The sequence below is a fragment of the Acartia tonsa genome, chromosome 6, assembly GCF_053477335.1.
Source record: "Acartia tonsa isolate MP-2025a chromosome 6, ASM5347733v1, whole genome shotgun sequence".
Lineage (NCBI taxonomy): Eukaryota > Metazoa > Arthropoda > Copepoda > Calanoida > Acartiidae > Acartia > Acartia tonsa.
The window spans coordinates 16,864,531-16,923,587 of NC_137265.1; the positions used below are offsets into that span (position 1 = coordinate 16,864,531).

The 59,057-nt window shown below is 33.3% G+C and overlaps 2 protein-coding genes and 1 long non-coding RNA gene across 10 annotated transcripts; all 3 read left to right on the top strand.

Annotated features, from left to right (window-relative positions):
• Positions 1–666: 666 nt before the first annotated feature.
• On the top strand, positions 667–29,061 carry LOC145321990 (uncharacterized). Of its 7 annotated transcripts, none has more exons than XR_013880473.1 (8): positions 667–782; positions 1,267–1,335; positions 1,688–2,058; positions 2,772–2,877; positions 8,088–8,188; positions 8,631–8,743; positions 22,241–23,875; positions 28,710–29,061. XR_013880473.1 is itself a non-coding variant. In XM_080163712.1 (7 exons), the coding sequence occupies exons 1-7, from the start codon at positions 693–695 to the stop codon at positions 23,722–23,724; spliced, it is 2,334 nt and encodes a 777-aa protein (XP_080019838.1). In that variant the 5' UTR covers positions 667–692; the 3' UTR covers positions 23,725–24,080. The 7 variants fall into 7 exon arrangements, 1 of the variants encoding a protein (XP_080019838.1); XR_013880474.1 differs by having other exon boundaries at positions 28,745–29,061; XR_013880475.1 differs by having other exon boundaries at positions 22,241–23,860; positions 28,745–29,061.
• A 716-nt stretch (positions 29,062–29,777) lies between these two features.
• Positions 29,778–34,954, top strand: LOC145321992 (uncharacterized). Of its 2 annotated transcripts, none has more exons than XM_080163713.1 (4): positions 29,778–29,847; positions 32,143–32,237; positions 33,261–33,383; positions 33,574–34,954. In XM_080163713.1, the coding sequence occupies exons 3-4, from the start codon at positions 33,282–33,284 to the stop codon at positions 34,801–34,803; spliced, it is 1,332 nt and encodes a 443-aa protein (XP_080019839.1). In that variant the 5' UTR covers positions 29,778–29,847; positions 32,143–32,237; positions 33,261–33,281; the 3' UTR covers positions 34,804–34,954. The 2 variants fall into 2 exon arrangements, with proteins under 2 accessions (XP_080019839.1, XP_080019840.1); XM_080163714.1 differs by having other exon boundaries at positions 33,261–33,371.
• Positions 34,955–35,370: 416 nt separating this feature from the next.
• On the top strand, positions 35,371–38,736 carry LOC145321993 (uncharacterized). Its single transcript, XR_013880479.1, has 2 exons — positions 35,371–35,498; positions 38,597–38,736. It is a non-coding gene; the product is annotated as an uncharacterized LOC145321993 (long non-coding RNA).
• The last annotated feature ends 20,321 nt before the right edge of the window (positions 38,737–59,057 follow it).

The window sequence follows — 59,057 nt, forward strand, 5'->3', positions numbered from 1 at the left end:
TATCCTAAGTATCACATTTATAAATGAAATAGCCTTTAAAACCATCCCCCTGGCCCTACATGTATATATATAGACTTAATTATTTCAGTAGGTTTAGTATTCTTTAAGACAAAATAAACTGTAACTATCTACTTTTTGTAATGGGTTTATTAGCGGCTGCGCTTCTATCATCTATCTACGTATATTGAATGCATGAGAAAGGGGTTTAGAAACATAAATATCTAGCCAACCACCCTAATATTTAAATAAATGTAAAATAGATTTAATTCTATCTACCTAAAGGAAATGGATTTATTATTAGTACACTCCCGTTATTCCATCCCCTCCTCTTCTAATGGATGATCGAATCGACCAAGAACTGAGTTCCATGTTAGCAAGCTAATTTTAAAGTTTTTCCCAGTCATAATATATATCCAATTCTATATTTCTATTTTACCAGAGGGGTTCATTGTGAAAGAAAACGAATTATGCAATAAAAAAGTTTAGACATATTTTTCTACTGTTTACTAACTTATTTTCAAAAATATGTATCCAAATAATACCTAGTAAATTGGAGTATATACTATTTTATGAAAGCTCGAAAAAATGCACTTATTCAACCCAAATAGTAATGACATGAAATTAGCAAAGAAAAAATAGCATTTTTATATTAACAATATTATATAAGAATGTTCAAATTTTAAGATAGCACAATGTCAGATACCAGGCGGAGAAGAAAGGTTTCTGGGGGGGAGGGGTCAGATTCAGAACTGTCAGAAACAGAAGCCAAGCCATCAACCGGGGTAGGTTTTATTCAGAGAGGGAGGGATCATTGGGCTGTTTATTACAGTACTCCTCAGAGATTTTTTTTGATAAAGTTAACGTATTCGTTGGCTTAACAACTTTAGGGACGTTTGTTTAATTTATGGTGATTGATTGGATAAGGTATAGCCAACAAGTGAGATAAATCTAAATCAACTGGGGTAGGTTTTATTAACAGTGATTAACAATCCGAATATGTTCCAGATAAATCCGCCAAGTTTTATCTATCAAAACTAAAAAATTTAAAAGTGCGGAAATCAGTTATTTAAGCATTTATTTTTCGCTAAATGTATTAGATAAAGCGACAAAATTGGTTGATCCTGTCAAAAATCTGATTTTGTAGTGTGTCTCGGAATCAGAAAATACATATTATGATGTATTTTAAACCAGCAAACTCGTTAAATTCACTTCATTTAATTCACAACTAGATGTTACAGGCTAAAAATATTTTTTTTTTCTTTTCAGGGAGGTGAGCATCCGGAATCTGAATATGAAAGTGCGGACGAACATATAAACAGCCCTAAAAGTAACAAGGTAAATAATAAATATGGTGCTTTCCTTGGCTTGTGAGTATTTGATTTAAAAAAAAAAAAATATGGTATTAGATTAACTAGCAGCTACGCCTTAAAAATTCTCTAGATGGAATGGGAGTAATAAGTCTATCCTTCACTTTTAATTTTTGGTTTAGAAAGAAAAAGCAAACAAAAATTTTGTTGGTTATTTTTTTTCCAGGAGCTATTTTATTTGGGAGGTTGGTGGTACCCTTCCTCATTATGGTTAACCTTTCCTTGGCCTTTAAGAAGCTTCACTTTATAATAAAAAGAAGAAACATATCGGTCCATTGTTATTAATTTTACAATTAGGTATCCATTATTTTAAATTCTAGGATGAGAAAGAAGCTGCACCATCCAAGTCACCCTCTCCCACTCCCGCCCAGAACAATGATATTGACGAACAAGGCGACGAGGGCGGGGGAGAGGGGGCACAGAGTGCAGGCGAAGAGGGAGAAGAAGGGGGTGTGGTCGGTCAGCACAGGGGCGGGGAGCAGGACAGCGGTGAGGAAGGAGGAGGCGAGGATAGTGGGGAGGATGGCGGAGGGGAAAGTGATGGGGAAGATGATTATTCAAGTGAAGATGAGGGTGAGGGAGATGTAGAGGGAGAAGAGGGTGAAGAAGGATCAGGTGTAGATGATGATGATGATAAAAAGAATCCTCAATATATTCCCAAGAAAGGAATGTTCTATGAGCATGATGACAGGTATTAATATTTCAATTCTCTAATGTAACAATGGCTGATGTGTCCTTTGCTTACAGAGGCTTTAACAGCTTAATTTACACACAACTTAAATGTGTTATGAAAGCTACCAAGAATTATTTTTATTCTTATTTTTTGTTATTTCTTTCAAAGATTTTTAAAAGAGAAGCTTTTGTTAGAATTGTTCTATCGATTTCAGACTTTGCAAAGTAATTTCTATAGAAGATAGGTATAATTTAGAAAGCAACTCTTTAATCGTTACCAGAATGTCCGTACGTACGTCCAGTTCAAACATGTTGATGTTTAACTTTTTTAACAACAAATTTTTATGGGTTAAGCTAGGAAAAACCAAACAATTGCCGCAGGGGTGTATATTCTGCATGGGATCCCCGGCTCAGGGGGGGGGGGGGGTGTAATAAAAAATAAGTGGTTGGAGGGAAAAAAATGTAAAAATTAAGAAAACTGAAAACATTTTTTCCATTTCGCCCCCCTCCTTGGTTAAAAAAAACTAAAAAAATGTGTGGTAGGAGGGATAAAATAAATAAAATATAGAGTTCTTTTTTTTTCTTTTTTCCTCCCTACTTTTTAAGAAAAATCTAGGGGGGGGGGGAAATAAAAAAATTTGTAGCAAGGGAAAAAAAATAAATCTTGTGCAGAATATACACCCCTGACAATTGGTTAGTTTCAAGTAATAATATATCCATTATTGTTTACAGGTTAGGAACAGACGAAGAGGAGGAAGAAAAAGAGAAGGAGAAAGAGCCCCCCAAGCGTGTGTGGAAAGCAGATGTTGTCGAAAAATGGGGACATGACAAATTTCAGGTTTGAATATGAATATTTTCTTGTTGCAAATCATTTTTTGGTTCAGATTTTCGATCAATATTTGGTATCTTTTTCTTATTTTCATGTACTGAGCAGACAGATGATGCTTATAGAGTAGGTTGCTCTCTAGATAACACATACCTGAGTCTCAGCTTTTTAATTGAACAAACCTCTAATCGATTGTCTTTCAACATCAATGTACCATATCATATTTCACATCTTTAGTTCTTTAGTATGAAAAATGAATTGTATGGTTAACATCATAAGGAATAAGGTTGAAAAAGTCCTAAAAAATAAGACAATTAATATTACGATATAAATAATTCATTATAGACAGTTGATAGTGAAGGTTATTACAGACAGTAAGATTTATAATGGGAAGAATGCCCTATCAAAGTACTTGGGATGCTAAAGTTGTTTACACCCAGATACTTGTTTACAATATGATTCTCACCTCTTTGCAAAAGTAGGTGAGCCACTGTTATAGGAAAGCAACAGTCATTTTATTTATGTGCTTTCTGAAAAGAAAACAATGTAAGCACATAAATTGATTAATATGATTGTTGCTTTTCTTTCACAGAAATTTGGTGCGTGGTGGTTTTGCAGTCTTATCTTCACAGTGTACTCCCTATAACAGAGGGGTACTTTACATTTCATATCCGAAACTTTCTAATGTTCCACGAGAGGGACGTTAAAAAGTTAGTCACTCACATCCATTTCAGCTGTAGCCAACAATTTGGAATATTATTTTTAGGGTTTGCAATCCGAATCCGGGATCCGCCCAATTATTGGTCAATTTTGGAATCCGAATCCGAAATCCGTTTTCTAATAGCTGATTTGGATTCTGAATTGGTAGGCTAAAATTAGCGTGTTGAGTTTTTTCTTTCAACTCCCCTTTTTGAAGGCAAAGAATATCATCATTATACCTATATAAAATCTTTTAAAATCTGATTCGATTCTGGGAAGTGAATTATAGAGAACACCAAGAACATTAATTTTTAGGACATATGTAGCACTTAAATTTTTTAATTTTTTTAAAAGCCTTTTAAAATATTGCTATAATCCGGAATCCGCCAAAAATAAGAATCCGGAATCTGCGGGAATCAGCTATTTTTTTTGGCGGATTCTTGAAAGAATCCAAATCCGGTCCAAAAATTTGACGGATTGCTATCCGGTCCCTAAGGGGGGGGGGGGGGGGGTAGATATACCACACTTTTCTGGGATCTTGCCAGATCAAGTATCAACTGTGGGGAATACCAAAGGATGACTCCATGCAAAATTTGAGCCGGATCCGGCCAAAACCGGCCGGGATTTTTATAAAAAACCGGTTTTTTCCGGTTTTTAGGGGGTATCTGTAAATCAAGCCCCCTCCTGGGTACGCCCCAACGATGATTTTTGCTTTAAGGTCTGATCTGAATTCCTCAACACTGGATATGACCCCTAGAGTTGAAAAAATGGTTAAAATCCGGTCTTTTGACCGGTTTCCGGCCATTTCCGGCCCAAAAAAAAAAATTTTAAAATCAAAATTTCATCTAAAATTTAAAAAAAAATGCTTTAAATTACATTTTTTATTAATAATTTTTTAAAAACCAAAAACCTTAGGTAATGAAGATAATTTTAGCAACTTAAAATGTGAAAAAAGGTTGAAAATTGACAATCTTGTGTCAATTTGAAAAATGTTGGTAAATCTTAAAAATTTGACGGATTTATACATACATTAGAATTTAGGTTGACTATGGTCTTTAAGACACGCCATATCCAATAAAATTGCAATGAGAAGGTCTAAATGTTTTTCTGAACCAAATTCTACATACCCTGGCGGTTCCAGGGATATATCATTAGGGCCGTACGGCTGGCCAGAAAGCTTTTAACAGATGGCCGACTAAAAGCCGGATTTGATAGTTATCAACTGTAAAAAGTAGCGATTTTCGTTTTTTTGGCCAAAACTCATGCAGGGAGTTGTTTTTTGGGATTGACACACAAAAGCAAGTTTGTACAACTTTTTGGGGCGGACATTTCTTTACTCACGCATTATCCGCCACAGGTGAACCGTTTGGCCGTTATTTGCCGCCAAAATCGCGATTTTCGGCGATTTTGCCGTTCACGAGGTTTTAACGACCATTTTTGAGGGGAAGGAGTCATCCAATCAATATAACTCTGAAATACTTTTCATTTGCAAATTAAATTAGCTACATTTCATGTGAAGTAAATTTTTTTGTGCGTCCAACCGTTTTTGTTCCAGTTGAAAAATTATTACTTTTTAATTATAATTATTTTTTTCTTGTAATTTTAAAACTAATTAAACACTAATTGTTAGTACATCATAATTTTGATAATTAATTGCACATTTCAATCACTGATATTTACTACTTGGTAATTTTTAATTTATCTTTTAATTATCTGATTAATCTCTAATGATTATTACTTTGTAAATCTGAATACTTATTATTTATCTTTACTAATTATTTATAAACTAAAAAGTAATAAAAATTACTATAATATATGTATTAGGTTAGGTAGTTCAATTGATAATCAAATAAAGTAATTTAGAAATGGTGATAGTTACTACATTATAAAAAAAAATTATAACAATATGAATAAGTATTGATCAATTAGTAATAGGATATTTTATATGATTAATAATGATAAAATCATAAATAATAAGTAATAAAAAGATAATGATAATTAATATGAGTTATTATTGATAGATTTAAAATAGGTTATGTAATATAATTTATTGATTGATTTGTAATAGGTTACATTATATGATAATTAATACTTATAATACTATAACTGAATAATAATAATAAGATAATCATAATTATTATGCATAAATATGGTAAGATAATATAATTCATAATTATAGTGTTATAATCAATAATAAGATAATTTGGAGCCTGCGTCTTAAAAAATTATTTCACCCAAACTTGTTTCTTGTGGGGGGGAAATACATTTCATGGGGTTGGTGTAATTAGTAATTGTTTTCCTTTTTTTTAAATTTCAACTGGAACAAAAACGGTTGGACGCACAAAAAAATTTACTTCACATGAAATGTAGCCAATTTAATTTGCAAATGAAAAATATTTCAGAGCTATCTTGATTGGATGGCTCCTTCCTCTCAAAAATGGTCGTTAAAACCTCGTGAACGGCAAAATCGCCGAAAATTGCGATTTCAGCGACGAATAACGGCCAAACGGTCCGCCAGAGGTAAATGATACATAGGTCAAGAAATGTCCGCCTCAAAAAGTTGAACATCAGTGAAGAAGTGTCCTAAGTCGCTAAATCGGCTCCGTCATCCCCTAAAGGGGCAAAAAACCAAGATTTTTTGAAAAATCGTCAAAAAATCGTGCCTTTGGCGGTGCGTATCGGCCAAACGGTTCACCCGTGGCAGATAATGCGTATGTAAAAAAAAGTCTGCCCCAAAAAGTTGTACAAACTTGCTTTTGTGTGTCAATCCCAAAAAATAACTCCCTGCATGAGTTTTGGCAAAAAAACTAAAATTGCTACTTTTTATGGTTGATAACTATCAAATCCGGCTTTTAGTCGGCCACCTGTTAAAAGCTTTCTGGCCAGCCGTACGGCCCTAATGATATATCCCTGGAACCGCCAGGGTATGTAGAATTTTGGTTCAGAAAAACATTTAGACCTTCTCATTGCAATTTTATTGGATATGGCGTGTCTTAAAGACCATAGTCAACCTAAATTCTAATGTATGTATAAATCCGTCAAATTTTTAAGATTTACCAACATTTTTCAAATTGACACAAGATTGTCAATTTTCAACCTTTTTTCACATTTTAAGTTGCTAAAATTATCTTCATTACCTAAGGTTTTTGGTTTTTGAAAAATTATTAATGAAAAATGTAATTTAAAGCATTTTTTTTTAATTTTAGATGAAATTTTGATTTTTAAAATTTTTTTTTTGGGCCGGAAATGGCCGGAAACCGGTCAAAAGACCGGATTTTAACCATTTTTTCAACTCTAGGGGTCATATCCAGTGTTGAGGAATTCAGATCAGACCTTAAAGCAAAAATCATCATTGGGGCCTACCCAGGAGGGGGCTTGATTTACAGATACCCCCTAAAAACCGGAAAAAAACGGTTTTTTATAAAAATCCCGGTCGGTTTTGGCCGGATCCGGCTCAAATTTTGCATGGAGTCATCCTTTGGTATTCCCCACAGTTGATACTTGATCTGGCAAGATCCCAGAAAAGTGTGGTATATCTAGGGGGGGGGTAAGTTTGTACAGTTATAGGAAATGAAAATTCAGTATCAAATTTTGGCCTGGCCGTTTGTGCTTGTTTTTATAGTTATCAACCTAATTTTTTTTGTAAACTCTCTTATATGATTGGATCTACCTGTAAAACTTTGAAAATTGAATTTTGGGACTTTCCTTCTAGGGGCTAGTGGTGCAAAAGACCCCCCCCCCCCAAACACTAAAATTTTAAGTTATGAGCTTATTTTTAAAGATATCGAGCTGATTTTTTAAATGGAAGCTTTTATTGCATAAATGAGTTGATTAGCCATCCCATATTTCATTTTTGCACCTTACCTCTAGGGGCATGTAAGCTCAAAACTTATAAATTTTGTATTTGGGGGGGTTGTTTTACTCCAAAAGCCCCTAGAAGTAAAGTGCAAAAATGAAATATGGAGTGGCTAATCAACGCATCTATGTAATAAAAGGTTCCTTTTAAAAAATCAGCTCGATATCTTTAAAAATAAGCTCATAACTTAAAATTTTAGTGTTTCGGGGGGTCTCTTGCCCCACTAGCCCCTAGAGGGAAAGTCCCAAAATTCAATTTACAAAATTTTACAGGTAAATCCAATCATATAAGAGAGCTTACAAAAAGAATTAGGTTGATAACTATAAAAACGAGCCCAAACGGCAAAGGCAAAATTTTGTACCGAATTTTCATTTCCTATAACTGTACAAACTCTCCCCCCCCCCCTTATTTTGGACTTCGTCAAAAGTAAGTAGGGATTGAGATTTGCAGTTTATTGGGATTTGCTTCAGAAAAAAAAACGTCATTAACTCCTAAACAGTTTATTTACCTAGCCTTTTGCAGCATCTATATCTGACATTAAATTTTTGGGGGATATTTTTTATTTGTTGGATTTACCTACCTTATATCCTGATTCGTTTATGTTCTGAACAAACTCGTTTCTGATATTTTATTTGATTTATATTTGAAACATATTTTACTTTGATAGGATTATGACCAAGAGCCAAAATCCAAGGACGAACTAGTTGCCAGCTACGGATATGATATCAGGAACGAAGACAGTGCTCCTAGAGCTAGAAGAAGGAGGAGGTATAGTTTACACGTAGAGGAATTTTTAAAGTGCCAAGTAGTTCCACGAAATACATTTTATTAGTGATAAAATTATCTTTTCAAAAACAGATCAAAACTAAAATGCAGCACTTTTTAAAGATTTGTGTTTCTATCAAAATTAAGACTTGTAAATCGTACTCTTGTTATACATGCAGCTTTTGAGTATATTACAATTTCACAAATCACAGTCTCTGAGTCTTCCTATAGATTTTACTATTACAAATTGAATTAACCTCCCCAAAATTGTTATAAACCTTTCCAGGATTCATGAGAATTTTTCACTGTAAAGAAGAACCATATCGGTTCAGCGGTTTGCGAGATCATTCGGTACAGACACACACACGGAGATCCTGTTAAGTTAATATAAGGATAGATTTACTTATTTCTTGAAACATTATTGATAATATAATATTTTTTTCAGGTATGGACGTGGTCCAAACAAATACACCCGTAACTGGGAGGATGAAAATGCGTACAGTAAACCTGGAGGTGCCGGAGGACCTGGTAACAGAAGGAAAAAGGCACCCAATACAGGTAAAATTGTGACTCCTGCCGCTTAGTTTAGGAATTGTCATATGCAGACTGGCCATAGTGTACGTTTTGTACGTAACGTATCGAATCTTAGTACGTTTTGGACGTTATATTGAGATGCATACATGCAGTACTTTTCAGCTCCTCAGTTCCACTAGGTGGCCCCTCTCCTCCTTATAGGCATATATTCTCTTATAGGTCTGCTTTTATGTGTTGCAAAAAAATTTTTGGCGCTACGCGCCAAAAATCGAAAACAAAATTTTTTGGCGCTCCCCGCCAAATTAAACACTTACTAATTTTTTCCCGCTTCGCGCATTATAAATTCAGTATCAAATTTGGCCCTGGATTTTTGTGCTTGTTTTTATAGTTATCAACTTAATTCTTTTAACTCTAATAATTCTAACTCTCCCCTCCAAACACTAAATTTTAAAGTTATGAGCTTATTTTTTAAGATATCGAGCTGATTTTTTAAAGGAACCTTTTATTACATAAATGAGTTGATTAGCCAACCCATATTTCATTTTTGCACTTTACTTCTAGGGGCTTGTAAGCTCAAAACTTTGTGTCTGGGGGGTTCTTTTACCCCAAAAGCCACTAGAAGGATAGTGCGTAAATGAAATCTGTATTTACTACTTATTTCACTTATGTCAAAATAGTTTTCAATAAAAGAGGGGTCTTTTGCCCCACTAGCCCCTAGAAGGAAAGTACCAAAATTCAATTTTCAATGTTTTACAGGTAGATCCAATCATATAAGAGAGCTTACATTTATATATTTTAATCTTTAGTGAAGATTCTTATCATATATGTCCATCTACTCTATACATTATTTTGTCCGTCTGTCAGTCGGCCATACTTTAAAGACAAAAACTTTAGTGATGTGGTAATGTGATTTTCTCAACATCTTTTTTAGATAGGCACCTGAAATTTTTAGTAAATATTCCTACAATTTATGCCCATCTGTTCTATACATTTTTGGCCTATCGGTAATGCTTTAAAAGCGAAAACCTTATTATTTCAGTCAAAAAGGCATCAGTTTTCATAAAAAATATTCAAGTTTTGTTTTTGTTTTATTAGCATAGATACTCTTTAACTCACATTTATGTCTGTCCGTCCATCTGTCTGTCTGTACCTATAAGATGAAACTTGAATTTCTTGACAATTATTAAGATAGAAAAGCAATAATTTTTGTCCGTTGGTCTGTCAGTAGCGCTTTCAGATTCAATTATTGTTTTCAGGGGAAACTTTATAATCTTGGCTTTTATTCAAGCTACAAAGCTGAAATTTATATTTTGTTTGTGCATTTGTTCTACTTATGTTTTGTCCGTGTGTCACTGGTAGTGTAATTATAGTCATGTTATCTTTACAGGGGAAATATGATTAAACTTTTAAAGATATATGGCGGATTTTTTTAAAGAAGACTCGTATGAAAAACTGGAATTAGATATTTCATTAAAATTAAGGAGGGGGGGGGGGGAGTTTGTACACTTATAGGAAATGAAATTCAGTATAAACTCTCTTATATGAATAGATCTACATAAAAAAATTGAATTTTGGGACTTTTTAATGAAAACTTTTTCACGTAACTGAACTAAGTAGGGTAAAGCGGGGCGAACTCAGGTGTTTTTTTGGTTTTTTAAAAAAAAGGGGAATAAATATCATTTTTTATTTTTCCGAACTAAAAGAAATTTGACTTTTTTAGCCAAAAAAAATTTATTTTTATCGGAAAAATTCCAGTTGAAAAAAAAGGGAAGTTTGGCAAAATTGGTGGTCGATTTTCAAACTTCTAAAAAGCTATGACATATTGATTTAATTACAGCATGCCCAAATGGTTAAAGTTGCTAAATTGCTAAATATAATAAAGAACATGCACAAAATTTTTATAAAGATCAGTCAATTTTTTCTACAAAAATATGAATTTTTATAAAGTATGAGAAATTTTACTTTTTTGTATAGAATTTGTATAAAATTGAAAAACTGACTTCCCCCCGCTTCAGAAGAGATCGCCCCGCTTATCCCTATTTAGTTTAGTTATGTAAAAAAGTTTATATTATAAAAAACAGCTTGATACCTTTAAAAATAAGCTCAGAACTCATAATTTTATTTATTTTTTTTTTTTTTTTGGGGGGGGGGGGTTCCCCACTGGCTCCTAAAAGGAAAGTGCCAAATCGAAATCTTAAATAGTTACTTAGATCAATTTTGTAAAATAGTTTACATTAAATAAATCACCTTGATATTGTTAAAATCAAGCTCAGAACTAATATTTTCCGTTTGAAATTGCCAAAAATTAAATATTTTGTTTAAAAGTAAAGTTTGAGTAAAACTTGTTTTTTGGGTAACATGAAGGGAAGTGGGTAAGAAGGGAGACAAAAAAAGGGAAGGAAGTTAAGGGGAAAGTTTTACTTAGAATTGTTTGTCATAATCACATTCCCTTTTCCCTTATGTGAAACATGTTTTCATTATAAAAATAATTTTAAAATAAGCTCAGATCTCATATTTTTAGTTTTTTTTTTTTGGGGGGGGGGGTCTTTTGCCTCACTAGCCCCTAGAAGGAAAGTCCCAAAATGGAATATGTAATGGTTACTTAGTTTAGTTATCTGAAAAAAGTTTTCATTAAAAAAATCAGCTTGATATTGTTAAAAATAAGCTCAGGAACTTATAATTTTAGTGCTTTGGTGGGTCTTTTGCCCCACTAGCCCCTGGAAGGAAAGTACCAAAATTCAATTTTTAAAGTTTTACAGGTAGATCAATCATATACGAGAGTTTACAAAAATATTTAGGTTGATAACAATAAAAACAAGCCAAACCATCCAGAGCAAAATTTGATACTAAATTTCATTTCCTATAAGTGTACAAACTCCCGACCTCCCCTAGTTTTTATCATGGCATCAAGAATTTGAATTTTATGCTATTATAGCTATCTCATAAAGAGTTATTACAATTATAAAATAACACAATAAATACAAGGATGACAACAATTCATAAAAGCGAAGCTCTCAAATCAGAAGAAAGGACAAACAAACAATAAGTCTTGTAGAGTTAAAGAACTCTAAGTTTCAGTCTAAACAAAATTGTAAATAAATTTGTTGCAAAATTGTGCAAATATTGGATACAGTAAAAGAACATACTTTCATATTTAGGATTTGATTATAGAGTTGCCTGGCTCATACTACTTTAACCTGTTGTCCTAAGAATCATTGTTCCAATAATCATATGAATAGGATACCTAATCTTATCATACAAAAAAGTTGTTAAAATGATAAAAAAATCAGCATGTTTTAAATGGACGTACGGACTTTCTGGTAACGATTATATAGTTCCTAAATTATACCTGACTGTCGTAAGAATCATCATACAAAGTTTGAAATCTATAGGAAAATTTTAACATGCCTAAAAGAGCTAATCGTCACGGAAGGACTGACCCTACCATAATTATAGAAAAACTTTGCTTTTAAAAACATTGAAAAAATATTACTCAAGGTGCAAATTTAGGAACAACTGTTCTTTCTAGAAAGATTGTATTTATTAAGTCTCTCAAATCAAAAGCGTAGGGGGAGGGGGGGAATCCGCTGGACATCATAAGATAAAAAAAATACTCATATTCTGATTAGAAACTTTAGATTTCGTGTATTCAAATGCAGTGTTTCGGAGCCGGAGCCGGGAGCAGCAACATTTTTGGTGGAGCCGGAGCCGGATCCGGAGCCGTATTTTTCGTTAAAAACGGCTCCGGCTCCGGACTAGCTAAAAATGATTTTTTAAAGTAATATTATAATTTGGCAACGGTCTATTTCCATATAATACACTGAAAAACTATTGTTACTTAACAAATAGACACACATCCTTCTACTTTTATATAGCTTTAATCAAATAAAAGCAAAATATTTTATATTATTTATTTTATTTTATCAAATTCAATAATGAACAAAAATTGATATATTAATTTTAAGTTAGGAGCCGGGGCCGCATCAAAATTATACGGCTCCGACACCCTGTTCAAATGTATGACTTTATTATATTTTGTATGAAGTGCCCTTATTTTTTTTCCCACATAGGAGTTACGTTATAAATTACCATCTGTAGTACTATCAATAGTTTTCCTTAAAATTACATTGCAAAAAGTTTAAAAATTTGAATGTTATATCTAGGGTTTGCAATCCCTCTAATTCCAGATTTTCGTATTCCAGATTGTGGATTCTAGCAATATTTTAAAATATAAATATAAAGGGCCTTTTTAAAAATAAATTAAGGGATTAAATTTTATCCGGTTTTATATATTTTAAAAGTAGCTTTTCTCCTATTTCTAGACCCTACAACGGCCATTTTATAACCCTTACTCAACCTAACCTAACTTTGTTAAAAATTAAAATATAAATTTAGATAAAAAAAAACTAAAGACGCTAATTTTAGCCTAACAATTAACATTCCGAAACCGCTTTTAAAATAACGGATTGCGGATTTGGATTCTGCATTCAAAAGTTGTCCAAAAATTAGACGGGATTCCGGATTGTCAACCCTAGTTTTGTAAATGTTACGCTGTTTTTTTCTTTGCAAAATATTAGTTTATAGAATTTGAAATAAGTTCTGTTGGCACCAAAAATGATTTACAGCTTAGATTTGTGCGCGAAGCGCGAAATTTTTTTTGCTCTTCATAATTGATTAAATTCAAGAGGATATATGACCATAAGGAGGAGAGGGGCCACCTAACGGTACTAAGGAGCTGAAAATTAAAAAAGAATCATTCATAGTATAAAGAATTAAAATTAAAGAGGTTGCTCCTCTTTATTAGACGTTTGCCCCTCCTTTATAGGAGGGTAACACAAAATAGAACATAATTTTGATCATGTAATTAAGAATCATAGTGAAAAGAACTAAAATTAAAGATGTTGCTCCTCTTTTTTAGAGGTTGGCCCATTACTTTTAGGGGGTTGCCCCCCCTTTTTAGGAAGGTAACACAATAAAAGAACATAATTTTGATTGTTTCATAAAGAATCATAGGATGAAGAACTAAAATAAGAGGTTGGCCTCTCCTTTTTAGGGTGGTATCACCAATAAAGAGAAAATAACTTCGATTGTTTATAATGAATCATAGGTTAAAGAACTAAAATTAAAGAGGTTGCTCCTCTTTTTTAGAGGTTGGCCCCTCCTTTTTTAGGGATGGCCCCTTTTTTTAGGGGGGTGGCCCCTCCTTTTTAGAGGGGTGGCCCCTCCTTTTTGGGGTTGGCCCCTCCTTGTGAGGAGGATGGCCCCTCCTTTTACTAGGGTGGCCCTTCATAAGGAGGAAAAAAGTTGGGTTCCAGTTGGGTTCCAAGAACCCAACTACTGGTGCATTATTTGCCAAATGTACCACTTTTCTGCACTACCTCTCCGATTTTGTTAATACTCTATATTTTGGTCCGTTGGGTCATTCAAGGATGCTGGATGGCCAAAAAAAAGTTTCAGAGTCCCTGGATGTCTAGATATCTAGCTATCTATGAAGGTAGGTAACAAAAATGTAAAAAACACCCATTTTTTCACAATTTTAAAAATTAATTTTTTCATCAATCTTACATCCAATCTATACATTTTATACACCAAAATGATCGTTTATTCATGTAAAAAGCGCACATAATGCTATTTTGGCCAAAACTCTAATTTTACAGGGTGTCCAACAAAAAGTGTATTTTGGATATCTAGCGTAATACCCAAAATACCTGTCTGAAAAAAATCATTTTTTTTGGCTTAAATCCTGTGTTTTATCTGTGTGCATATGTGGTATATAACGGTTCGGACCACCCGGGACTATAAGGTTGTCAAATTTCACTTTGGGACACCCTGTAAATGTGATTTTTGCGTCTGTAGAGCTAAAACTTGGTCCAAATTGGCTATTTTTTTCAAATTACTCTAATATGAGTCTTAGTATGTTTGGCCATAGTGTTTTCTGACCAGATCAATATTTTCATATTTTTTGGACACCCCGTATTTTCAAAAAAAGAGAAAAAATTTTTTTGTTTTTTTTAAAATTTTTTTTCTATTTTTAAGTTACTTAAAACTGTCATATAGATACAGATTTTGACTAATAACAATAATATTTGCCTATTTTACAATTTTTTACACTTTTGGGACACCCTGTGCATGTTTTTGAAAAATGATGGTTTTTGCCCATTTTTGGGGGGAAGGAGTCGTTTTAGGGCCATAGACTATTTCTTCATTTTTGTAGAACTTTTCAAGACACATCATTTGTTATTTATGCAAAAACCGCAAAAACCGAACCGTTTTGCCGTTATTCACCGCCAAAGGCAGAATTTTTTACGTTTTTTGCCGTTCCCGAGGTTGTAATGGGCATTTGTGGTAAGAAGACGTTGATTTATCAAGATAACTGTGAAATACTTTTATTTAGGCATTTTAATTTACTAAATTTCATGTGAAGTAAATTTTTTTGTATATCCAACCGATTTTTGTCAAAAGGAATTTCAAATGCACATGATTTATGTTTCTTTAATCACTTATGTTATAGCAATTATTTATGTTATATTCACTTAATTTTCTTGTTTTAACAATTGAAATCCATCTTGACGAAAAACGGTTAGCTGCACAAAAAATTTTACTTAATATGAAATTTAGTAAATTAAATTACCTAAATAAAAGTATTTAAAAGGGATTTTGATAAATCAACGTTTTCTTACCACAAATGCCCATTACAACCTCCGGAACGGCAAAAACGTAAAAAAATTCCGCCTTTAGCGGTGAATAACGGCAAAACGGTTCGGTTTTTGCGGTTTTTGCATAAATAACAAATGATGTGTCTTGAAAAGTTCTACAAAAATGAAGAAATAGTCTATGGCCCTAAAACGACTCCTTCCCCCCAAAAATGGGCAAAAACCATCATTTTTCAAAAACATGCACAGGGTGTCCCAAAAGTGTAAAAAATTGTAAAATAGGCAAATATTATTGTTATTAGTCAAAATCTGTATCTATATGACAGTTTTAAGTAACTTAAAAATAGAAAAAAAATTTAAAAAAAAACAAAAAATTTTTTTCTCTTTTTTTGAAAATACAGGGTGTCTAAAAAATATGAAAATATTGATCTGGTCAGAAAACACTATGGCCAAACATACTAAGACTCATATTAGAGTAATTTGAAAAAAATAGCCAATTTGGACCAAGTTTTAGCTCTACAGACGCAAAAATCACATTTACAGGGTGTCCCAAAGTGAAATTTGACAACCTTATAGTCCCGGGTGGTCCGAACCGTTATATACCACATATGCACACAGATAAAACACAGGATTTAAGCCAAAAAAAATGATTTTTTTCAGACAGGTATTTTGGGTATTACGCTAGATATCCAAAATACACTTTTTGTTGGACACCCTGTAAAATTAGAGTTTTGGCCAAAATAGCATTATGTGCGCTTTTTACATGAATAAACGATCATTTTGGTGTATAAAATGTATAGATTGGATGTAAGATTGATGAAAAAATTAATTTTTAAAATTGTGAAAAAATGGGTGTTTTTTACATTTTTGTTACCTACCTTCATAGATAGCTAGATATCTAGACATCCAGGGACTCTGAAACTTTTTTTTGGCCATCCAGCATCCTTGAATGACCCAACGGACCAAAATATAGAGTATTAACAAAATCGGAGAGGTAGTGCAGAAAAGTGGTACATTTGGCAAATAATGCACCGCATGTATGTTGAGATGTGTACGTAACGTATTTTGTATTTTGTCTTTTTGTACGTTTTCCTTTTTTTTTAAGAATAAGAATCAAATATTAGTAGAAAAGTAATTTGTATGTTTTGTACGAAAATTTTTGCAAAAACAATAGGTGTATTATATTATATAAATTCAATAATATCTTAAATTTTCATAGAACAAAAATATGTAGGTAAATTATGCATATATGTTACTATAACTTGTAGTTTAAATTTATGGATTTGAAATATATGTCCTAGGGTAAGGGGGTAAATATTAATATTTTCAAATGAAACCAAGACCAGTAGAAAGCTTACGGAAAGGACTATCAGGTCCTTAAAGGACATTATCCTAGGACTTTTAGAAGTTGGCCGAAATTGACCGCAAAAAAGTTGCCGATATTTCCCCACCACCGGGGGAAATATCGGTAATTTTTTTCAACCTAAAAAAAATCGATGAAAAACGGCCAAACGGCCAGTCGAACATAAATAATCATAATTAGTATAGGTTATAGGGATTATCCACAAAAAGTTTCATAATGATCGGACTATTCCTTCTATGTTAAAAATGAATTGTTTTGAAAGACGCGAATTTTCGATTTTTTTTTTCGAAAATTTTTTTTTTAAAAACTTAAAATTAATATAAGAAAAAAACGTATTTTATTACTTTTTAGGCCTGATCCTAAAAAAGCTCACATTGAACTATAGATTTAGCCCAAAAAACATGAAAATTGATTAAAAATTGACCTCAAAAATTGAATTTGAAGCAAAAGTGTCATCTTTGCAAAAAATCTTGACTACATTTTAACCTTAAAAAAATCGATGAAAAAAGGCCAAACGACCAAACAAGCGTAATAAATCATAATTAGTATAGGTGATTGGGATTAACCACAAAAAAATTCATAAAGATCGGACTATTCCTCCTATGTCAAAAATATTTTTTTTTCAAAGGACCAGAAATTTTGATTTTTTCCTTGCAAAATTTTGATTCAAAAAATAAAATTAATTTTTTTTTGTTTTTTATCTGTTCTATTCATTTTTAAGCCTAATTCTTAAAAAGTCCATATGGAATAATAGATTTGACAAAAGAAAACATGAAAACATGACCTTAAAAGTTGAATTTTAATTTCTTTTGAAATTACCGATTTTTCCCCCGGCGCCAACTTTGGTCATTTTAGAAAAAAATATTAACCCGATTTTAAAGCTCTCAACGGATTTGGAAAAAGCGGGCAATTTCTAGTTCAAAAAGTTTTTCAGATCAGCTCTAGGTCTTACCAATTTTTGTGTAGGTCGATCTTTACACACCTACTAAAAAATTTTTGGAAAAATATTCATCTCACAAAAAATTCATTTTATACTTTTTTGTAGGCAATTTAATAAGGAACAAATTTGCTTTTATTTTTTTTTCTGTCATTTGAAAGGAACATGGAGAAAAAGGTCATTTAATGAAGGTAGGTCGAAATTACCGAGAATAGCCCCTTACCGAAACTTCCCCCCCCTTACCCTATAGGTTTAGTTTAAACTATTGAACATAAAAAGATATGCAGGTGACTAAATTCAAGTTTAAATGCACTTCGTGCAACTACCTCTTTAATAGATTTTACCAGGGTGCCGGAGCCGTATAATTTTTATGCGGCTCCGGCTCCAGCTCCGGCTCCTACCTTAAAATTAATATATCAATTTTTTTTCATTATTGAATTTGATAAAATAAAATAAATAATATAAAATATTTTGCTTTTATTTGATTAAAGCTATATAAAAGTAGAAGGATGTGTGTCTATTTGTTAAGTAACAATAGTTTTTCAGTTTATTATATGGAAATAGACCGTTGCCAAATTATAATATTACTTTAAAAAATCATTTTTAGCTAGTCCGGAGCCGGAGCCGTTTTTAACGAAAAATACGGCTCCGGATCCGGCTCCGGCTCCACCAAAAATGTTGCTGCTCCCGGCTCCGGCTCCAGAACACTGGATCATTTTACGATAATTTTTTTCAAATTCTTTATATAGGTACTTAGGTAAATTTTCCGAGGTATCATATGGTGCTCAGTTTAGGATTAAGAAGTCTTATTTTTTGGCATCTTCAGTTTTTAAAGAATAAGAATCAAATATAAGTATAAAAGTATTTGTATATGTATTTGTATTTGTACAAAAAGTATTACAAAAATAGTATATTATCTATAATCCGTCTGCTTGTCCGTCTGTCTATCAGAAGCTTAAGATCTCAGTAACCACTGAACCTATTGGGCTCTACTATTCAGGGAATATACTACTAGGATTAGCGGCTTCGCCTCTAGCCTCTAGAGACTTCTTCCCCTCCTTTATAGAATCGTTTGTTAGAAATTTGTCCAAAAAACGAAATAAAAGATTGTGATGATTTTTTTCATTTAGGCTTCGCCCCAGTGTGCGGTGGGGGTTCCCCCACCCCGCTTATTTGCATTAGTTTACAAAAATAAATTGAGGGGTGGTTGATTTTTTTGGGGGGGTGGGTTTCTCACGCTTCAAGAAAATAGCCTAAAACCACCACAGGACCAGTAGATATATTCCCTGAAGAATACAGCATGACCCTCAAAAAAGTATTTTTAAGCATCTGCAGCCCTTATTTCTCAATGAATTATAAAAAAAAAATGCTTATGTCCTTGTTCTCCATAGTATTCCACATAAGTAGATATAAAAATATTTTTTTTTACCTCCATTAACACCGGAGATTTTTAGAGCTAAAGTTTTGAAAAAGTGACTGAGAAAAAGAATTTTTTTTTGTTTCTCTTATTTTTTGGATGGTTATATTATGTTTTTCTGGCAACTGAATAATGATACACAAAGAAAAACAAGTTAACTAATTATTTCTTTTTTATTCCACCAAAAAATATAAATTTTTAATGGCAAAAAATACTACTGAATTAATTGATTATTTGCAAATTTTAGGTTATTTAAATCCTTATTTGAGAAAAGGATTAATTATGACAGTTGCTCCGCCTACTTTTCTGACATCTCAATAATTTAATAGGGGGTTAATTAAGCTTTTTAGACAAAAAAATCATTATGTTTTAATTTTATTTTCTTTATAACTTTTTTGTTATTAAAGTTAGGATTGTGAAACAAAAACAATTTTCCTGCTATATTCATAAAGATTTATTTGTTTTTTTAATCTTAAACAATTTTGCCTAATAAGTAAGTTTTTCAAAATATCATTAAACTAAAAAGACGCAAAAAATATGTGTAAAAAAATGCTTTTTACTCAAAAACAAAATTTTTTATTTCATTTTTGTATAAAGTTTCTGCTAGTAACAAAAATAAAAGGATTTCTACCTTAATTTTGCTAAAAAAGTCGTTTCATGTTAAAGTTACTTTTTCCTCAGTCACTTTTTCAAAACTTTAGCTCTAAAAATCTCCGGTGTTAATGGAGGTAAAAAAAATATTTTTATATCTACTTATGTGGAATACTATGGAGAACAAGGACATATGCATTTTTTAATAATTCATTGAGAAATAAGGGCTGCAGATGCTTAAAAATACTTTTTTAAGGGTCATGCTGTAGAACCCAATCTGTTCAGCGGTTACCAAGATCTTAAGCTTTAGACAGACAGGGATTGATTTACTTTTATTTAGTATTTATTTGTATTAAAGACTAGTATTTTCTGAGATCTTTAGCATTAGACAAAATAACCCTATATCCTATTATATGTATATCCTATAAATCCTTTTTTTCTGTAGCGAAGAATCTCGCTAACTGCTGAACCGACACGATCTTTGTGAGGTTGTAGGCTATTTTGTCTGTCCTTCCATATCCCTTCGAGGACCTGTATTCAAAATGGTAGAAAAATAGCCTAAAACCATCTCGGTAACTGTGTGAAGTTTCCCTGAAATTGAGTAATCAATCGGTTCAGTAGTTATGAAAATCTTAAGTATCAGATAAAAAACTTACTACTTTATATAATAGAATATACTTAGTGCGTAATAACAGGATGTCTGTCTGTCTGTCAGTTTATTTGTACCGAAGGTTCTCGCTAACCGCTAAACCGATATGTCTTTCTTTCCCAAGAAAAATTACTCTTAGAAAAAATCACAACCCTTCCAGTATTTTTTCTTTCTTCTAAAATTGAAATCAGAAAAGGGGGTGGTCTACTCCCCCCTCCCTCACTAAAAAATTTATTAGCGAAGCTACTCTATAATCACTTTGTCAGTCCGTTATGCTGTCGGAGAAACGTGATTTTCTCGGCTCCTGTTTTTTGATTAAATAAGTTCACATTCTAATTATTTTCATTGAGATTTGCCTTTTGGTTGGGGGGCTGAATTTATTCCTAGATTTTCACGTTATTATATATAATTTTAAAAAGGTTCCTCTAGAGGCCTCTAAGGGCGTAGTCACTGGTCCTTATAATAGTATTTACTTTGTACGTAATAACAGGATGTCTGTTTGTTTATACTAAAGGATCTCGCTAACCACTGAACCGATATGGTTCTCCTTAACAGAGTAGCTTCTCATAGGTTTTTGGAAGTTTTAAAGCTATTTTGGGGAAGAGTATCACCATCCACCCTCCCAAGAGAAATCGACTTTAGAAAAAAAAATACCTCCTCCCCCCAAAAATGGATTTTAATTGCTCACGGATTTTAAGTTAATTTTTTTCCAGATGTCTATATATAACTTTTGAGCTTCTCTACTTATGTATGTTGTCATCCATGTTTTTTACTTTTTCTATTTAAAGAGGACTATCAACGAACGAGAGCACATGATTCTAAGTACCTTCCAGCATTGATCCTAAGTATTTTCTTTCAGAATATAATAGGTCACCATATATTATTAATATATTGACGAGAAAATTTATTTTTTTACCATGTTTTTTTAGGTATTTTAATTGATTTTGAAAACTTTTATGAAGCTAATTCTTTTAATAAAATGGATATTTGATGATACATATGCGAATACTCTTGTTATATAGATTGTAAATTAATCCATATTAGCATTAATTTAAACATACATATGAGATATAGTAAATGTGCTTTTGACTTTTTTTAATTTTTATCATTTGATAACATGGACAATTAAAGACACCCCGAACTCAACAAAACGTTTGATAGAATTTTAACGAAAAATGGTGGACATTTTTTTACTTTTCTTCAACTTGAAGTGGTGAAACATAAATTTTCTCGTCAATATATTAATTATTGATAGTGACCTATTATATTCTGAAAGAAAATACTCAGGATCAATGCTGGAAGGTACTTAGAATCACGTGCTCTTGTTCGTGGATAGTCCTCTTTAAAATAAAAAAAATTGGGTTATTGAATTCAACTCTCCCCTCCTCAAGTGCCCCTAGAGGCCTTTAGGAGCGTAGACGCTAGTTTTTTTAAATAGAGTAATAGGATATCTTATGTCTGTCAGTCCGCTAGGGTTCTTCTTTACAGGTAGCCGCTAGTAGACTTAAATGTATTGATAATAAGTAACTAGGAAGTTATTTAACTTATTTTTATTAGGAATGTACGTTTTTTTACTTTTTTTATGTACGTAACGTATTTTTTTGGTGTACGTTATATACGTTTTTTATTTTCAAATTTGGCTGGCCAGTCTGCATATGATATTTATAACTAAAATTGAAAAATATAAAATCAAAATAAATCATAAACTTGTTCTGTCATTGCATTGGTTACCTTTAAATTATCGGAGGAAGGTTAATTCAGTAAATTGCTTACAAAATATTCAATAAAATTATAGAAATGGAGTAAGTAAATAATTTAAGTTCAACGATTATTGTTTTAGGTTTAGTTTTTAGTTTGTTTCTTTACATTTTAACCCATAGTTTGAGTGAAATCTAAATGATATAATTTCAGGTGGCGAGGATGAAGAAGAAGTTGAAGAAGACAACCAGATTATTACAGAAACAGTCAAAACAACGAACAACAAGGAACAAAGAGAACCAAGGGAGCCCAGAGAGCCAAGAGAACCACGAGAACAACGGGAACCCCGGGAGCCTCGAGATCAACGGGAACCTGCACAGCACAGAGAAAGAATAAATAATAATAAGAGAGAGCCTCGACCTAATAGAGATATGAATAATACAAACGAGAGAGGTCGTGGAGGTGGTAGAGGATTTAGAGGAGGTGGCGGAAGGGGTGGAGATGAAAGAGGCGGAGGGGACAGGGGTGGACGGGGACGTGGAGGGCGTGGCGGGTCAGGGGGGTATAACAACAGAGGCGGCTATGAAGACAGGCGACGACAGGACAGATATAACGACAGAAAAATGAATGAGAATAATGATAGGAAGGGGGCATATCATCAACAACATCCTGCCGAGGAATTGGGAAATCATGGAGGTGGATACAATAACAGATCTGGCGGTGGAGATAGGACTGGCGGCGGACATTGGCGGGGCGGTAGAGGTGGCCCAAGAGATAACAGAAACCGCGGACATCATGATCAGAGTGTCATTGTCCGACCAGAAGATTTGGGAGAGGATCTTGGCAAGATTGATATAAACAAAGAAAATGAACCTTTTCCACCGTTACCGGGCCACAAAGGGGGCCCTGGAGGAGGCCTGCAGACAAAGCGTTATTCTGCTCAAAGACGTGGAGGCGGAGCAAATGTTGGGATGGGGCCAAATATGACGTCGGCCCCCAGAGATCAGAAAAGTTTAAGCCCCAATGAGCTAGGGGGACGACCCACAGCCCGAGATCTTTATGAAGGAGCGGGTATCCATCCAGCTATGTGTTCAGGTCCCCCGCGGGGTGCCCCTTTCCAAACATCTACAGCCACTGCCTCTACAGTCCCCAGGATGCCGCAGGTATCTGCGTCGGCTGGTATGATTCCACCTACAACTTTGGTTAGCATCGGCGGCTTGCCTCACCCACCTCCTGTAACATTTATCCAGAGTGTAGCTGGACCCCACCCACAAATTCTCAGCTATCAAAATTCCCCGGTACAATTTAACGTTCCTGCAGCGGTTGTTGCGTCTGCAGGCGGCCCACCGCCAATTACCGCAGTGCCCGCACCGGCAATTCTTGCCGCCGGCTTTGCCAACGGTCCTCCACACCCGCCACCGCCAGAAGCGGTTTTGCTTGCGGCTGCCGCTGCATCCGGCGGCCCCGAAGGATTTGCAGCCGTGCGCGGCGGAGTGACGTACTTTAATCCTACCGCACAAAATGTGTTACCGCAGAGGCCTGTGTCAAAGCGGCCCAAAGCCGCGATTCCTATTGTTGATCCGTCTGTGGTAGAGAGCGGCGGTGCGACGGCTGGAGGACATATGGCAGTAAATAACAGCGCCGCCGGTGGACAACACAGTGATAAACATCAAGTATCGGCGGGCGGTGGAAATTAGTGAACACAGAAAATTAAAAAAGCTTATTAATGATAGATTGTGTTTTTTTAAAACGATAAAGTCAAGCAAGTAAACAATACAATATCTATGTACTTCTACTCACCTTCTAAGTTTAACCCTAATTTTTTTTGTTAAAGTAACAATCTGAAAAGTATGTTAAATTAATATTTTTACTTTTTCAATATTTGAAAATAGATTCTGAACAAAAAACCTTAAATCGATTAAAAATTTATATTGATTTTTAAAAAGTTACAAACTTTCAAAAAAATATTACATTCAGTTCTTGGTTAAAGCAAGATTATTTTAATACAGTTATATTGTATGTTTTTTTTGCTTTATTTATATCTATTAAGCTGCAAGATCTAAGGGGGGGGTGCGTAATGACATAAGCTCTTAAACCGTGAGCAAAATGGTCTAAATATTGAGCTAGACCCTTCAAACTTGGTATATAAGCCTAGTCCTATAGGTATTACATCTAAATGGCAAAAAAATCCAAAAATTTTTATTTTTAGGTTAGGTTAGGTAAGAAAAACCCTGCGGAAATGGGGTTTTTAGGATTTTTTTGGTCTATTTTGATGTGGAAACTTGCCTTAAATTGTTTTTTCTTAGGGTTTTAACTTAATTACACTGTATCTATTCATATGGACATTATTTAAGATGATTCAGCAAGTCGGGGACCGACCCCATGGGGCTAGGTGTGTGGCCTGCAGGGGTTAAGTTCATTTTTCCCAATATATTTGTTGTGATACATCAAATTATAGGTTTTTTAGGTCAAGGAACTCAAATTCAGAGCTAAAATAAGCATTAGACTAATCTGAAGCTAGCCCCAGCGGGCTTGGTTGGTGGCCCGCAGGGGTTAAGTGCATTTTTTCTAATATATATCTTGTTATATTATATATCAAACTATAGGTTTTTTAGTTCAAGAAACTCAAATTCTGAGCGAAAATTAGCATTAGACTGACCTGAAGCTAACCCCCCCGGGCTAGGTTGGCTTTCTGCAGGGCTTAAGAGCATTTACCTAACCTAACCTAGAAACTTACTTATATTTTTACAGGTTTTTTTCTTGAATAAACTGTGTCTATTAATGAAGACTTTTTTTAAGATGATCCAGCAAGTCGGGGACCGACCCCAGCGGGCTAGGTGGGTGGCCCGCAGGGGTTAAGTGTATTTTTCCAATATATATGATGTGATACATCAAATGATATGTTTTTTAGGTCAAAGAACTCAAATTCAGAGCTAAAATAAGCATTAGAAAAATCTGAAGCTAACCCCAGCGGGCTAGCTGGGTTGCCCACAGGGCTTAAGTGCATTTTACCTAAGCTAACCTAGAAACTTACATTTATTATTTTTTTTAGGTTTTTTCTAGAATAAACTGTCCATTCATGAGGACCTTATTTCAGATGATTCAGCAAGTCGAAGACCGACCCCAGCGGGCTAGGTGGGTGGCCTGCAGGGGTTAAGTGCATTTTCCCCAATATATATGTTATGATAAATCCAATTATATGTTTTTTAGGTCAAAGAACTCAAATTCAGAGCTGAAATAAGCATTAGACTAATCTGAAGCTAACCCCAGCGGGCTAGATAGGTAGCCCACAGGGCTTAAGTGCATTTTACCTAACCTAACCTAGAAACTTACACTTAATATTTTTTTTTATAGGTTTTTTTTCAAATAAACTGTCCATTCATGAGGACCTTATTTCAGATGATCCAGCAAGTCGAAGACCGACCCCAGCGGGCTATGTAGGTGTCCCTCAGGGGTTAAATGCATTTTTTAAAAAAAAGTATGTGTTGTCATACATCCAAGTATAGGTTTCTAAGGTCAAGAAACTCAAATTTACAGCTAATAAAAGCATCAGACTAATCTGAAGCTAGCCACAGCGGGCTAGGTGGGTTGCCTGCAAGTTTTTACCTAACCTAGAACCTTACTTGTTTTTTTATGGTTTTTTTTCTGGAATAAACTGTGTCTATTTATTAGAACATTATTTAAGATTTAAGACCCCAGCAGGCTAGGTGCGTGGCCCGCAGGGGTTAAGTGCATTTTTAGTTGTCATACATAAAATTATAGGTTTTTTAGGTCCAGAAATTCAAAGGGGTAGTTTCGCGGAATGCATTTGAACTTAATTTAGTGAACTGCATATTTTTCCTGGTTAATTGGTTAAACTACATTTATATGGCATATATTTGAAAGAATTTCAAATTTGATAGTACAGTGTTAGCGGTGGAAGAATTTAATATGGTAATAGGATACAATTTTTTAATTTAATGTATACCACATACCACGAAAAAAATAGCATCAGGTTGCTATTGTGTTTTTTTTTAGCTCCAAATTGACTTTAAAAACCTATAGTTTGATGTATAACAACACATAATTTGGAAAATTTACCCCTGCAGGCCACCCATCTAATCCGCGGGGGTTAGCCTTAGGTCAGTCTAATGCTTAAAATAGCTCTGAATTTGAGTTTCTTGACATAAAAAACCTATAATTTGATGTATGACAACACATACTTTAGTAAAATGCACTACACCCCTGTGGGCCACCCACCTAGCCCGCTGGGGTCGGTCCCCAACTTGCTGGATTATCTAAAATAATGTCCTCATTAATAGACACAGTTTAATCAAGGAAAAAACCAAAAAGAATAAGTAAGTTTCTAGGTTAGGTTAGGTAAAATGCACATAAGCCCTGTGGAAAATCTACCTAGCCCGCAGGGGTTAGCTTCAGGTAAGTCATATGCCAATTTTAGCTCTGAATTTGAGTTTCTTGACCTTAAAAATATTTATTTTGATATATAACAAGATCTTTATTGGAAATAATGCATTTAACCCCTGCGGGCCACCAACCTAGCCCGCTGGGGCTAGTTTCAGATTAGTCTTATGCTCATTCTAGCTCTGAATTTGAGTTAACTGACCTAAAAAACCTTTATTTTGATATATAACAAGATCTATATTGGAAATAATGCACTTAACCCCTGCGGGCCACCCACCTAGCCCGCTGGGGTCGGTCCCCGACTTGCTGGATCATCTTAAATAAAGTCCTCATGAATGGACAGTTTATTCTAGTAAAAAAAACCTAAAAAAAATAATAAATGTAAGTTTCTAGGTTAGCTTAGGTAAAATGCACTTAAGCCCTGTGGGCAACCCAGCTAGCCCGCTGGGATTAGCTTCAGATTATTCTAATGCTTATTTTAGCTCTGAATTTGAGTTCTTTGACCTAAAAAACATATCATTTGATGTATCACATCATATATATTGGGAAAATGCACTTAACCCCTGCGGGCACCCACCTAGCCCGCTGGGGTCGGTCCCTGACTTGCTGGATCATCTTAAATAAAGTCCTCATTAATAGACACAGTTTATTCAAGAAAAAAACCTGTAAAAATATAAGTAAGTTTCTAGGTTAGGTTAGGTAAATGCTCTTAAGCCCTGCAGAAAACCAACCTAGCCCGGGGGGGTTAGCTTCAGGTCAGTCTAATGCTAATTTTCGCTCAGAATTTGAGTTTCTTGGCCTAAAAAACCTATAGTTTGATATATAACAAGATATATATTAGAAAAATGCACTTAACCCCTGCGGGCCACCAACCTAGCCCGCTGGGGCTAGCTTCAGATTAGTCTAATGCTTATTTTAGCTCTGAATTTGAGTTCCTTGACCTAAAAAACCTATAATTTGATGTATCACAACAAATATATTGGGAAAAATGAACTTAACCCCTGCGGGCCACCCACCTAGCCCCCTGGGGTCGGTCCCCGACTTGCTGAATCATCTTAAATAATGTCAATATGAATAGATCCAGTGTAATTAAGTTAAAACCCTAAGAAAAAACAATTTAAGACAAGTTTCCACATCAAAATAGACCAAAAAAGTCTAAAAACCCCATTTCCGCAGGGTTTTTCTTACCTAACCTAACCTAAAAATAAAATTTTTTTGATTTTTTTGCCATTTAGATGTAATACCTATAGGACTAGGCTTATATACCAAGTTTGAAGGGTCTAGCTCAATATTTAGACCATTTTGTTCACGGTTTAAGAGCTTATGTCATTACGCACCCCCCCCCTTAATTTTTTGTATAGTAGGGAAAAATAAAAAAAAGTTCCTTATGGGAGAATCCTTTAATTTTTTAGAACATCCTCTTTTATCGAATCTGAAATATTTATTTTAATCGTTAATGTACCGCCAGGGGTGTATATTCGGCGTTATCCTCTTAGAAATTTTTTTCTTCAATTTTTTCAATTTTGTACCCCCCCCCCCCCCCCCCCCCCCGACTACCGACGAACAACTATTTTAGGTTAGGTTAGGTTTTAGGCTAGGGAGCCGAGCGCTGCGGCTAGGCAGGCAAGGGGGCCGAGCGCTGCGGCTAGGCAGGCTAGGGAGCCGAGCGCTGCGGCCAGAGTTCATAGTTCTCTGTGGGGGGGGGGGGGGGTACTCAAATTTTCAATATTGAAAAAAAAATTTCTAAGAGGATAATACCCACATTCTTTTAGTTTTTTTTTACCAAGGAGGGGGGGGGGAATGGAAAAAATGTTTTCAGTTTTCTTAATTTTTACATTTTTTTTCCCTCCAACCACTAAGTTTTTATCCCCCCCCCCCCCCCTGAGCCGGGGATCCCATGTAGAATATACACCCCTGTGTACCGCTTATCTTTAAAATTAGTATATTCTATGCAAAACAAAAGTTATTTAAGCGGTTTTTTTTTTGTTTAATTGACATAATTTTGGTTAGTAAAGCTCGCTTTGCTTTAAAAGATAGATACAGTACTGAAGGTAGTTTCATCAAGAATCTTTCAATGAAAAGTCGGTGATTTTTTTTCATTATACTATTTTGAAGCAGCATACTTATGTTGCATTTTCTATCATTAGATAACATGCTTCTAGAGGAGAAAAATACTTGTGATTCATGCAACTAATATATAAATATTTCTCATTTATTTTCCTTCATGGGGGTACCCCTTTTTACACAAGTTTTTGGGGTCAGATTGGATACATTTCTATAGGTAGAGAGTACAAGCTTTTCAATTGTATGCTATAGACGAATAGGTAGCAAGCACAAGATAATATCATTATACAAAAATTGTTTGTTTAATTAAATCTATTGTAATTTCATTTTTTGTCCGGACAAAATGTAAACTTATTTGTTAATTTTCTGGTGAAATGTTTTAAAAATTAATGCTATGAACTTAAAAAATGAATTAACTTGTATATTATATAAAACTTATTATTATTTACACCTGACCTAATTTACATATAATATTATAATATCAATATTTTAGCCTTGTTTTTATTTGTTTGCTATGGACTCCTGTTTGTTTATTATACTTTTAATACACATTATTAATGCTCTGCTAATTTAGTAGTTTTTCTGTTTCACATGTTAATTGCATATTCCTATATCAATGCTCTTTGTAATTTACTCTGTCTGTTTATATTGTAAGATATATTATATTGTTTATTCATAGGTCCAAAGGCTTATTAGATTTAAAAATGAGATGTTAAGGAAAGTTAAGTGGGGGGGTGGGCTTAAAGTTTCTTGGGTGTAATTTTATGTTGGTACCTAAATAATAGCTTTCCTAAAACTTTTTCAAAGGTGGTTTGATTACAGGAAGGAAGGGGGCAATGAGCTGCTTATTACTCTAGTTTATAATTACTTAATTTTATTTGTTGGCTTAACAATTTCTGGGAATTTTATTGAATATTGATTGGTTGGTTCATTGTGTTTAGCGTTCAAATATTTCAACAACTATTTTTAATCTACAGAATGGATAGTTTTTTTTTATTAGTCGTCAATGGCACCAGCTTAATTGATATCGTGTCTATTTATACGGGTGTTAAACTCGAGTCTGGACCACACTGCCTAATACTAGAGACGTTTAAAATGGTAGCTATCTTGTGTATGTTTTTTAACAATGAAAGAAGGGTGATGAGAAAGGTCGTGCAATCAATAGGTTGATTGTCTGTTACCTAACGTAATATCCTTTAGTGGTTGTTAGAGTATTGCCTCCCATTATGAGTGGATGGAGCATTTCTTACTTGTGAAGTGAAAAACTACGATTATTTTTTTTTTCAGATAAAAAAAAATGTAATAGTCACCTACCTATATGGTACAGCTGAAAATTTTCCTGTCCGAAAACCATGGTGAGAAAAGTAGTAACTAAATACAAGTTAATGATTTTCAGTATGGCTTCTAAACCGATTAATATACCCTGATTTGTACTGTTTCTCAGCAATACTGGAAAATCATGTCTAGCATCGAATTACAGACAGTAATAAGATAAAACATTAAAAAAAACTAACTAATAAAAATTAACACCGGGCCAACAAAACTTGTAATCTTGTAACTTTTTATTTTAATACAGGGGTGTATATTTTGCACAAAATTAATTTTTTCCCGTGCTGAGAAATATCCTCCCCCCCCCCCCTCCCCTAAGTTTTTCCCAGAAAAGGAAAAATGTTTTCAGTACCTACTCTTTATTATAGGTATTAATTTTGTAACCCCGATTTTTTTACCCGAGGAGGGGGGGGGGGGGGATGTAAAAATGTTTTCAGGACTGTTTTTCTTTCTTCCCCCTTATAGGGTAGTGCGGGGTTAATGCGGTAGGGGGGTCTAATTCCGGTCACTCGACCAACTTTTTTAAAACCGTTTTTTAACGGTGTTCTAAACGTTTGCGAGAGATCTTCAGAAAAGCAAAGTTGTAGTTTATTGCCTATACTTTCATTTCTTACTTCAGCAAATTTTTGTCAGATCACTCCTTCTATGATTTTTTTGCCCTCAAAAAGTTGCAAAAAATTTGCAAAAAAAAAATTTCAAAATAGGCCATGTTCAATCTAAAATTGTGAAAAAATGGTAAGTCCTATTGACCCCCGGGTTTTTGTAAAATGAAAGATATGGCATTCATTTATCGTTTGCAATTGGAGGCGTTGTTCTAACTTGATTTTTTCATAATTTTTTTTTCGTCTCAAAAAAAGGGTCTATTCCGGTCACTTTTTTTACTTTTTTTTATTACTGTATTTATAAATTTATGATACCCTAATTTTTTTTTCAGATGATCTGGAAGCATGAACAACCTCAATGCATGACCTAAGCTTTAATCATTGCCTTGCCTGTTGTTAGATGTACATTATTAGTCATTTTACTGCTTGTATTATGTCATGTTTTGTTGCCTAAGCTTTTCAAATTGTAAAGACATTTAAAATTTTTCAGCTACATTTTTATAGTAATGGGAAGAGTATATCACCCAAAGGAACGCCTTAAATATTTGCCTGAAGATGTATCAGCTGCATTGGCTCATGTAAGAAGGGGTATGTCTATTAGAAAGACCGCTAGAAGATTTAAAATTCCATATGAAATCCTTGCATCTTTTTCGTATAAGAGGGTGTTCGTGATTTTTGCGCGGTTTGGATTTTTTATGTCAAATCGGCTAGGATTAAGCTAGAAAGGTGTTTAAGGTGTCTATAGAAAGCTCTTTGCATGTCCTAACAAAAACTCCCCAGGATATGGGTTCTATCTCCAAGATTTAGAGTACATATTCAAAATTTTGCATTTTCAAAATTCCTGTTGCATAAAATGTGTTGAAATATTAGAGTTAGACCCCATATCATTTCGAGTTAATTGTCAGGCATGTAATTTTGCATCTTTAGACACTTTAACCACCCTTGTAGGTCAATCCTAGCCAATTTGAGACAAGAAAAATTGTATCAAAAACTGCTGTCAAAACTGGCAGGATTTTTAAAATTAAAAATTTTTGGGGAAAAAATCACTTTTTTCAAGAAATTCCAAGACCTGCTAATCAGAAATTGCCTCTAATTTATGTATAAAGCTTAAAAAAACCTAATCATAAAATAAAAAGTATGATTTTTTTTTTAAAGTTTGCATGAAAAAAATCGATGTTTTTTTTGCGATTTTACCGACTTTTTTAAAATGGGCAAAATGTGTTCAAAAAATTTTCTGATCTGCATGCGACTAGTACCGTTAGAAAGCTAATGACCTCAGCTTTCTACTCATAGTTTAAAATGTTAAAAAAAAATATTTTAAGGGGGTGTTCCCCCCCCCAAAGTCAACTGACCGAAATAGCCCCAACGGTGGGGTTATTCCGGTATAGGCCAACCGCCGCCCTTTAAACCGATTTTTGACCGACTTCTAGTTGCGAGATCTTAATGGGACCAAGACAGGCTTCTTCGTTATTGCCATATCGTTCATTTGCACTCATAAAAACCGGAAAAAGTTTTTGGGAAGTATGTTTTTTTTTTAAGTTGAAGCAAAAAATTGACCGGAATAACCCCGCACTACCCTACATATTTTTATCCCCCCCCCCCCCCCCCCGTTTAGCAGAGGATTCCATGCAAAATATACACCCCTGATATTTTACTAATCATTGTGAAAGGGCCATTTAAATAAAATCTCCCAGTTAAAAAGACAATTATATATTTTAGACTGAGGACTGGACGAGCCTAAAGTCGGAAATGATCAATCTGTTCTCGATGAAACTGACAGAAATGTTCTTGGCAAGGATGAAGAAACAGCAGAGGTAAAATAACAGAGAGAGAGAGACGGGACAATGGGTTTTTTATTACACTAGTCCCCACACAATAACGTTTTCTTATTCGTTGGAGACTAAAGTGAATTTTGATTGTTTAGTTTATTAAGTTGAGTGTTGAAACGATTCAACTACTAATCTTTCGCTACAGAAGTGGTAATTTTGTGTATCATCATTGGGGAGTGGGACGTACATTAATTTATCGGCCATTGACTTAGATCCCTGAAAATTACAGGGTTTGCTAATGGAAGGTAGTACCCGTCAGTATGAGAAGAAAAGTTATAGGATTAAAAAGAAGTAGTTAGATGAGCACTTACGACCCTCCTCCCACCTAATTTTTAAAAAAAATTTGGGAGGTGGTAGTTTTATGTTTATTTATTACCTACTTTAAGTCAGGTTAGGTTAGGTTATATTCAGGGGTGTTTATTCTCCACAAGATTCATTTTTATTCTTCATAATATTTGAAAAATGTCACAATTCTACGCCCCATAAAATCACAAGTGTCATTTTGTCTCAAATAATACAAAATTGTCTAATTTGGCGAGAAAAAGCAGAAGAAAGATTTTGGCGTTAGAGGCGGTTTGGCCATTTTTTTAGCGTTTTACTCCTGTTATGAAGTGTTTTAAACACATAGATACCTCTACTAAAAATGAGCAAAATTACGTAGGTACCTACTCTATTTTTTAAAGTTTGTTATCTTTTATCCAAACAAATAAGATTTGGATCATGAAAAAAAAACAAAGAAGTGGGTTTCGTCGTATTTTCACAGTAGCTTTTCTCCTTTTTCTAGCTCCTTGGATGGGGGGATGGGGGGGGGGTAAGCTCTAACCCTGCGGGCCCATTTCCCTGTGGGACAATCGTTAACATTTACCTATCCTAACCTTGAATAACCTAACAAAAGCTACTGTGGAAATACAACGAAACCCGCCACTTCGTTTTCTTTCCATGATCCGAAGATTTAAGTCATCTTAATTGGTCATAATCATTTTGCAATAAAGACCCTTTCTTTTTCAGGAACCAGAAAAAGAAACTGTCATGAACACCAGTGATATATGTAGTAAAGAATTCTCTGGCGATGCAAACCTAGAGCTTCGCACGAAAATACACACGAGCGAGAACACCATGGTAAGAAAAGTTGTAAGTAAATACTATGTGTAGCATCATATCAAAAACAATTTTCTACGAATGACAGAATAAAAACATATAAATAATATCAGTTTCAATAGCCCGGGTCTTTGGCCCCTCGGATCGAAGCTTTTATGTCCAAGATTTACCTATATTAAAAGTCACAATCCTTCTGTAATAAAGACCCTGTCTTTTTTTTCAGGAACCAGAAAAAGAAACCACCACGAACACCAGTGATATATGTAGTACAGAATTCTCTAGTGATGCAAACCTAGATTTTTACAAGAGCATGCACACGGACGAGAGTTTAAAGGAACAAAGAAAAGAAACCACCATGATCACTTGTGATATATGTAGTGAAGAATTCTCTAGTGAGTCAAACCTAGAGCTTCACATGAGAACACACACGGCGAGCGAGAGTCAGTATGAAACAAAAACTATGATCACCTGTGATATATGTAAAGAGGATTTCACTACCGAGGCAAACCTAGAGTTTCACACGAGAAAAAAACACCCGGGCGAGAGTCCCTTTAAATGTGACGAATGTGAAAAGTCTTTTACACGGTTGACTAACTTGAACAAACATAAAAGAAGTCACAATCCATCTGAGGTAATGGTTCTCCCATGTGAAATATGTAGTAGAGAATTCTCTAGCGAGAAATACCTAGAACTACACATGCGAACACACACAGGCGAGAGGCCGTATAAATGTACTGAATGTGAGAGGTCTTTTACACGGATGAGTGGCTTGTCCAAGCATAAAAGATTTCACAAAGAGGTAACGCTATTCCCATGCGAAATATGTGAAAAGGTGTATCCTCAAAAAGATAGCTTAAAAAGACACATGCTTATACATACAGGTGAACGGCCATTCAAATGTGAATATGGCCTTTGTGAAAAAACTTTTATGACAAATAGTTGTTTGATCAAACACACTAGAACCCATACAGGGGAGAAAAGATACTCATGTGATTTGTGTGGGCAAAAATTTTCACAAGTTGGTGGTTTGAATACACACATGAGACGTCATAGGGGTGAAAAGCCTTACAAATGTGATTTCTGTGAAAAGACATTTCATGACACCAGCCATTTACACATACACAAGAGGTATCATACAGGTGAAAAGAATTTCTCTTGTACATTATGCCAGAAATCTTATTACACCAGTTCAGAGCTGAACCAACATCTCAGATCGAAAAAGCATCGCATAAAGTTTGAATCTACACAAAACTTGGTTGCTTCGTCCAATTTTGTTGAATGTAGCGAAGATGCAATCAAACAAGAAATTATTGATGGGGAGGATTTTGCTGCTGCAGATTTCCTTTGCATCAATATGAAGACGGAGAACGATGAGGAAACTATAAAACACAATATCAAGACCGAAAATGATGAAACTATAAAACAAGAAATTATAGATGAAGAGGAAAGTTGATATAAACATTTAGTTTGTATCAGTTGAAAAGATGTATTTATATTTATGTAATCTACCCTTTGGTTATTTAAAAATCCTTCTTTATTTCTATTTTAGAAAATAATCACCCAACTTATTATTGGTGCATATTAATATTATATTGTAGAATGCATACATAATTTTTTTTAGCTCCTTAGTCACTTAGGGTGGCTTCTATATTTTTTTTAATGGGGGGGGGGGAGGGCCTCCCAAGACTAATAGCATTAACAAAAAAAAATATTTTTAATTACCCCTGGTAAAGGAGAGATATAATTCTAATGAATTTCCAAATCTACTATGGTAGGTATCAAGAAATGTATACAAATATTAATGAATTTGAATAACATATTACCTATATAAAATATTAGGTACCTGCCTTTACATTGAATTGCATTTTTAAAGAAAATATAAATATTGTAATAGTTATTTATCGCATCTTATTATAGACAGCTTTCAGCTGATATAACAATGAAAAATTAGAAGATTGAAATTAGTTTTGCTAGTCCCGAGGTACCTAAGGCCCGGGTTAACAAAACTGGTATTAACATTATGACTTGTTGTCTGTAATACGGTGTTTTAAATGATTTATCAGTATGGTTGAGAACTGGTTATGATTTGCGGATATTAATCGGTTTCGAGGCCATACTGGGAAACTAATTCTTTAAATTCTCATTATTGTAAATACTGAACACACTTTTCCTCAACAGTTTAGCGGATTTAAGACCAACACGCAACAAGCGGTCAATGGATCCTATAAATAGACATATTTGCAAAATCAAAACTGGTTTTAGTTAATTTGTATCTGCTCCTTCTTCCGGATTATAGAATTTTTAAGAATTTGACTAAAAATGTGTGCAAATTTGACTTTTAAATAGCCTTTGATGTAAAATGTATATTACCTCTAACACATGAAAGCAGTAGTTGTTTTAAAAACTTTTTTTTGTAGATTAATTATAACTCATGAAATTGTCGAAGGCGGTACCTTCTGGTTTTAATTAATGCTTTTTTTCTTCAAATTACCTTGAAATCTTAAACTTAGAAAGTAAAAACAGTAATGAAAAATCAACATATTATTCAACTAAACAATTATGACAATATCCATAAAAGCGAAGCACTGAAACGGTAGGACAAAAGGACATTAACACTTGTATAGTTTCAGAACTGAATAATCAGAATATAAATGTATAAGAGTCGAAGCAAAATTGTAAGTAAATTTGTTGAAAACTGCTTGATTCAGGATAATGTTTATGGACATACTTACATTTTTATGACTTGATTATAGAGTTGCTTCGCTTATAACTTATACTTTGTTGCCCCAGGAATCAGCAAACCAAAAATCAGATAAATCGGATGATTAGATCACATAAAAATTTGTTGTTAAAAAGGTAAAAAATCAATATGTTTAAAATGGATGTACGGACATTCTTGTAATGATTATAGAGTTGCTATGCTTTTAAATCGTACCTAATTACTAAAGGAATCACCATGCAAAGTTTGAAATCGATATGACATCTCTAACATGCCTAAATTAACAAAAAAGCTATCCGTTTGTGAAAGACGTACGGACGGACCGACCCTAATTATAGAAAAGCTTCGCTTTTAAATATACTGACAGAATTTATTTACAACATATTTACGGTTATTAAAAGCGAAGCTTTTCTATAATTAGGGTCAGTCCGTCCGTACGTCGTCTGTCCGTCAATAAAAGTTAGATTTGAAGGTGGAAATGTTAGCTTTTTTAGTGGAACGGTTAGCTTTTTTCCGTTAATTTAGAATTTTCCTATCGATTTCAAACTTTGCAAGGTTATTCCTGTAGTATTAAGGTACGATTTAGAAAGTGTAGCTACTCTAAAATCGTTACCAGAATTTCCGAACGCCCAATTTAAACAATTGATTTAAAAAAAATTTAAAACAACATATTTTTATGTGATAAAATTATCCGATTGAACTGAATTTTGGGAAACTGATTCCTAGGACAACAAAGTACAATGTTATAAGCGATGCATCTCTTTATCAAGTCCTAAAAATGTAATTATGTCCTTAACCATTAACTTGTATTTAAACAGTTTTTAAAAATTTAATCATAATTTTGTTTAGACTTTAATAAATTTATATTCTGATTATTCAGTTCTGAAACTATACAATTAATAATGTTCGTTTGTCCTACGGTTTCATAGCTTGGTTTTATGGATGTTTTCATCCTTGTTTATATAGAAACAATAACCAATTTAACACTCGAATTTTGTATGAAAGACACAATAGTATAAGTTATCAAACACATAAACAATAGATTGTTGAAGAAATTAGGCATTTAATTGATTATATCAAAGGAAAGTTATTAATAAGTATAGTCTAATTAGTTAAAAACTGAATAGTTCATTATACAATAAATAGTTTTTCTATTAAGTAAATTTGTTCCAAATTACAACAAACTGTTTAAGGACATTCCTACATTTTTAGGACTTTATTATAGATGTGCCTCGTTTATAACGTTGTACCTTGTACAAAAAGGTTTAAAACTTTTTGTAGAATTGCTATGCTTTCTAAATCGTACCTTACTACTAAAGGAATAACCATGCCAAGTATGAAATCAATAGGACAATTATAAAAGGCCTAAATTAATGATAAGAGCTATCCGTTATGGACAGACAGACCAACCCTTAATAAAGAAAAGCTTTAATATTAAAATAAAGCATCAGAAAAAGTCTATTTTTTAAAAAAATTATAATTATAGATCCACAACGACCAAAATCTTTGACCTATGTAGATTATGATCACATTTGAAAAAGGTTTTGCTATGTCTTAAATAAGATACAAAATTAAATAAAAATTGTTTTCAATTGCAAAATAATCTTTAATACACCAGACATTAATTTGATGTTAAATTAATATATACTATATATATCTCTATATAAAAAAAATAGCGATTGTGCCCCTAGCATCTAGTTGGTCTGTTTTCTAAGGGGTAAAGCATAAAATCATCCAGAGACTTAAATCTAAAAATCAAATAGCCTGAACCCATCCTGGGTCCTATGTACGTGAAGCTTTCCTAGAGTGTAGAACTAAATCAGCTATCGAAATCTTAAGCTACAGATAAAATACATACTGTTTACTTACAAAACATATCAGATGATCATTGTCAAATTCTTGTCAACTTTAATGCAATTAAAGTTAAAAAACATTTACTTTACCTAGTAACTATTAAGTAATAAAATGGTAAATGAAGTGTATTCAAGTATATCTTTTAAAGTAATGTTTTTAAATGAACCTTTCGTGTCATATATTAACCTACTTACTGTTTCATTATATCAAAATTTTATCCATATAAAATTTAAAATGGTTTAGAACAAAAAAGATAGACATTTGTGTAATAAACGGCTAAGTATCTAATCAATAAGGATTAGTGCTTTTTATATGACTTTTTATATCACTAATAATGCATAAAATAACCACTGTTATACATCCTAAATATGCAGTGTTAAAATGTCTATAAAAATATTGTTTTAAAGCCTCAACAAATATGACAAAATTATATTTACAAGCTTTAAACTATAAGATGATTTTTGATTAAAGGTTATTTTAAAGTCAAATAATCACATATTTTTATTAAAAATCTTTGAAATACTATAGACACGAAGAAGGAGCAGATACAATTTAGGTAAAACCAGTTTTGATTCAGCAAATGTGTATATTTATAGGATCCATTGACCGCTTGATGCGTGTTGGTTTTAAATCCGCCAAACTGTTGAGGAAAAGCGTGTGAATTCTAAACTAGGTACCTACCCATGAAAATCAAATTATATTGTATTTTTTCTGTTTTCAATTTGATTCAAACAGTAAGTAATATTTGAAAATTCAAAACATTACGAGGCTCAATCAAATTTAATCGTAATTCATAATAAAACATTAAATATTTTTGTAAAAATCTTTTGTTAGTATCTTTATGAAGATTGCAAAAACATAAAACTTTATGATATAGGTAGATAAATAAAATTGAACTATAAAACTGCGTTATTTTTAAATGCATTGCATATATTCCAAGAATTTCGTTTCTTGTAAAATGGTAGGTAGGTTTTTTTTTGTCTGAAGCTAAATATTTCAGAAACTCTAGATCCGAATTGATTGTACTTTACATTGAAGCTTTATTATTGGGTTATGGTGGTTTTAGGCTATTTTCCTGACCTTCGCCCTGCCTTAGAGTATAGAGGCATATAAACTAGTTTTACTGAATTAAAAGTTTAATTTTATGATTATAAAAATGTTAATAAAAAGCAACTATACTAAACAATAAAGATAATAATGCAGTCCATTGTTTTAAGTTAACATTATAGGAAGCAACATTATTACATAATTTACTTTTTACGTCATAGTTATTCAATATGTAAGTATGCCTATCCAGGAGTTTACTTTAAAAGAAATTCTAGATCGCCAGGTATAGATTAACCATTATTTATTTAACAGAATTGAGATTTGGCAGCCACGCCTCAGTCACGCGTAAACCTCAACTTTACATCCACTCTGGTGCTTAAAGGAAGCTGACCATATTAGGTATCGGTTTAGACAAATAGGGGATTTTCTGGTGATTATAAAACGTCTATTTTACTGAGGCTCAAAGGTCATGCGGCTTACCCGCAGATGCCGAGCCCTGATTTATTAGATAATTAGTTTTTTTTGCATCATCTATTAACTTTACAATCCTAATATTAAAAGTAAGTAGTAATTTGTGTTGTAAATGCTAGTCCGAATAAGTTTTACTTTTCAGAGAAGCCTTACAAATGTCATGGGATGGTTTCAGGCTATTTACTGATCTTTTTTATAGAAGCTTGGGACAGTATAAATAGTTATCTAACATATTAGGTATTTAATGTGGCAGTTGACTGAACTTCAAAATTGATTCAATTAGCTTGTTATTGCCGCGCTACTGATTGACATAATTGACCTTGTTTGTTTAAACAATAAGAAGAAATTGTATATGCACTTCTGCTTGCAATCTATCAATGGATGTAGATAAGTGGATAATAAGTTAGGGAAAAACTTGTTGATTTAGCTTGCTAACATGGAACTCGTTTGTTGGTCCAGTTTGGGGGAAGGGATGGGGTAAACGTAGTTGAAGGGGTTGTATCGTTATTTTTGCTAACTGCTAGTTTTACTTTATTACAAAACATGAAAATCTGGTGTAAAATCCATGTAATAATATATCCATTAATCTATCAGGAAATATTTAGGAATACCAACAAATAAGCCATCTTTTGTACAGAAAAAATTTCGCTTTTGTGTATTGTTTTACTGAAAGAAATTATAAAAAAATCTGCATGTACGAACGATATTGTCAGGGTGGAAGGGTACATTGGCAGTAAATTGGGCTATTTATTACGATAATCCCCAAAGTTTTATAAGAACGTTTTCTTGTTTCTTGATAATTGTGCAAACGTTTCAACCACTCATTGTAATCTATACAAGGGGTATTTTTTTATCTTTGAGGATGTACATAAATTAATCGGCCATTGTCTTATCCCTTTAGATCCCTGCGATGTTGTACAGTTTATGAATGTATATTTGGACTGAAAGGTTTTCAAAATGAAAATTGTTTCTAAGTTAATTTATATTTTTCTGTTTTTCTCTAATGCTAGGTAAGGGGGGGAAGTTTTGACACATTTGCGTAAACCTGGCACCTAGGCTTTATCTTTGGACTGAGAGGATAGGTTATTAAAGATAAAATCATTCTTATATGATGAATTTCACGAAGTTTTAAGATTTTTTTGGATAAGCCACCAGGTTCCGGAGCTCCAGGCCTCCAGGTGCTCTCTGTACAGGTAAAAATGAAAAAAAAAAATAATAAAAATTTAAGTAACAAATCAACTTATAAAACAAAATATGCATATTTTTTCTTCAAATATGTTAATAATATTAAAAAAGATGCATATTTTGTTTTATAAGTTGACCTGTAACTTTAAAAAAAAAATTTAATTTTTACCTGTACAGAGACCACCTGAAGGCCTGGAGCTCCGGAACCTGGAGGCCTATCCAAAAATCTTTTAACTTCGTGAAATTCATCATATAAGAATGATTTTATCATTAATAACCTATCCTCTCAGTCCAAAGATAAAGGCTAGGTGCCAGGTTTACGCAAATGTGTCAAAACTCCCCCCCCCCCTTAATGAATTTTTATTACCTTACTCGAGCCAAATATGGCAGGTGTCCCAAATTAAAATTAATGGCGCTCTCCTAACTCGTAGAGGAGCTTGGGCTAATGGTTTACGTCACTATGACATTTCTAAACTACTCAATAGTCTCCCATCTTACACAACCAGGGAGAAGTTGCGTGAATTTATTGCTACTGAGAAATTCGAGGTACCAGTATGTATCAATACATCACACTATAGGGGAGAAACTCCCCCTCCGAGAAATTTTCTTTCAGATCCCATCCTCATGTCACTAAAAAATAGTTATGTCTTTAAACAAACAACCCTTAGGATCCAGGGGTGTATATTCTGCACAAGATAAATTTTTTTTCCCGGCTACAAAATTTTTTTCTCCCCCCCCCCCCTAGTTTTTTCTCACCAAGTAGGGGGGAAAATGGAAAAATATTTAAAGAACTCTATATTTTATCCCTCCTACCACACATTTTTTAGTTTTTTTAACCAAGGAGGGGGGGGGGGGGATGGAAAAAATGTTTTCATTAGGATCACATCCCTTGTCATAAAATAAACTCTGTACTAATTTGCTCTTGCTTATCTGTAAGGTCAAGTTCAAACATCTTTAGCCTCATATTAACTTGTAAATGTTATTGCTACAAGAAATTCCTAATTGACCGTTACTGTTCTGAATAATAAGCTGTATCAGTGTATACTGTACTGTGTAAGTCAGTGTGTATAGAATATGCTTGTCAACGGATATAGAAAACATGGATTCTCGCATACACTAATAAAATGGTTTTAACAGCTGGTTAATATTACCTTACCGCCCCCCTTTATGAGTATATCCTTCCCCTGACCATGGAGGAACGTACTGACCAATATCAGAGGACTATATTAGCAACCTAAATTGACGACAAAATTCCCCAGTCACAATATCCACGTATTCTATATCCATTACTAGAATGCAGTTATTTTCAACAACAATGGAGGAACGTATTGACCAATATATAAGATAGGGATGGCAATCCGTCACAATTTTAGACCGGATTCGGATTCTTAGGAGCTACGTGATAAAATGTTCCAACTTACTTAAAACTTTTCAACCTTTCTCACAATTTTCAACGTTGCTCCTAAACTACAAATAGCACAAAAATGGCACTTATATTTCCAAAAAATAGAGTTTATGACAATTCTAACGATATGCATGGCGTTTTTCTACTATTAATACAAGCCGCGCAATTTGAATTTTAAAAATGTGAACATTTTTTCCACAACCTGAAATCCCTAAATCTTCAAAAATAAGGCCCTTGGAAAAACCGGTTTTTAAGGCATGATTTATTGAAAAAATCATTTTCAAATATTTGAAACATAAATGTCCCAAAATAGGTTTTCCAAATATATAAAGCATTTTATATAATTGTTATATTTTCTATGCATAATTAAGATTTGAAAAAAAACGTTTCTATTGAAACACCCTGTAGCAATATTTTTAAAAACTTTTTAAAAAATTAAAAAAACTTTCTTGCTACATATGTCCAAAAAATTAGTTTTCTTGATGTTCTCTATAATTCACTTCCGAGAATAGAACCAAATTTTAAAAGATATTATAAATAATGATAATAATCTTTGCCTTCAAAAAGGCGGAGTTGAAAGAAAAAACTGAAGACGCTAATTTTAGCCTACCAATTAAGAATCCGAATCCGCTATCAAAAAACGGATTCAGATTCCAAAATTAGCTAAACATTGGGCGGATTCCGGATTCGGATACGGATTGCCAACCCTAATATAAGACTTTATTAGCAACCTAAATGACGCCAAAAGTTGACCTGCCACAATATCCACGCTTCCTATATACATTTTCTTGCCTCACTGAATAGGATGTCTTGATCAAGACAGGGATAAGGCATCCGAAAAAAACAATTTTCTCGTATTCATTCGAATCCGGTGGATAGGAACCGGTTCTTATCCATACGAAAAAACTATGTCTAGCATCGTATTATATCCAGCTTTCTACGAATATAAAAATGTACAATCATAAGATTAAAACCAGTTTTTTTAGCCGGTGCCTTCGGCACCTCGGGCCTTAAAAAACTGGCTTTAATCTAATAATTGTACATACTATATCCGCGGAAAGCTGTTTATAATACGATGCGAGAAATAACTATTACCTTTTTCAGATCTATCAAACTCAATTATCTTCTTTCATGAAGTTAAGTCATTGCTAAAATACTTAGGATGAAAGCAGTTATCTAAAGGGATAAGACAATGGACGATAAATTGATGTAAATACCCAATGATAATACACAAACCTACCCCTTCTGTATATTACAATTAATATGTGACACTTAACTTTATGAATCAGGCAAACAAAATTACACCCTAGCCCCCGAAGTTGTTAAGCCAATGAATAGGTAAGCGTTATTATAAAACTTTGGGGACTTATGATACCCCTCCAAATGTCCCTTAATTACCTCAATGTAATTAAAGAAAGTGTTTTTTATTGGTCGATGTCAAAATATTTTTTCTTGCATATGTCCTAACCCTGCCCCTTGTCTTGCTAAGTGTGCTACTGCTAGCTTTTAGAGGAAACTCATACTTATCAATAATTTTAATTTGACATTAGGTTAAAAATGTCATTACTTAGGTAGTATTTTTAAAAGCGAAGCTTTTCTATAATTAGGGTCGGTCCGTCCGTAACGGATAGCTTTTTTTGTTAATTTAGGCATGTTAGAATTGTCCTATCGATTTCAAACTTTGCATGGTGATTCCTGTAGTAGTTAGGTACGATTTGGAAAGCGTAGCAACTCTATAAGCATTACCAGGATGTCCGTACGTCCATTTTAAACATGTTGATTTTTGTTACTTTTTTAACAACAAAATTTTATGTGATCTAATAATCCGATTGATCTGATTTTTTATATACTGATTCCTGGAATAATAATGTGAAGCAACTCTATAATCAAGTCCTAAAAATGTAAGTATGTCCATAAACATTGTTCTGTATCAAGCAGTTTTTCACCATTTATACTTACAATTATGCTTCGACTCTTAAACATTTATATTCTGATTATTTAGTTCTGACACTATACAAGTGTTAATGTCCGTTTGTCCTACCGTTTCAGTGATTCGCTTTTATGGATGTTGTCATCCTTGTTTTGTTGAAAATAATTTGCAGTACCTATAACTACTTATTGTCGTTATCTATAATACAAAGTAGAACGATGTCTGTCTGTCTATCCGTCCGTCTATCCCTTAAGATCTCGGTAACAACTGAACTGATTGAATTCTACTCTTCGGGGAATATACCTACTGGTTTTAAGCTATTTTCTTAGGGGTTTGGACACCCCCAACCCCCCCAAAAAACAAAAAAATCCCCCTCATTTTTTTTAAAGAAATGGAAGCTGGCACATCCAACATTTTATTTATTCTTTTTTTTATTTAAATTATCTCTTGGGGCAAAGCCCCTAGAGGCTAGGGGCGAAGCCTCTAGTTTAAAAAAAACAGTAGGTAGGTATAAAGATTTACTCAAAAATTTCCCCCATAAAATCTTAACATTCTGATATTATTGAAGTATAGAAATGAAAAATTAGTCTCAGTATTTATAAACTAGCGGCTGTGCCCCTAGAGGCCTCCCCTACCCCGGCCAACTTTAAGTTTTTGTTTCAGAAAAAGTTATTTTTTTTTGGTGGGGGCAGGGTAAATTTTTTTCTAGAGGCGATTTTACCTAGAATGGTGGTGTTACCTTCCCCCAAATAGTAATCTAATATATATCTTCCCAGGATTTATGTTAAGCTACACTGTAAAGGAGAATCATATCGGTTCAGCGGTTAGCGAGATCCTTCGGTACACACAGACAGACATCCTGTTAATTTTATGTAAGGATACCAATTTTAAATTTGCTTATAACGTTAGTTTTTTAATATTTAAAAAAAATATTTTCACTGTGAAACAAAATAGTAATAATGAGATTCCTTTTAACCTTGGCTGTTTGGTGAAAATTTGAGAAAAAATGATCAGATATTCAAACAGTTTGTGCAAAACTTTTCAAATGCACATTTTTTTGCATATTTATTAATGATAATTCGCATATGGTATTAAATCATTGGCGTGCTCAGTGGTTTGCCAGCGGGGTGCGCGACGCGCGCCATAAAAATTTTAAAACGCTCCTTGATCCAAATTCGTGGCGCCAAACTGAAAAGTAAAACAAGCGTTCCTAAAATTTTAGGTAATTTTTCAACATCTCCCTTAAGATTAGGGTGGATGTGATTTTTTTTACTTTTTCACGCACCCGTGACTTGAGCTACATTAGGGGGTAGACTGTTGCTGGAGGGGGGGGGGGGGGTATTTACCCCCCTTAATTTAAATAGGGCACAGTGCTTTCGAAGGTGCTTTGACTTTTGTGTCAGAACCTAAATTGGGACATTCATTACCCTAGGTAAGGTAACTTCATTTCACTTTTCAATAAAATCTAAAATGCAGCTGTTTTTGAGAAGATTAGATTTGAAAATTTCAAGCTCAATTTTCATCTACTAGGAGTTACCGCATAATCATGACAAGAAAAGCAAAGATTATTTATTTAAAATTTTGAACAAGTTTGCTTTTATAAAGTTCTTCATAAAACCACTACTGAAGTGAGTTAATTAATGTCTTTTTATCAGTTGCTTTGCTAAGGTCACGAAAATTCAGCCTTAAATAAATCATATATAGAGAGGTTTTATGACAGACTTTATAAAAGCAAAGTTGTTCAAAAATTTAAATAAATAACCTTTGCTTTTCTTGTCATGATTATGCGGTAATTCCTAGTGGATGAAAATTGAAACTGAAATTTTCAAATCTAATTTTCTCAAAAACGGCAGCATTTTATATTTATTGAAAAGTGAAATAAAGTTACCTAACCTAGGGTAATGAAATGCACTATGTCCCAATTTAGGTTCTAACACAAAAGTCAAAGCACCTTCATACGCACTGTGAGGGTGATTGATACACCCCTCCTTCTACACGCCTCTGTATCAAATAGACAAGACATGGTCTAGTGACCGCAGCGTTCTCAAAAGTCTTATAGCTTTTCTAAATAAATATCTTAGGATTTATTTGCACATGGAAAATGTATAGAAAAGGTCAATTGTGAGCAAAAATATTGATCATCTGAAAAATGAAAGCTGTGAAATGAGTCAAGGAAGGATGTTTGTGTGTGAGTGGATTTAAACATATCTGATTCTATAAAATACCTAATGCAAAGTAGAATGATGTCTCTGTCTAAAGCTTAACATCTCAGTGACCGCTGATCTTCAGGGAATATACTGGTCATGATATTGTATTCTTTTTTTTAAATAAGGTTGTTGGAACGTTTCATCACATTTAGGTAAACAGCTTCTTGGGTCTTTTAAGTGAGGGATTCCCAAATTGTTTTTGTATCAACAAAATCGGGGTGGCAATGTTTTCGGTTGGTGGTGTTTTTTCCTCCAGGAAAATAGCCTAAAACTTTAATATTAACAGTAGGTGTATTACCTAAGAAACAAAGCCAAATCGGTGCAGCGGGAGCGAGATTTAAGCTTTATCGGGACAGACATCTTTCTTCTTTTTGAATTTTTAGCGGCTGTGCCCCTAGCATCCACGGCCCCCATTTAAAAGATTAGACAAAGAAAAAAATATCCTTTAAACCATCCCAGGAGATATGTGAACTTGTGAAGCCCCCCCCCCCTCCCATATGAAGATCACAATCGGTTCAGTAGGTATCGATATCTCAAGCTACAGACAAAAGAACCTTACTACTTTTGTAATAGGAGAAAAACTACCCCTTCCTGATTTTGTAACGAGGATGACAACATCCATAAAAGCGAAGCTTTGAAATCAGAAGGAAGGACAAACGATAAGTAACTCTTGTATAGTGTCAGAACTAAGGTCTAAACAAAATTTTACATGAATATCTTATTAAATAGCGTAAATAAAAAAAGCACATACTTTTATTTTTAGGATTTGATTATAGAGATTTGTACCATGTCGTCCTTGGAATATTTATTCCAAAATCAGATGACTAGGAAAATTATATCTAGTTATACAAAAAGTTGTCAAAAAGTAAAAAAAAGTCCAGCTTGTTATAAATGGACGTACGGACATTCTGGTAACGATTATTGAGTTGCTTCTCTTTCTAAATCGTACCTAACTACTACAGGAATCACCATACAAAGGTTGAAATCGACAATTCTAACATGCCTAAATTAACGAAGAAAGCTATCCATTCCAGACGGACCGACCCTAATTATAGAAAAGTATCGCTACTAAAAAAGTAAGTAGGTGCGCATTGAAAAAAAAAATGCAAGACAAAGAAGCAGTGTAAATAATATTTCACCCCTAGCGTGAGAAATTATTTATCATAATTTGACACTAATTTAGCTATAGTAGTGGGTTTAATCATCAAATAACAAGAAGTATTATATCCAATAGTAGCGCTGCAATAACAAGGAAGTGTTTCAAAAAGAAGAACAATTCTATTATAATACAGCTAAAGAAAATGTAAAAATACTTAAAATTTTGAAACGATTTGTCCAGCCGTTAACGAGATCTTTCGGAATATATTACACACTAGCATCAAAAGAAATTTACTACTTTTTCCCTGGTTTAAATTTTACATAACAAGGATGACAATATCCATAAAAGCGAAGCTTTAAAAAGGTAGGAAAAACGTAAATTAACACTTGATTCTGTTTAAGGATATTTTACGCTTTTTAAGTCGTACTTAACTACTATAAAGGATTCACCATGCCAAGTTTAAAATCAATATGACAATTGTAACGTACCTAAATAAACCTAATAAGAGGTATATATCTGTAACTGACAAACTGACTGGCTCTAATTACAGAATAGCTTTGCTTTAAAAAAATCTATTCGTCGACAGAAAGAGGTATTAACTAAGCAACAGAATGTTGTAAAAAAAAGTTTCAAAAACATGTTAAAAATGGACGTACGGACATTTTGGTAACGATTATAGAGTTGCTACGCTTTCTAAATCGTACATAACTTCTACAGAAATCATCATGCAAAGTCTAACAATTCTAACATGCCTAAATTAACAAAAAAAGCTATCCGTTACGGACCAACCCTAATTATAGAAAAGCTTTGCTTTTGATTATCAAGAAGGGCAAATGCAAGTTCTTCCATCTTTGTCTCCTTAAATTAGAAAGCATAGCAACTGTATACTTATTTCCAGAGAGTCTGTATGTACATTATAAACATAAATGTTTTTGAGCTTCCATTAAATGATATAATTCTCCTTTCGTAATTTGACTAAAATTTTTTTTCTAAAACGACTAGGCTCAACATCATCAGCAAAACATCTTTAGGAGTAAGTCTAAAAATTTAAGTATACCCATACAATACATCCTGTGTTTAATTAATTTTAGATATAATACCATTTTTCTAAATGCTGAACAATAAATTCGTTGTTACTCTATATTTGTTAAGGTTATTTTGTCTGGTCATCTAAATAACAGAGCTTTGCTTTTATGGATATTGTCAATCTTGTTTAACTATAATTCTTGGTAGAGACAATTTTATAAAATTAATATTAAACAATAAACATGATATATACATACATGGTAATTATTTGCATGATATTGTTATTTTTTTCACAGAACTTAAGACAATGGACGATAAATTTATATACCCTTAATCATGACAAAGAGTTACTTTTTCGGTAGGTTCAAATATTTGTGAAAAGTTTGGACACCGCTGGATAAAGTTAATAGTTATTTCTTTCATCGTACTATAAACGGCTTTCCGCGGATATGGAATGTACAATTTTAAAACCAGTTTTTTAGCCCTGAGGTGCTGAAGGCACGGGCTGAAAAAACTGGTTTTAATCTTATGATTGTACATTTTTGCATTCGTAGAAAGCTGGATTTAATACGATGCTAGACTTAGTTTTTTCGTATGGATGAGAACCGGTTCCTATCCACCGGATTCGAATGAATACGAGAAATTAAATTAAAGTTGCTACAGTTTTAAGCTAACGAATGAGAGAACATAAAGACTAACCGTCGTCAAAGGAATTGCTAAAATTAAGTTATTATTATAGCAATATCATGTAAAACATGAGGTAAAAAGAGCTTTAAAAAATCAAATAAAAAAGGCTTTCAGATAATTATTGTATGACCTTTTTCAGCATGCAAAGTTTGATAATAATTAGACGGTTCTAACATTTCTAATCAAAAAGAGCTTTCCTCTTCAGAATAAACGTATAGACGAACCGACTATAAATTTGAAAAATTATATAAAAAAAGTGTTTTCATAAGAATCTGTTCCAATGACAGAATTCTATCTATTTACGATATATTGTTGTCGAGCGTTTAAGTCTTTTATTTACAATTTATATTGTTAATCAATGTTTCTCATATTTTTATGTTTTCGATTGCAATTATAATTAAAAACAAGATGACAACGTCCATAAAGGGAAGTTCTGAAACTGTAGGACAAACGGACATTAACACTTGTATAGTGTCAGAATTGAATAACCATAATATAAATGAATAAGAGTCGAAGCAAAATTGTAAGTAAATTTGTTGAAAAACTGCTTGATAAAGAATAATGTTTATGGACATACTTACATTTTTAAAAGCGAAGCTTTTCTATAATTAGGGTCGGTCCGTCCGTCACGGATAGCTTTTTTCGTTAATTTAGACATGTTAGAATTGTCCTATCGATTTCAAATTTTGCATGGTGATTCCTTTAGTAGTTAGGTACGATTTAGAAAGCGTAGCAACTCTATAATCATTACCAAAATGTCCGTACGTCCATTTTAAACAAGTTGATTTTTTTTACTTTTTAATTAGCTTTTTTCGTTAATTTAGGCATGTTAGAATTGTCCTATCGATTTCAAATTTTGCATGGTGATTCCTGTAACAGTTAGGTACGAGTTAGAAAGCGTAGCAACTCTATAATCATTATCAGAATGTCCGTACGTCCATTTTAAACATGTTGATTTTTTTACATTTTTAACAACAAATTTGTATGTGACCTAATTATCCGATTGGTCTGATTATTGGTATACTGATTCCTGGGACAACAAAATACAATATTATAAGCGAAGCAACTCTATAATCAAGTCCTAAAAATGTAAGTATGTCCATAATCATTATCTTGTATCAAGCAGTTTTTCAACAAATTTACTTAAAATTTTGCTTTGTCTCTTAAACATTCGCATTCTGATTATTCAGTTCTGACATTATACAAGTGTTAATGTCCGTTTGTCCTACCGTTTCAGAGCTTCGCTTTTATGGATGTTGTCATCCTTGTTTAGGAATTGATTATGGGGTAATATCTTCTTAGAAATATTTTTTTCAATTTTGTTATAAAAAAGAAGAAGAAAATGATAGAGTATGATAGAAAACCACGTAAAGTAAATCGGTTTTTTTTTTCATTGTAACAAGACCGACGGACCAAGGACGTCCAAGCATTTTTTACTATTATAACGGGAGGGGGGGGGGGGGAATTACATATAAGTGTAGGGGGCATGATTTACTCCCTAACTAATTTCTTTTTGAAGGGATGTAAAAATTAATATATTTTTTTAATTCATGGTGCGAACGCGAAAATTTTATTGGGCGACATTCAGACATCCCCCCCCCTCCCCAAAATGTTTTAAAAAGTGCTCATATAGATATCTTCTGGGGATGCTTTCGGGTGTAAAATCTAATATATATATATGTATATGTATTTATATTTTTAAAATTACTGGGTAGGCAACTCTTAATTGGTTTGAGGAAGGGGGGGATAATATCCACCATGACGTCCTATTTAAGGACTGTACACTATAGAATTGAGTTTTTTTGTAAAGGGATATCTTCCCAAAAAAAATAGCAAATTATCTTAAATAGCAGTCTACAAAATCACATGTACCGTATTGTGTTACAGACTGACGGACGGACAGACAAAGTAAATTATAGAGTAGTATAGAGTAAAACAATCATTGTATTTTGTATTCCAAATAATTAATGTTTTATTATACAAGTAGAATAGAGTAGCTGCGCGCCTGAAAACTACCATTGCATTTTTATTTCCTTGGTCAGTAGTAGAAGTTAATGTGTATACTCAGGGATAAAGGAATCGCTCAATTGACAACAAATTAATCTTCTCTAAACTCCTGTCTTTGGTGCATTTAATAATGCGGATGATTGTGGTGAAGATTAAATTATTTGCCATTGGACCACCCTCCTCCCTGTGGTGAGGTATGCCATGGAAGTAAGGGATATTCCGCGCTTTAGTATTCTCCCAAAGTTTTATAATAAAGTTAGTTCTACAGCTTTGAGGACTTACTTTTATTGAATTTTGATTGGTTGGTTCATTAAGTTGAATGTTTAAACTTTTCAACCACTAATTGTAATCTACAGAAGGGCCCTAATTTCATGTTTCCTCATTGGGTATGTACATTGTACAATTACATCAATTTATCAGCCATTGGTATATCCCTTTAGATTCCTGTGATGGAGTACACTGCAATGAATGCCATACATGATAATACAACATTTTTATGAAAAAAAAATAATCTTGAAAAAAAAATTAAGAGAAAGGGGAGTAAGGGAAGGGAGGTTGATGAGAGAGAGAGAGAGAGAGAGAGAGAGAGAGAGAGAGAGAGAGAGAGAGAGAGAGAGAGAGAGAGAGAGAGAGAGAGAGAGAGAGAGAGAGAGATGAAGAAAGAGAAATAGGAAGAAAGATTGCGCTGAAGGAAAATTAAGGCGCGACGCTAAGGACGTGTGTGCGTGTCATACTTCATCTTGTATGCGTACGTGTGTTGTGCGTATGTGTGTGTGTGTTGACGCACATGACAATAAAGAATGCGTCAGTTGAAGTAAGTGCGTCAAAGGCAACATTACGCAGTGCGTACAAAAATCACACATATATATATACATTTTATAAGTGAATCAGTGAGTTGACAACTAATAGTAATTGTATAATATTTTTTATTGAAAATATTTGTTTATCATTTTTGCAGTAGCTATATCCGCAAATTAAAATTGGTAATTGTATATATGTATTCATTACAGACTTAATTTTTTCAAGTCATGTTGATATTGTAATATGGTCAATTTTGCCTCGGCAATGGGCAAATTTTATCCAGATATTTCCTTAATCGCAACGAAAATAGTTAAGAAACATGTTTAATAGTTTTACTTAAAATCAATCCGATTGGCTTCTTCAAATTAGCGTTGCTTTAAGAAGTAAGGTTTGAAGCTAGAAATTGCAATAACCACCTACAATACTATTGGCTATTTTTGTGTCCCCTTCTTATCACTTTGAAGGTAGAGTCCTTAGAGACTAAGGGCGCAGCCTCTAGTATACCTACATAATATTATACTTAACCTAAATACTCTATGAAATAAATTGTTTTAAATTGTATTAGGATTTAAAATGTTAAACTTTTAATCACCTTTCCAATATATCCCTGAATATCAATATATTTTTAATCAGAATCAAAAGTTATGACAAATTGAATTCAAGAATTCTTGTAAAAATTACAGATTTGAAAAGATTTTGTATTCTAAAATCAATTCCCAAATTTTATTTTTGTTTTCAATTTTGTTTTTAAAGTAGTAATATGTCCTTATATAAAGGTAAGGGAAGCATTAGTATGACATTAAAACTTATATCATCAAAAGTATATAGACCGATTGAGTTGTACTATTCTGCTAATTAAATACTCTAGAATCTAGGGGAGGAAGGTTAATAAAATAGCCCAGTACCACCCCATGATTAAATTTATCAATGAAATAGCTTAAAACAATCCTAAGACTTATAAAAAACATTATCAAATTGGAGAACTTAATCAGTTTAGCGGTAAGCAAGATGATAACGGATAGGATAGAATTACTATACTAATTATCCTTACATATTTAATAAAAAAAAGATACATTACATAAACAGTATAGATTGAAAACACACACACACACACACACATACTTACAGTTAGTCAGCGCAGGGAGGGAGGGAACATTGGGCTGTTTTTTACACAAGCCCCCAAAGTTATAAATTAACGTTTTCTTATTCATTGGCTTAACAACTTCTGGGACTTTTAAAATTTTAATTAGTTGGTTCATTAACTTGAGTTTCCAAACATTTCAACCATTGAATGTAATCTACAGCAGTGGTAATTTTATGTATCATCATTGGGGATGTACAAAAATTTATCTGCTATTGTCTTATCCCTTTATATCCATGTGCACAGCCACTGTTTCTAAGTCAAAATATGTCCAAACACAATGGTGTATATTGATTTATTACAAATACACAACGAACAATGTTGGCGAATAATGAGGAAGGGAGGGGACATTGTACATGGTAAATAATACTGGTCCCCAAAGTTAGTTTAACATGTTGAGATCTCTCATTCGTTGGCATAATCTATTTTTAAATGTCTTTTAAAAATCTTGATTGAATTGTCAAACTATTTCAACCACTAATTTTAAGTTACAGCACGGATAATTTGGTTTATCACAATTAGGGATGTTAATCAATTTATATTTTATTGTCTTATTAATTATGATCCATGCCATTATAATTTGCCTATTTGGTTTTTATAATCATATACATATCTAGGTGTTTTATTCTGTATCCCTTTGTTCTGTAAGATCTCGAAAATAACCAGCTCATATCCACACTTTTCTTGTCTTTGGATAGGTTTTATGCTATTTTGCCACAAAAAAAAATAAAGATATAATTTATTTTTATATGGACTTTTTGGGAGGCTTTAGTATAGTTTGGCTTTTCTACTTGGTTTAAAGTGAAATGTTTGAGTTTGTTTAGTGTAAATGGTATTGTTTAATGTTTACCAGTTGTGTTTACTTACTTAATGCAATATTCTTCACCAGCGGCTACGCCCCTAGAGGCCTGTATCAGAACTTATGGTGGGGAGGGGAGTTCTACTGTATTATAATCATTTGTTCTTTTCTTCATAAGAAATTTGCTTGTCTGTTATAACATATAAATGTATTATATTATATTATTTTTTGAAATTATTTAAAGATGTGTGGGTTTTTTGAAGATAGGACTTAGATAAGGTTAATTCTTTTTCAATTGTTAATTAACACCAGAAAAAGTTAACCTTGTTTTTTTTGGTATAAAGACTTATTTAATTGGGTTCTGAAAGTGTTTTTGTGTGTGCTTTTTATTGCACAAAAATTGGGGGACAATACCCAATTAAAGCTAAAAATACCCCCATACTTATTCTCAGTCTATTGTATAAATAAGTAAGTTTTTTTTGTCTGTAGCTTTAAAGGCTTTTAAAACTGCTGAACCGATTGAGTTCTTCTCGTTATGGAATCTTCTTACAGGTCCTTCGATGGGTTTTAGGCTATTTAATTTTTGTATCTAAGTTTTGTTTTAAGCTATTTTCCTTCTTCCCTTACTACTTCAAAAACAGACCTTCTAGATACTAGAAGTGCAGCCCCACCCCTAGTTCATTAAAAATTAGTTAAATTTTAAAAAGATTTTCTGCAAAAAATATTAGGGGATAACCCCCAACCCCCTCGAAGCCACTAGAATTTAAAATAGAGAAAATTATTTTTTATAAATGATTGCAACCAAGAAATACAAAATAATTTTTTTTGCAACAATTATAATTATCTCCGAACTAAATGGGCTACTTTTAAAAGTTAATTAAAATGCATTCTTAATATGCACTTAAAACAAATTTGAGCAATAACTTTAACAAAGGAGTCTTTTAGTTAGTATAGAGGCCGAAATGTAGCATATTTTTCAAAGACACTGCTTTTCTACCTTTAGGATAGGTCCGTTCGTAACAGATAGCCATGATTAGTGTGTTAGAATCATCCTATCGACTTTTAACTTTACACGACGATTCCTGAAACTGTTAGCTACAATTAAAAGAGCGTTGTAAATATGATCTTTACCCATTAAATTTATTCTTTAACCATTAGTATAAGTCCAGTTTAAACATTATTATTTTTTGAATATTTTGACATAATTTTTTTACGTGATGTAGAGGTTCTGTTAAAGAATTGATTCACTAGACGATAAGAAAATATGTATTAAGCGAAACATCTCTATAATCAAGTCTGAAAACTGTAGTATGCCAATATATATGTTATTCCTATATTTAAGCAATTTAACGACAAATTTACACCAAATTTCAGTTCAGATTATGGTGTATTTTTGGTGTGCGACTATTTATATACAAACATGTATTGATTTGCTAAAATGTTTGATAGGGTCAAAGATGAACTAAGTAACTAACTTAGAACTCTCAATCAATCCCAAAAAGTTGGTGTAGATTAGCTTCGCATCTAAAAATGTTGGTCGACGCCAGTTTGTCGGGGCATATTTTGGTAGTTATGTCAACTTATATCCTGCGGCTCCTTATACCTACCAATGGATATACAATACGTGGATATGGCGACAGGGGAATTTTTGTTGTCAGCGGCAATTTAGTCCTCCGTTATTGGTCAATATATATTCATCCATAGTCAGGGATGGGGATGAGGTAAGGTTATGGGAGAGTTATATTAGCCAGCTGGGAGAAATATTTTTAGGGGTATGCGAGAATCTCTCACAATATCCATATATTCTTTATCCATTTATATACCATACATAGAAACCTAATTATAACAAACTAAAATATAGGTCTTTTCCCACAAAGCACTGGTTGAGCACTGATAAAACCCCATTACAAAAAAGAAGGGGGGGTATGGGTTAACTCAACCCTGCCAGAAGGCGCTAACCCTGCGGGTTGCCCAGTACCAAATCTATCTTAACCTGACCTTAAGTAATAAATAACCAAAACAAATTATTTCCCTCTCCCCTCTTACTTTCAATTTATTTTAAAATAATGAAGGGATATTTACTATTTAGGCACATGCACAGGATTTTATCAATAGGGTGTGTGATGCGCTCTTAAATTTCGACCATTTCTTTAATTCGAAAATGAGGATTTCTCCCAATCTAAACTTTTAATCTCCCAGTGTTATTTTGTCAAAAATTTTAAACATTTACTGAATATGACATATTATTTATATATTTTTATTTATTAAATTGTAATAATAAATGTGTAAGTAAAAGAAGTATAAACCAGACCATTAACTGGCCACAATGGTCAAGACTTTTTACGTCTGCTAGCAAAATGTTTTCTATTCTTGTGTAGGGACTCGGCTATGTTTATATTTCCGACGCTATTAGCTTATTTCAAAGACCCTTTTGATAGTCGGCTCAGGGTCCCCACCTCGTGAGTAAAGTTACATATAGCTTATGCCACCTATATTTTTTTACTTTAATGTTGCAGTAATTATGGACAAAATTATCCTTGTTCGTAAATGCATACATGTTGCTGGGCCTGACATGTAGTTAATTAAAATTAGCCACCATATCAATCTAAAATCTATCATTTTTTTCATAAAAGCAATCTAGAGTATGCTTCATCTAGAAATCAAAGTAAAAGAATAGAGGGGGCATTAGCTATATGTAACTCTGTCCACATGCCGGGGACCCTGTCCTGATTTTGCAATGGGTCTTTGAAATCAGCTAATAGCGTCGGAAATATAAACAAATCCGAGTCCTTACATAAATAGAATAGAAAGCATTTTGCTTGCAGATGAAAAGGGTTTCGACCATTGTGGCCAGGTAATGGTCTGGATTATACATCTATACTTATACATTTTTTATCTAGAAGACTTTTTAACCATACCAGCGACTTTTCTCCTATCTTAAAAAGACTAAATCTAAAGTCGACCAAAGTGCATTTCTTCTGGAAGTTTTCTGAATATTATTGCCTTGCTACTATTGGGCAAAATAATCCTTGTAAAATGTTATTCGCCATTTTTAAAATGAATTTAGGTTAAAGGTTTATTCACATAAAAATCTAAGGGTGGTGGTAAAAGGGTGTTTACCCCCCTAAAGCTTTAAGATACGAGATACAAGAAACAAAAATTTTTGAGCCTGCTAATATGGTAACCTGGTTATTAAACTTTGGGTACCAGTGTAATTTACAGCCCAATGTCCCTTCCCTCCCTGTTAGGTCCTAGTTACTAGTTTGGAACCAACCAATCAAAATTCGATACAAATATCCAAAGTTTTTTAGCCTACCAATATGGTAACCTGGTTATTAAACTTTGGGTACCAGTTTAATTTACAGCCCAATGTCCCCTCCCTCCCTGTTAGGTCCTAGTTACTAGTTTGGAACCAACCAATCAAAATTCGATACAAATATCCATTTTTAATATAAATATTAAATATCCAGTTTGATTTACAGCCCAATGTCCTCTCCCTCCCTGGTAAGTATTGAGTAGATGTTTATGATGTCCAATACCTGCTAATTAATACTGAAGGACTATTAATTACTATATCGAGGAAGAATGGATATGATATACATGGATATTATGACAGGGGAAATTTTGTCGTCATTTTAGGTTGCTAGAATAGGCCTCATACATTGGTCAATACGTTCTTCCATGGACAGGGAACGTGAAGTGGTAAAGTCATAAGGGGAAGGGGGTGTCTCGCTGTATGGGAGAAATATTTTATCAGGGTATGCGAGAATCTCTTACAATATCCACGTATTCTATATCCATTCAAGGAAGTGCCAGTCTGGGGGAAGGACGAATTAAGACATTTTAATTTTCGATAATACTGCCATTTACCAGTGAAGTACCCTACACCCCCCCCCCCCACACCTATAAAAAATCTTTTTATTACAAAATTTTAGGCTACTGCAACACAAAACAAATAATCAAAATATGGAGGGGGGGGGGGGGTATATAGAAATATGAAGTACTTCTTGATTAATGAATTTTAGTTTAAGATAGAAAGTAGAAAAACAAAATTATATCTTAGATGGACGTACGGACATTATAATAACGATTATAAAGTTGCTATGCTTTCTATTTAAATGGTTCCTAACTACTTCAGGAATCACCATGTCAAGTTTGAAATCGATAGGACAATTCTAATATGCTTAAATTAACTATAAGTGCTATCCGTTAGGGGCGGACGGATGTACTGACCGACCAACTCTAATTATAGAAAAGCTTCGCTTTAAAAATATCCCAAGATGACTGAAGGCTTTTAAAATAATTTGAAAACTCATCCTGCTTACAAAGGATTTGTAATATTATTATATTAACCAATTACTCAATTCAAGGAAACTCTGAATTATTGTTTTATCTGTATATTAGTGCTGCGCCCCTAGCATAAAGAGGCTCTGTATTCGAAATATTCTGTAAAAATGACCTAAAACCTTCTCAAAACTTTAGTCTTAAAATCTTTAAGCCATCCGGGGACCTATGTCAATCTTCGTTAAAAAGTTGAACTCAATTGTTCAGTAGTTATTGAAATCTCAAGCTCCAGAAAATCCAGGAGAACAATTTAAATTGTTGGTTTAGGTGAATCAAAGTTGCTAATTTAATATATTTAAAAGTTATTCTTAGAATAATTTAAGCTGATTTAAAGCTTCATTTTTATAAAATTTTCAAGTCTAGAAAAAAATAAAATTATGAGTGTACCATAAACTGTACAATTTATATAATTTTCATACGGAACTAAAATTATACTGTGTTACAATACTTATAGTCGTGTATACTATCTTTCAAGACAGGGAACTATTTGAGCGCCTAAACAAATGGGATAAGTTAACCCCCAAAAAGTATAAAAGTATATTTACAGGAGAACCATGTTGGTTTAGCATTTAGCAAGATCTTTAGGTTCAGACAGATATCTTGTCATTTAAATTTTGAAAAGAATAAAAACCACTGCGTTGTGGTTATAGTTTTCAAGTAGTAAATAAATATCAGATAAGTTGGCTCGCAAGAAACTAAATATGAGTGTCAAGATCAAATTTGAGGATGATATAAACCATTAGAATTTTATTTGTTTTTTACGTTGTACCAGTTTTGGCTTTTCAGTGTTGCTTTGTAATAAGAAAAATAAGATAAATTTATAGATTTGCTCTTGAATGCTTGGAAATTGTCAGAAGTTGCAATTGATAGAAGATATCGATTCAAACATTTTAGTTTTTTTATGTCAATTTTCCTTTTGATAGAAAGATTTTTCAGAACAGATCTTTTGCCTATAAAGATCTGCTCTGTAACTTTTTTGAGTTAT

Coding starts and splice junctions, on each gene's coding strand:
- LOC145321990 (XM_080163712.1), top strand. CDS start 693: ATGTCAGATACCAGGCGGAGAAGAAAGGTTTCTGGGGGGGAGGGGTCA. Junction 783..1,266: donor AAGCCAAGCCATCAACCGGG/GTAGGTTTTATT, acceptor TTTTCTTTTCAG/GGAGGTGAGCATCCGGAATC. Junction 1,336..1,687: donor ACAGCCCTAAAAGTAACAAG/GTAAATAATAAA, acceptor TTTAAATTCTAG/GATGAGAAAGAAGCTGCACC.
- LOC145321992 (XM_080163713.1), top strand. CDS start 33,282: ATGAACACCAGTGATATATGTAGTAAAGAATTCTCTGGCGATGCAAAC. Junction 33,384..33,573: donor ACACCATGGTAAGAAAAGTT/GTAAGTAAATAC, acceptor CTTTTTTTTCAG/GAACCAGAAAAAGAAACCAC.